Raw genomic sequence first — 70,269 nt, forward strand, 5'->3', positions numbered from 1 at the left:
ACTAAGTAGCTATTAAAACTAAGAAATCAATAACCCTAACACTAGTTGAAACTGTACTTCTACAATTTTTCAAGAGCCAGCAACAAACCAGTCACTAAGAAAAACTATAACAGAATGTTTAAAGTATCTCTTTTATGTGTCTTAATGTCAAGACTATCCATCTGACTTAAAATTTTCAACTCAAATTATTTAATAGGGTATGTTTCCAGTTAAACCAAGTTAATAGAATAGAAATGTTAGGAAAACGTGGTACTGGAAAACTGGAAAAAAAAAGTCTCATTTAGCTAGCTTATTTTGATAAAATATATAAAACAACAAATTCACATCTTTTAAAACACATTAAATAATCAGAGGTCAAGATAGGTATCCATAAACTGTATCACATCATTCAGTAGTTATCTCCTTTAAAAAAAAAACAACAGTGGAGTCAAAGCCACTAGTTGTGTTTTAGTTTCTTTTTTCTTTTCTGTTTTATTTCACCAAATTTGTTCACAAAGCTATACTCAACCAAAATCTATTTGGCACTTACTATTGTGAAGGTGTAGTGCAAAAAAAAAAAAAAAAAAAATCTGCCAAATTTCAATCAAGGTTAGATCAAATAAGATTTTTAGTACTGTATGGTCTGCTTAGAAATAAACCAATATTTTCCATAGTTTTGCTGAAATAGGCAACACTGCATTTTTCACAGAATATTAGAAATTTCAATGTGAACACTGCTAACCCAGAAGCACCGCTGACCTGGCTTTGGGTAAAGGTATACCTGTAAAACTGCTTAAATTAAATATCAAGACAAAAAAACAAAAACAAAAACAAACTTGATTTGTTTGTTTGAGAACAATAAGAGTCCAAAAGGATCTTCACTTTCTGGAGCTTCAAACTGAAGAAAAGGCTGAGATGCTGTTCTTCACATACTTCTTCACCCAGGTTTCTTCCGTTTGAAGAACTAAGAAAACACTACATTCCATATTGTATTCTTTTTGAGGATTCTATAAAACTTGGGTTCGACATCATAGCATAAGGGTATATGCTATAGAGTAGCTAAAACTCGTAAAAAGGAAACCACCACCACACAAAATGTCTGTCCAGTGCCCCAGGTGAGGGCTTCAAATGGTATCATTTTTTTTCCTGCTGCTCGGTATACTCCAGCAATTGCTGCACCTGTCCAAAAGTTCAAGTGTTAACAAGAAAAATCAAGATTAATATAGTCAGGAAATTATAGCACTTAAAATTGTACTATAAGTATAATGTTCCAGACTTTTTTATATTAAAATTTAAATATTATAGAAATGCTTTTGTTCTCCCTACTCTTTTTGCTGACTAGTCTAGGTTTTAAGCATTCCTTATACAGTTTGCAAATTACTGATATATGCTTTTAGATGTTTTAGTGACTCCTTAAAACTGAGTCACCTAGAGACATAGTGAACAAAACCATCTGGAAGTCATGACCCAAATCACAAAGACTGCAATTTCCACATAACCTGATTACATTTCAAAAACACCTCTTTCTTCCCCATGCATTTAACAAGTACCTAATAAATTCTTGGCAATAAATTACAAAGAATCTTCTGTGTGAAACCAAGCAAGAAATATTTCAGGAAAAGCCACAGGGAATCTCCACTCCACCTTCTACTATAATCAGCGTTCCCTTCAGGAAGCCAATGGCAGAGGGAGGAGCGGGATAGGAAAAGGAAGAGAGGAGGACTCTAAGCCTATGAAGTTGCTATTCATTCACAGGGTGTGAGGGGAGAGGTACTCAGGAATGCCTTTCTGTTCCCTATGTCATTAATTGTGTTTATTATGTTAGTCACTATAACTCCCTAGAAATTGAGTAAACAAAACAAGCACGTTTGTATCCACTCAGGTACTGAGTTGCTGAAGGGACTCAGCATCGTACCAAGAAATTCAAGATTTCATTAGTTTCAAAAGAACAGATCCAAAGTTCTCAGATGACCACCCTACCAAATGCTCCAAACAAAATTCTTGGTCACAGTGTGCTCATTCATTCAAACATTTATTTTTTTTGTTTCCTAAGGTGTGATTCCTATTCTCACAGTGCACAGAATCTGAGGACACAAGACAGAAAGCACAGCATGAAAGAGGTTTTGAATGATTGAAGACATAGAGTGTCCCAATCATATGTCTACACAGTTTATAAATGTGATGTGAAGTTATAGTAACCAATTTAAGAACAATATTAATTAATACCTGTGTTGGCTTCCTGGAACATTTGTTACTTTAAAATGCCCATCTTCAGGGGCAATGCATGCATACTATATGCTACTACCATCTGAGAAGCACATGTTTCATTTTATAATTTAGTTCCAAAACAGTGGGTTGGGTAGAAAGAAGCTAAAGCAACTTGAACTGGGCCTTAAAGTGGGATTTGGTTGATGAAGGGAAGAAAAAGCTTACAAAAAGATCAGCAATATGAGAAGGGAACAGACTCTGTGCAAAAAACCTTAAAGACAAACGCAGCATTTATTGCACAGTTACTATGTGTTAGTATTATGTTAAGCACGTGACATACACATTATTTCATTTAATCATCACATAGCAAATGAGGTGGGTAGTAGTATTCCTGCTTCACTGATGAGAAATCTGAAACAGGTCCTCACAGCCAGTAATCCAGTAAAAAGACTGGAGCAGGGGGTCTCTAAAGATAGCTGATATAGTTAAAAGTACTGGATAAAGCCAGTTATGGAAACGCCTTAATGCAGACAGAAGAAAACTGGCCTCCTTCCTGTGTTATCACAAAGGTTTTATCACTTACAGAACACAGAGAAAAGAGGCCACTTTGTCCCCTCAAAACCTCTCAAGTCAGAGACAAAGGGAGATTTCTGCTTGAAGTTCAAGGTTTAAACTCACAGGAAAAAAAATAAAAGTCACAAATTAGTAGGAATATTGTGTGTCTATTTTTTAAGAATATGTTTACATGTATACCTAGAAAAGAGTTGTAAAGAATATGCCAATATGCAAACTGTGGTTCTCATTTAGGTATGTGGCAATGGAGAATTTTTATTTTTGCTTTCTTGTACTTTTTAATTTATATAAAATATACATGTTATTATGAGCTTAAAAAGATTTAAACTTATTCTCATCCCTGTGACATGAGCAAAAGCCAAGGAGAAAAACAGGTAAAAATAATTTATAATATAAATGTTACTCCAATTCTTATTCAGAAACTCCTGAGAGGGAAAAAAAAAAAACCCAGGTACTTTTTAAAACAAGAATTCTTGTCATTGGAACCATTCTTTCATCTTAAAGTAACCACACCTGAATGAGTAGAAGAAATTCATCAACCGTCTTGTGGTGCTACAAGTCAAGTGACAGCTGATGAGAGCGGAGCAGTAGCTTCCAAAAAGACAAATATCTTTCTTTTGTTAGCGACCTGTCAGAGGATGTACCTCACAAAGCTTAGCACAGCTTCCCTGAAGCCAGCAAGAAGAAATCTGACTCAGGAAATCAAAGATGTTAGCAAATAATGGGGGGCTGAGGGTGAGGAAAAAAAAAAAACATAAACAAGGGACTTGTGCAATCAATCCATGTTTTCTCTTTCACATCAATGTTTCTCTCTCTCCTTTCCTCTCTCTCTAAAAGCAATCAAAAAAATGTCCTTGGTTGAGGAATAAAAAAATATTTTTTTAAAAGGGACCTGTGGTTAAAGACCACTTTTTTTCTTCATCCACTCAGGCATCTTTCTAAAATGTGTCCTGAAATTAACTGACAAGTCATATGAAATATTTTGACTGGTATTTTATTTTTATTTTTACTTTTAACTAAATTTATTAGGGTGACATCGGTTAATAAAATTATATAGGTTTCAGGGGTACGATTCTGTTACACATCGTCTGTACACTGTATTGTGTGTTCACCCCTCCCCCCAAGTCAAGTCTCCCACTGCACCATTTATGCCCCCCGGTACCCTCTTCCCTCCTCCCCCACCCCACTGCCCTCTAGTAATCACCATGCTGTTGTCTGTGTCTATGATTGACTGGTATTTTAATGTCTAACATACTTGTCAAGATTCCAGCAGTTATTGGTCCCACGATGCCCATCAACAGGATGCTTACAGACATGAACCTACCATATTTGTGATGTCTGAGGGTGAAGAGGGCCAGTAGTCCAGCGGGGACATGAAAGAAGAGAGAGGACACCAGTGCCCACAGGAACACACCATACCACATCTCTACAAGGGAAAGCAAAGAAGGGTCACAAATCACTGCCTTTCTCAGTGCAGTCATTCCAGACAGGTGGTCATGATACCCAGTTAGTCCATTTTCAAAACCATGTAGGTTCATTAGTCAAATAGCCAAGTAGTAATGGCTTTAGAGGGATCAGCAAACTACCGCCACCACCTGTTTTTATATATAATGTCTTACTGGAACACAGCCATGCCCATCCACTTAAGTCTTGTCTATGGCCGTTTGTAAGCCACAAGAGCAGAGCCGAAACACTGACAGGGACCACACAGCCCTTCGCAGAAAAAGCTGACCAATCCCTGATAAGCTACCTCTAGCCCCAAACCCTGAAAAAAAAGGTTCACTCAGATTTGAAAACTTCCCTGAATCATTTCCCTCCTATAAGAAGTACAAGCCTAAATTCACTGACAAGGTACTATGCAATCAGTACCTGTTGATCCTTCCTGGCTTTTTGATTATTCAGTCTCCTAAAATGGAAAGCTATACATTCAACAATCATTTTAAAGAAAATGCAGTAAATATCAAGCCACTGCCTCCTTTTAGCCTATCAAAGCTCTTTAAGATACGGCATAAATACCAGGAAATATAAATGTTTGGCTTGGCCCTGGATGGTGTGGATCAGTGGATTGAGCACTGCACTGCGAACTGAAGGGTCACTGGTTTGATTCCCCATCAGGGCACATGCCTGGGTTGCATGCCAGGTCCCCAGTTGGGGGTGTGCAGGAGGCAACTGACTGGTGCATCTCTCACACACTGATGTTTCTCTCCCTCTTTTCCTCCTTCCCTTCCCACCTCTATAGAAATAAATAAATAAAATCTTTAAAAAATAATAAATGTTTGGCTTGAAGACAAATGGTAAGTGAAGGGCAGGTTAGAAAAGGAGCTGGTTCCTACAGAGAACCTCTTACCACCCTTAAGATGATAGTAATTCAGTAACATCAAAATATTTGCTCACCAACCTTGTATACAAATCTATGCATGAGACACTTAGGGAAAGACAAAAAAGAGATACCGTCCTGCCCTCATGACTTTCATAATTTGGTAAATGGCCGGCATAGCGTTCCCCCAGTGAGCCCAGGCAGGGCTTTAGAATTCTCACTCTAGTTGAAATCTTGTCCATCTTTGCACTAGAGATGGGCAAGTAACAGGCAATTTAAGAGATCAGTCAACAGCTTAACTCAGGGTCTCTCGATCACAGCACTATTGCCACGTGGACCAGAGAACTGGTGTGGGTGGCTGTCCTGCACACTGCAGGATGTGGAGCGGCGCTCCTGGGCTCTGCCCCGATGCCAGCTGTGACAACCAAACATTGGCAAATGTGCCCTGGAGGCAAAACTGCCCGAATTTAAAACCACTGGCATGACTGAGGCAAAGAGTTTATAAGAGCAATAGCAGTTAAAGCTGCAAAGGTAGATGGGGTCACATTATGGTGACCTTTGAAGGCCAGACTAAGGAATTCGACCAACGTGAAAGCCCTGTTGTACCATTAAAGGTTCTGAGCAGTAAAGCGATGTCAGACATTATTTCCCAGGTCCCACCTTACACTCTCAGTGGGAGTACAAACTAGAAAGCCTTTCTGGAGGGTAATTTGGACATGTGTATCAAAAAAAGTCAAATGTGCACATCCCCTGCCATAGCAATTGTACTTTCAGGAATACAGCCTACAGGAATACATACGTAGGCAAGGACAGGCAACCAGAGGTTCTCAGCAGCACTGTCTGTAACGGCAAAAACCAGATCCCACTGCATGTCTGTCAATGTAGGATTACTTGTGAAACTTCGAAGGAAGACTACTTGTGAAACATGTTTTGGTGTACCCATAAAATGGAACATTACGCAATCACATAAAAATATAAGATCTTTATATGCTGATGGGGTAAGATGCCATCAGTATATAATGTAAAAAAAAAAAAAAAAGCCAGTTGCAGAATAGTATGTAGAATAAGACCCCATTTTTGTAGAAATAAAACACAAACATTCATGTGTCAATGCCTCTAGGTACTCTGAGAAAAGTCTGGACATGTTTATTTAATAAATGTTTACAACATGCACAGGTGCTGTCCTAAGTGCTTTACAAATACTAACATATGTAATCCTCTAAACAACTCTGTTAGGCAGATATTATCAACACCCCCAGCTCTGAGGATGGAGGCAGAGGGAGGCAGAGAAATTTGCCGGAGTCGAGCCGCCAGCACCAGGCAGGGCCTGGGGGCAGCCTTGCCTGGCCTTCTGTCGGTGTACACCAAGTAATAGAAAATTGTTTTTTCTGGAGAGTAGAATGGGTTGGGGGAGGGTGCATGACAATTCACTTCTCACTTTGGTGAGAAAAACAACAAAACGTGTATTTTAAAAAGAACTGTTCAGGAAGGCTGGTTCGATTGGGATAAACAATTACAGAGGGACCAATGACGAGCATCAGTCAGCTTTTTCTGAAGCTGGATTTGAGTTGTAAGCATCTGCTGTGTGTGTAGTTTCTTATTCTTGTTGGAGGTGGGACAGGGTGCTTAAGGGGCTTACAGAGATGAGAGGCGGGGGGCAAATCCCCCAGGCCACCCTTGGCATTGTCCCTGATGACTATGCAAATTCTTTGCTCACTTTTAGTCAAATTAAGCTTCAATTAACACCGTATTCTGCATACACCTAAATTAGGATGCCTGGCTCCTGTTTTGGATGAAAGGCTCTGGATGAAAGCATCAGGGGTACACCACCCAGGGCCCAAGGCTTATTAAAAATAAACAGCTGAAGGAGTCTGGCACTTCTGTTCTGGTGAAAAACTATCAGAAAGCTATAAAAAATTTCAATTTGTGAACTTTCGTTTTTCTTTCTGCTGAACAAGCTAATCTTCATAATTGTTTTATAATACTGTTGAAATTAGTCTATTTTGTTTGATGGATTTTTGCAGATTCTGTTAAAACAAGTTAAATCATGCAATATGGAATACAAAGTGATTAAACAGTTGTGTCCCAAGCTTAAAATTAAATACATAACATATAAATAACTAACATTTTGTAATATATATGAAAATATATTTATTAACTAACTATTGCCCTTCTTCTACAAAGAAAAAACCACCTGTCTAGTCAATAGTGTCGATCAGAAATCGCAGGCAGGATTGTGAATTCTCGGGGTCTGGGTCCCATCCACCTCAGAAACAAGCCTACATTACTGCAGCCTCCTTTCCAGCCGCGGGCTGGAAGCTGTTCTTGCTTCCCCTGCCCAGGAGACTTGCCCTCTCTTCTTGGCAGCAGCTTCAGAGGCTGCACTGTCTGGTGTCCAGATAGCGCTCCTCCCCAATAAAAGTGTTCCCTGCAGAGCTCTGAGACCCACAAATCCCTCCTGCCCAGGCAGCTTCTGCTGCACTGTGGCTCACTGACAGCAGACTGGCCCCGCAGCGTAAGGCCCCCTCGTATGGTACCCCATCACCAGCTCGTCCCCAAACCACTGCACAGCACCATGCAGTTCCCTTCTAGAGCAGGTAAGCCCATCTTAAATCCCACAGTCCTTACCAGCGACCCCCCAAATCACTGAGAGACTCTGACACCTTAATACCACCCGGCATGCAAATGAAGTTCTTGGATGGCACCAGGAATGTCACTGCCCTGGGGTGGACAAACGGGGATTACAAATCTGCCTCCAAGACAGAGAGCAGCTGCCATGGGCCCGGTTGGAGCTCCCCAAATTTAGAGAGAGGCACTGCTTTCTGCATCAACTCAGGGCACTGCCGGCACCTGGCCTCTTACTGACTGCCACACAGCCATCAGGGCAGTGAACTTGGAGGTGAGGCCTTGATCTGCCAAAGACTCACTAAATTAACTTCCATAAAAGTGGGTCTGGACACTCAGGTGTGTTACCCAACTGCTGCTATAAAACAAAACGTGTTCCACCAAAATTCTTATATCAAAGCTCTAATCCTTTAGAACTGTGGCCTTATGAGAGGAAGAAAGATATCTCTGTCTCTCTTGCCCTGCCATGTGAGGTCATGGCAAGAAGGTGGCCCAAGAGGGCCCTCACCACAACATAACCCTGCTGGCACCCTGATCTTAGACTTCTCACCTCCAGAACCATGTGAAAATAAGTATCTGTTATTTAAGCCACTCAGTATATGGTACTTTGTAATAGCAGCCCGAGCAGACAAAGACACCAACACTCGCCTGGTGCCACTTCTGGAGCACAGGACCTGCCCAAGGGGACCTGCTAGGCCACCAACCCACACCTCAATTTTCCTACAAGTTGAAAGGCCTATTGGCTAACAAAGTCTGGCATAGCAGGTCACCTCCAAGTTTCTGAGAAGAGGAAGCATGCTGCACCCTCCTGCAACCCTGAGCTGCATCCATTAGTTACCTCACTGCCTATATATTTTATATAGCGTCAGTTAAATCGCTTCATGTAGGAAAAAAGGCTTCATTATATTAGATGAGTAGTGCAGTTTAGAAAACACTTTTCAGATGGATGGGATTAATATAGGACTCTAATAGCAGAGGCAAACCCCAATCAATAAATCACTTTAGAAGAAAAGCTAAGTGATTTCCCTTTAATCTACTGCCCCTTAATTTGCTATTTATTTAATAGCTATTTATTGATTATCATATGGTACTTTTTATTTCCCTGGCTCAACACACTGTCAAAAATCTTTGTTTACATATCTCACAGTATTTCTTTGTTCACTGTTTCAAATCAAGTGCATTATCATCACCTTTGTTTATTCTGGCAGCTAAAGTCACATCACTTCCCAATGAAGAAGTATAAATCAGATGATCTGTAATAAAAGATTATAAGGGGAAATCATATTAAGCATTGGTGACAGAATGGGCCTTGAAGATGTCCACATACTTATCCCCAGAGCCTGTGAATGTGTGTGGCAATAGGGAGTTTGCAGGTATGATTAGATTAAGTATTTTGAGAGATTATCCTACATTTTCCACTTGGGCCTACTATAATCACACACGGGTCCTTGTAAGGGGGAGGCAAGAAGGTCAGAGTAAGAGACATCTGAAGATGCCATGGCTTTAAAGATGGAGGAAGAGGACAAGAGCCAAGGAATGCAGATGACTGCTAGAAGCTCAAAAAGGCAAAGAAATCAATTCCTTCTGGAGCCTTCAGAAGGAGCACATCACTGCTGACCTATTTTGGACTTCTGATCTCCAGACTATAAGATGATAAATCTGTTGTTTTAAGACACTAAATTTGTGATACATTGTTACAGTGGCAACAACACTAAGTTCGTTCATTCAACAAATATTTATTTAGCTTATTCCATATGCCAGGCCCTTCAGTGGAAAAAAAACAAAAATAAATAAAAAGACAAAGATTCCTACCCAGAGGGAACCTATTATTTTTAAGACTATTTTTTCAGACATTTCAGTTAAAGAGAAATGCCACACAGATCATGGAATCCTCTAGTTGAGTTCTGTATTAACAAAAGGGGTTTGTAATGGCTGGCTCCCAGGCCCTCTAACATCTATAACTGAGTCATCTGAATTCCAAGCAAGACCTCAAGGCCAACCTGGCCCCAATTAGCAGAGATGGAAGAAGCCTATATCAAGTGGGCCATGAGGTTCAGCACTCAGCTATCCTTTCAGCTGGACCCCCCACCCTACCTTATGTTCCAGGTCAAACAACTATGTGAACATAGCTAATTCCTCTGAAGCCGGGGTTCTAAGTACACCACGTCAGTCTTCCTGGGAGCTGTAGTCCTACTCTGTCCTGCAACTCCAGCTCGACTGCTTTGATGCTAATTGCCCCAAAGCCTGCATCTCTCCACACGGCCTGATGTGAGAGCCCTCTCTTACTGAATACCACCTACCTGCCAGGGGACCCATCTGTTCCCTTGTGAAATAAGAACTATATATGTATTGGTCTCTGTCCCTGGTTCCTGACACAGAGCTCCTAAATCCCTTGAAATTTCCAGAATCATCTTTTGTTCTCCTAAGGTGACCTTTCGTGAACTCCAGGATGGGGGCTGGTTAACCAGAAAGCCAAGATTATAAGCTTGGAACTTGTAGTCCAACCCCCCATTCTTTGGAGAGGAGAGAGGGGCTGGAAGTGGAGTTAATAATCAATTACACCTATGTGATAAAGCCTCTGTACAGGGTTCAGAGAGCTTCCGGGTTGGTGAACACATCTACATGCTGGGAGAGCCGCCCACCCCAACTCCACAGGGCAAAAGCTCCTGTGGTCTGGACACTTTCAGACCTCATCCTATGTATCTCTTCATCTGGTGTTCATTTGTACCTTTTAATATCCTTTGTAATAAACTTGTGATCTAGTAGTAAACTATATTCCTGAGTTCTGTGAGCTGCTCTAGAAAACTAAACGAAGGAAGTTAGTGGGAACCTCTGATTAACAGCCAGTGAGTCAGAAGCACAAGGGACAACTTGGACTTTTGATGGACATCTGAAGTGGCAGGTGAGGGCAGTCTTGTGGAACTGAGCTCTTAACCCATAAGGTCTGATGCTAATTCCAAGTAGACAGTATCAGAACTGAATTAAATTGTAAAACATCCAACTGATGTCACAGAATTACTTGATGTGTGGAAAACCTAAACACCTGCTGTCAGAAGAGTTGTGAGTGTGGTAGTAGTGGGAGAGGAAAGGTAAACATTTAGTTTTTCCTAGATACCCCTCCACTCCTCCTTAACAATAACTCACTCACTGGGACTACCAACTGTACACTGCCAGCTCTCTCCTGGCCCTACTCACAGACTGCCCTCTCACCCCTAATTTCCAGGTGTGCCCCTCTGGCCTGCCTCACCCCAGTAGTCTTGTTTCAAGCAGGGCTAGATCTTGTCTGTCCTGATCTGGCCTTACATGGAATCTCCACACAAAGGCAGCAAGTCAGTGATAATGGGTATGAGGTTTCTTGCTGGGGCAATGAAAATATTCTCAAGTTCCTTGTGGTGATAGCTGCAAACTCTGCAAATATAGTAAAAATCATTGAATTGTACACTTGAAAAAAATGGTAAGTCAGATTATCCCTCTTCTGTTCAAAACCCTCCAATATGGTCCCCCTGGGACCAGACCTCCCCTCCCCTTCCCACCTTGCCCACACTGTTCTATCCTTTCCATTGGCCTCCTTTATGTTTCTTAAGCAAGCTCCTGTTCCAGGGCCTCTGAACCTGCTGCCCCCACCCAGAATACTCTTCCCCAACAGCTATGGGGCTTACTCCTCACTTCGTTCAGATTTCAGTTCCAATGGCATCATAAAGGGCTCCCTACCTTATGTAAAATAACATTCCACTTGGACACACAAGACCTGCCACTTACAACCCCCCTACCCTGCCTCACAATCACCACCAGCTGTTCCTTTCCACACTTCTGTTAGTTTATTTTCTCTCTCTCTCTCTGCACTAGAACGCAAACGCCTCTGTTTTGTTCACTACCACATCTTCACTTGGTGCCTAGAAAACAACAGGCACGCAACCAACACTGAGTAAATACTGATGGAGTGAATGAATAAATAACCGGTCCAAGTGACTCATTCTTGATTCCAGCAACCGCACAACCAAACATTAGTGGGTTTTAGGTTAACTAGCACAAGATACACTTTGGCATTGATTTTATTGAAATTCATATCTTCCGAAAGTTATTGTCATTCCTGATACAAAGAAAAAATCTGCCTTTCTCAGCATTCAGATTTGTTAAAAACGACAACAAAAGAAATCTGAACAACTTGGAATAAGGAAGGTTAGTCAGAAATCTAAATGGCTCAATGGCAAATGCAGGTTAAAAAAAAATCAATCAAACCTTCCTCGTAGTGATAAACCACAGAATATTTCAGAACAACGATTTTGCCATATTAAGTTAGCATAAAGTACAAATAACCTTTTCAGTGGGGCCAAAATAGAAACTACCTATTCCAGATTCAGGTCAATGAATGAAATTCACTGTCAGCAGGACCAAACTTCATGTACCCACTGTATCCATCCTTCCAGCTACAGTTTCGAGACATAGGAAGGTTAAGGGTCTACTCATCACATTCTGATCCACTTGAGGTTTAGGACTACATCCCCTGAATGTTTATACCCCCAGCCCACAGCCTGCACTTTGCCAAATGAGTTCAGGTGTCCCCTGCTTTTCAAAAGTTCACTTTCTGCCACTTCGCTTTTACGAAAGACCTACATTAGTACTGTTTTTGCTAACCAAAAGAAATCTGAAGAGGATTTTCGCTTTTACAAAAACGGGCGAAAAGTAAAAATAGTGTTCAGCGTTTGTTATGCCGTGAGCTGTTATTACAGGCAGCGCACACATGGAACAGCAAGAGGCACGAGCTTCCTCCCCAGGAACTACACTCAGCATCAAGCCCTCAGAGCTTTGAATGGCCTGTGAACATCTGTGCTTTAATTTTGATTGACTCTGTGCATCTGTTAGCAAGACCTCTCCTAAGGTGATCATTTCTTCACTTTATACCATTTCGGCTTAGTAAATGTTTCATAGGAACTCTCTTTTGGATAACGGGGGAAACCTGTACTGCTGAATGAATGATCACTGGTGATCAACACCTCCAATTATATCTCCATAGAAGTACTCATAAATTCAAGTATATATTGTAGTTTAATATTTTCAGGACAATTTCTGAAAGCAAAACAATTCCTATAGCTACAGATTCTCTACTATGAGGTAATGTTAAAAGTATTATCTGAAATCTACTTATTTCAACGAAAAAAAATTTATTTATTTACCTTTTTTAGAGAGGGGAAGGGAAAGAGAAAGAGGGAGAGAAACATTAATGCATGGTTGCTCCTCGCGCACCCCCAGCTGGGGTCCCGGCTGCAACCCAGGCATGTGCCCTGACGGGGAATCTTCGAACTATCAACCCTTTGCAGGCCAGTGCTCAATCCACTGAGCTACACCAGCCAGAGCTCAATTTTTTTCTTAAAGAAAGAAAAGGCAAGCCTTGGCTGGTGTGGCTCTGCTGGTTGAAGCACCATGCTGTAAACTGAAAGGTCGTGGATTTGATTCCCAGTCAGGGAACATGGCTGGGTTGCGGGCAGCTGGTTGGGGCACGTAGAAGAGGCAACCAATAGGTGTTTCTCTCTCTCATTGATGTCTCTTTCTCTCTTCCTCTTTCCCTTCCCCTCTCTCTAAAAGCAATGAAAAATGAATGTCCTTAGGTGAGGGAAAAGAAAGGAAGGAAAGAAGGAAGGAAGGAAGGAAGGAAGAAAGGAAGGAAGGAAGGAAGGAAAGATAGGGAGAGAAAGGGGAACTAAAAGCCAGACAGACTGAACAGCATATTCACAGTTTCAAAGTATCACCTCACATGACTTATTAATTAAAAAAGAATTAAGGTACTCTTACAATATAAAGATGATAAATGCCATCTTCACCAGATGTTAAGTGCCTCCTGATATGATGCACTGGAAAGTAGAAAACGTCATCTATGTAGGGAGTACTCTGACCAAAAATAGTTAATTTGAATGTAATCAGGAAAACACAATTAGATGAATTTAGATTGTCAGACAAACTGAGAAACAATTAGCTTGGACTCTTCAAAAATGTCCATCTCAAGAAACTGAAACAAAGGAGGAACTGTTCAAGATTCAACCAGGCTAAAGAGACATGACAGCTAAATAAAATGTGTAATCCTTGATTAAACCCTAAAATTAAAAAAAAATGTTTTTAAAGGGAAAAAGCTACAAACACTATTCTTCAGACAATTGGGAAAATTTAAGTAAGGTCCACACATTAGATAATATATGTTAAATTTCTTGGGTGTGATATAGTTTTTTGGCTAGAACAAAAAAAGTCCTTGTTTTATAAGATCCATGCTAATATATTAGGCGTCAAGTACCATCACATCTGTAAATTCCTTTCAAATGACTCTTCAGAAAGTAAAAATGTTATGTGTGTGTGTGTGAAAGAATGAATGAATGAAGCAAAAGAATATAAACATGAATAAAGAATCTGAGTAAAGGGTATGTGAGTATTTGTTATACTATCATTTCAATTTTTCAGTAGGTTTGAAAAGTCTCAAAATAAAGAATTGGAGAAAAAATAAGGAAAGAAACAAAAACAAACTAATCTGGCCCAGTAGTGCTTCCAGCCTGCATGGACATGTCATTTTTTGGACAGTGACTCCAGAATGCCATATTATCACTATCAATGTGAACTTAAGACCTTTAGAAACAAGATGAACTGTCAAATCATCAGTTTGGGCCTGATTTCAAGCTAACATCTGTATCTGCCCCATTACCAGCTATTTCACGAACCTGACTGGGCTGAGGTGGGGTGGGGAGCAGGCAAGTCTCTCATGTCCACTGAATGGCGCCTGACAGTCGCTGCCGAGTGGATGAAAAAAAATCACAGATGCCTTGTTTATGACTGCAGTCAGTAATTCAATCCTCCTTTCTTTGCAGGTCTCAGGCCCCGATCTGGCTTTGTTTACTAAGTCAAGGTAACAGCTTAGCTGGAGGGCCCAACCTGAGCCTTCAGTCACCACTGTTCTCAGTCTTCTGGCCTCTAATGGTCCCACACAATTCAACTGTGTCCTCACCTCAGAGCCTTTTATTAGCTTTCCCAAGAAATTGCTCCTCTCGGTTTTTGGAGCACAGATAGCCTTCGATCTTGTATTATAAATTTGAAAAAACCTTCTATCGGGCCCAGCAGAATCTCCAGTGGGGGTGAGAAGAGTTAAAAACAAGCTGTGCCAAAGATCTCCAACGCGTGAGCGGAAGACTCGGCAACGTCTCAAGAAATGATTCCTAGAAAGAGAAGCTGGTAGAGTGGGTGGATCTGGACCGAGGTGCCAGCAATCAGCAGACAACCTCCTGGCGAAGAGGGGACTAGACTAGAAACAAAGGGAGTGTGAGTTTTGACTGCCCCTCAGCCTAGCCGGGACGATTCGGCGTCGAGCTGCGAAGGCCGAGATACCCGCGCGGGCGAAAGGGGCCAGGCGCACCCTGCACCCTAAACAAGGTGGGGACGATCGCCTCCAGGGCTCTGTAGAGTTCAAGGCGGAACCCAGGATGTTTGGAAACCCCAAAGACCAAGACCCGTTCGAGTGCTGGCCGAGCTCCCTTCACTGGTGGGTACACCCGCGGCCGCTCCCTCCGACCTTGTTCCCAACGCGGGTTTGGGGTGGCCGGGTATAAGCGGCCGGCGGGGAACCAACGGGAAAGGGGTATAGAGCTCCCTGCTCTCGGACCAGGGAACGGGACCCTGCAAGGAAAACAGCCCCCTGATTGCGGGGTGGTGGGACCCAGCTTACACTCGGGAGAAAAGGCACGCCCCACCGTCGGGCGGCCGCGGCGGGGAGCGCAGAGCGCAGGCGCGGGGCCAGTACCTGGGAAGGAGCAGAGAGAAGTGGAGTTGGGGCACAGGGTCCCGTTGCCCACTCGTGGAACGAGCTTCAGGCTGAGGATCTGCTGCAGGAGCCCGGCCGACCCCCCGCTGCCGCCGCTCCCCTCGTGCTCCATCTCGCCGCCATTCACCGCAGGGAGATGGGGGAGAGCGTCCGAAGTGTTGCTATAGCTGGCTCTCACTTACAGCCCCCTCTGCTCGCTGTACCGCGCCGCCTTATCCTCACCTTCGGCCAGGGCCCTCTTCCTCCTACTCCTACCGGGCTGTCAAGTGACGGTCCTTTCGTCCAATAAGAGCACACCGCAGATAACAGAGGCGGGGCTAGAGTTGTTCCCGCCCCTCACGTTGCGTAGACAGAGCACCCAGGGAATACTCCCCCTACTGGGGAAGCCTCTGCTGTTCCGGTAGGGCGCGCTCTACTCTGCGCTTCCCTGCAGTGTCACCTATAATAAAGTTGGGGGATGTAGATTTAAAACGTTTTAGTATCTGGCAATGAGATAAGTTCGTTCAACAGCAAAGTGAATGAAGCTTAAAGACAATGCAGCAATAACTTCAACATTTGGAGGGAAAATGATTTTTTGAAAACTTATTTAAATTTAAAAGCACTGTGTAGAAAATACTTAATATTTTTCTTTTAATTCAAGATCATTAACAAGATTGTTTATTAGAGTTCCCGCTTGAAAGCCTTTGTTTTGGAAGCTTTTTAATACTACTTTCCTAACATTACAACTAAGCTTTAGCATCAAATCAAGAAATTTTTCTAAAACAAAAACAGTAAGTATTTTAAAAGTCATGAAATATTTAACAATGCTGTCTTTTGGTACATTTCCCAGACTAGCAGAATGTACAAGAAGTGGAGAAACCAATTATTTTAAGGTATATAACAATCAATCATGTATCACATTAGGAAACATTATCTTGAATTTAGAATTCTATGCCCAAATTGTGAACTGAGAGATTAAAAAATGAGACATTTAGACTTTCAGGACTTAGAAAAATGTATGTTTAAAAAATAAATAAATATGTATATAGAGAGATCCCTGGCTGGTGAGACTCAGTGGACTGAGCACCGGCCTGCAAACTGAAAGGTTGCCGGATCAATTCCCAGTCAGGGCACATGCCTGGGTTGTGGACCAGGTCCCTTGGCATTGCTGTTTCTCTCCCTTTTTTTTCCCTCCCTTCCCCTCTCTCTAAAAGTAAATAAATAAAATCTTAAAAGAAACTTCTAAAAAAAAGAAAGTGTATGTTTCATGTGCCCTCTCTAAGGGAGCTGAGTATATATTACAGTGAAGTTAAAGAGTGATAATCAAGAAAGAGAAAGATGTGCAGAAATGGTAGATTTAACCTGGAGGTTTAGACTGACTTCTGTGCAGTAGTCCTAGTAGCCACCTAAGCAGATTAGAACAAGAAGAAGAGTGTCCTCGAGAAGGATAATGGAATTGATTTTAAGCTATAAAGTGGTTAAGAAGCTCAAATTTTTAATGGCAGGGTAAAGGAGGTAGTGTTTTTTCTCATACTGAGAACTTACCTTGATTATCCCATTAAAAAATGCAACTCATGCCCTGGCTGGTGTGGCTCAGTGGATTGCGCACCAGCCTCTGAACCAAATGGTTACCTGTTCAGTTCCTGGTCAGGGCACATGCCTGGGTTGCAGCAAGGTCCCTGGTTGGGGGTGTGTGAGAAACACCCACACATTGATGTTACTCTCCCTTTCTCCCTCCCTTTTCCTCTTCCTGAAAATAAATAAAGTCTTTTTTAGAAAATTGCAATTCGCTCCGGCTGGTGTGGCTCAGTGAACCAAAGGGTGGCTCATTTGATTCCCAGTCAGGGCATGTGCTTGTGTTGCAGGCCAGGTCCCCAGCTGGGGGTGCATGAGAGGCAACCACACATTGATGTTTCTCTTCCTCTCTTTCTCCATCCCTCCTCCTCTCTCTAAAAATAAATAAAATCTTTTTTAAAAATTGCAACTCACACCCCTACACATAAACATTCTTAATCTACATGGTCTTTCTTACTTTTGCCCTTAGCACTTGTTGGTGTTCAACCCATAATGTGTATTGAATGAATGAATGGAGGTATGGAGGACTTGAAGCCTGGGATCACAAATAGCACCAAAATTGCAGGGCCAACCAGGATCTCTAGTCTTACCTGAAAGGGAGAAAATAATCAGCTGAAGGACTTGCCACCCTGGGAAAATTCAAAGTCCGGCCTGTGGTAGTTGCTTCAGTCTCTGTGTGGTTGGCCATCACTTCCATTTTAGTAGCACTCCTACACCGCTCTGAGGGTACCAAGGCTGTTTTGCTCCAGTTTTTTTTTTTTTTTTTTTTTTTTTGTAGACTTATTTTTTTAAAGAGCAGTTTGGGGTTTACAACAAAATTGAAAGAGAGGCACAGAGATTTCCCATTTACTTCCTGCCCTCACACATTTCATAGGCTCCCCCATTACCAACATCACTCACCAGAGTAGCATGTTTGTTCCCAAGGATGACCCTGCATTGTTACATCACAACCACTCAAAGTCTATAGTTTACCTTAGAGTTCACTTTTGCCGTTGTACATTCTATGGGTTTGGACAAATGTATAATGACATATATCCATTATTATAATGAGTATTTTCACTGCTTAAAAATCCTCTGTGCTCCATCTATTCATCCCTCCCCTCCCCACTCCTAACCCCTAGCAACTGCTAGTTTTTTACTGTCTTTATAGTTTTGCCTTTTCCAGAATGTCATATAGTTGGACCCACACAACATGTAGCTTCTTCAGATTGGCTTCTTGCACTTAGAAATATGCACTCCATGTTTCTCCATTTCTTTTCGTGTCTTGGTAGTTCACTTTTAAAGCACTGAATAATATTCCTTCGGGTAGGTGAGAATGAAAATGGTTAATCTAACCCTGGATAGGTAAGGGTAGCAGCTGTCAGTAGGAGAAGGTGACAAAGTCAGTCTTGATTCCATTCCAGGGAAGGTAAATTGGTACTCCACTTTTAGAGAAATTGGACCGTTTCACATTTCAAACATGAAAGGTCTTTGATCCAGCAGTTCTTTCAGGAACTGCTATGGAAAGGCAAATTTGGTCATCTCCTGGGGGCTTCTCCCATCCCCAGAGCCTGGATTCCCAGGAGTATGTCTTATGTTTTGTCAAGGAACCTTGATTTCCAAGGGGACCAACAGGAAGTCAAGTTTCCTTGAACCACAACCCAAGCCCTGTCTTTCTCTGCTTCTGTTCCTTCCATCTTATACTCAATTAACTCCTATTCCCCTTCATTTATTCAAACCAAGTGTTCCAAAGAGGTCTTTCTGACTCCCCACACTAAAGAACAATAGGTCTACCCATTCTTTTTGTTTCTTCTTAGGGCGCAATCAATATTTAAGTTGCATGTTTATCTATGGGAATATTTATATAGGGTGTGCACTCCCCACAAGAGTGAGGGCTGTGACTGCTCTGTCCCCCTTTATGTCCCCAGAGCCTGATACTGGACCTGACTCATTGGAGCACTCAACTGGGTACTGCCTTTCTATCCTGAACCTGCCTGGTTTCACCCCAGAGCCAGAGAACTCACCCACAGGCTCGTGGAGTGCCCCATATGCACGGAGCCAAGCCGGGAGCCAGTCATCCTCAGCCTGGGACCTCAGGAGTCAGGTAAAAATGGATGAATTTTACAGTAAAGGCCAATAATCACGGCCATCGATACACCTCATGACCCAGCAGAGGCAAATGCAGCTTGTGGGATGTCACAATCAGGCTGGGGTCTAAGCCTGACCCTAAAGCCTTCCTCCTGGACCTCACAAGGGATCATGGTCTCCCCGTTCTTAGCTTCTGGAACCATGAACCTCTTGCTCACCCTCCCTTGCCTAAACATACTACATTGCCTGGAAATGTTCCTAGGCTGACTCCTCCACTCAACAGTGTAGTCTGTTCAGGCAGGGCCAGCAGGCTGCTTTTTCCCCAGTGGCAGCAGAGGGTGGAGCACAGGGAGGGGAACGCAGGGAGGAAAGGAGCTAGTGGCAGGGGTCCCCAATGCCTCAGCCAATTGCCCATCACACCCCTCAATGTTCTGATCCTTGAGATATTCACAGCTCCCCAATACCCAGGGATTTATGTCATTGCCAGGGAGAAATCATCTGGCTTTCCAAGCCTGTGGTGGGGTCCTTTGTTGTGTGCCCAGTTTGGCTTACCTGTTAGGGGAGTAAGCACTGAAGTCAAAGATGTTTGAGTCCTACCCCCAAAATTAAGCTATGACACTATCCTTTCTACGTCACAGAGCTCCTATTAATAAATTTGGGGTTTTAAATCCCTTCTCCATGATATTGTGAGCAGGGGCACAGCTAGGTTTTATGGAGCTTGAAGCCCTTACAGCTTGATGGATTCTCCAGTGAGGAGTCCTTCAGCTTTAGCTTCAAGGTACAATATATCACTGCTCCCTGCAAGAAAAGCAGAAAATGCCACACACCCCTTGCCCTGTCTGCTTTACAGCAAAGATGTGGGTTCACAATCCAGGTTCCACCAATCTAAAGCCACATCCAGGCTGAGAATCAGAAGCTAGCACCCTCCAGAACCCCTTCTGGTGGCTGATGCAACAGTAAGGACTGCCCCCTCATATCCAGTGGTAATTGGTACAGTAGTTCAGGTGGCAACTATCAGTCCCCAGACCTACCCTGTGGTCCAGGGAATTTGGGGCAATTCTCTTTGCGTGGTCTCAACTCTGCTGCCTTGACCTTCCTAGAGATTTTGGGAGCTTTTTTTCCCTTTTAGTCATTTCTTGAGCTCAGTACTAAGCCTTCTGCACAGTCAGCTTCCCTTTAGTAAGAATTTGCTTCCAGAGCTAGGTGTCATAGTTTGCAGTTAGGACTCTTACTCTGCTCTCCTCCAGGGCTTTGGCCTCGAATGACCAAAGGAAGACAGAGCCTTCCACCCGCCCAAGCTCACAGCAAGCCTGATACAGTTACATTCACCCTGTGACCTGCCCTCCAAGCACCGATCCTGCTGCCAACCTCTTGTTCCACTACACGTTCTGCCTGGCTTGCTGCCCAGACCTCCCCAGCCTTCTCTCTTTCCACCTTCTCTCCTCACTGCCTCCTTCCAGACTTATCCAGGAGGCTCTAGATTCCATGCTCTGGGCCCAGAGCTTACCACTTTCTGTATTAGCACTTGTGGCTCCAGCCATGGCTGATTGCTCTTCCCTAGGACAAATAAGATGGGAAAACCTGACCCATCTTTGTCCAGGAGACAGGTCTCTGCAAGCCTAATTCACCCTCTGCTCCTCACTGCAGCCCCACAGCAAAACCTTCCTCCTCCCTTCACTTCCCTTCTTATCGCGTGACCTTGGACAAGTCCCTTCATTTTCATGTTTTGGTTGTCAAACTTTACAGGCTGTAAACTCCAATCTGTAGCACACAGGTTAATTATGTTTATTTCTGTATATAGGATTTTTCCTGTCAGGACAAATAGAAGGTTCACCTTACCTGGGCAGGTGATGGGGGTGGGTGTGGGCTCCTGGGAGACGGGGCAGAGAGAGGCTAAGGGAGACCACAAGATAAAGAGGCATCTTGTCTGATTTCTTGCTGAAGACTCAGGTGAATATAAATGTCAACGGCTTTGTTGGAGTGTGGTGCCAGAGACATGGGGGAGAACGGGGTCTGTGGTGCGTGTGAGTGGATATATAGACTTCAGAGCTCAGCTCACCACAGTGCCCCTCCACTCCTAGACAGGGAGGAGACACCCTTCTCAGATGCTGGATGATGCATCACCCAAGGGAGGAGAGAGATAAGGGGTAAGAAAGAGCTTGAGTAGGAACCAGGTAGTCTGAACTATTCCCAGTGCCCAGAGGAAGTGGGGGCACCAGCTTTGCTTTCCATGAAGAATGTGACAGTTGGGAACCTGGCTCTGAAAGAGGACTGGAAGGGAAGTCAAGAAGTGGCGATAAAGAAACAAGGAGTTTGGGGATGCAGTCCTTTCCTAGTGCAAGGGAGGGCTCCCAAACTCCAGGCTACCCCAGTAACGGCCTGTGCCCTGTGTATTCTGGTTCTCTCCCCGCTCTAGTTTCCTCCTGGCCCTGGTGACCGCCACACGCACTGCTAAGGCCCGTGGTGCGTGTCGGTGGATGATGCCCAGCTGAAGCTGCTCGGGCCGCGCGGCAACACCAGGTCCAGGGAGAGGTCACGCTGCTCGTCCTCGGAAAACACGGGCCGGTAGCCCAGCAGTTGCAGTGCGCCAGCACACAGCTCCTGCACACGGCGGATTTTGGCAAAGGACAGCGCATGGCGCCAGGCCTGGGAGACGTTGAGTGCGTCCCTGGACGTGGTCTTGAAGGCCTCGCGGCGCGCACCGGATCCTGACCCGTGAGTGATGTTGTGGATCCAGGCCTCCAACTGCGGCGTGAGGCTCAGGCCAGCGAAGGCATAGAGGGCGCGGATCTCGGGCAGCGGTGCGCGCGCCAGGTCCTCGAAGCGCACTAGTCGGTAGCGGCCACGCAAGAAGGGAGGTGGCTTGCGGGTAGCGGCCTCAGCGATGCGCACATGGCTGCGGCACACCTCTCGCACCACGCGCAAGCCCGGGTCGGCCTCCACCCACGTGCCGTTGGTGCCTAGCACGATGCCGTTGTCACGTGCCAGCGCCTTAGCTGTCTGCTCGCGTGAACGCAGTACGGCCCGCGGGTCGCGCACCAGGTGCACAATGTGCAGGTTGAGCGCTGGGTCGGTGAGCAGCGGGTAGAGCACCTGCAGGTTGAAGAAGCGCACCTCCTTGAGTACCACGTGGCTGTAGGAGCGGCAGGTTTCCTGGGCCAGGCTGAAGGGCCTCCGTGCGCACAGCGGCTTGCACACAGCCTCGCTGCTGATGGCTCCACGCTGAAAGGCACTGCAAGCCGGCGGTGAGCACAGTGCACGGCTCACCGCCCACTGAAAGAGGTCCGAGAGGTTGCGACGCCATGGCAGGTACGCATCGAACACCTCCATGTCACATAGGAACACCGAGCGCACCAGGTCACGTACTGCCATGTGCAGCGCCGGCGCGCTGCCCTGCGACAAGGCAGACCACACGTGCCACGCAGGCTCCATTAGGTAGAAGACATCAGGGTGCTGGCTGAATAGCTGGCCCACAAAGGACGAGCCTGAGCGCCACGAGGACAGCACTAGCACATGCACTCGTTCCTCTCCACCCGCTGGGGATGACAGCCTGGGCCGGGAAACCAGGAAGAGCAGGAGCCCCGTTTGCGCCAGCAGGAGCGCAGTCACTGCAGTGCTGGAGATGCGTGGCAGCCACATGCTGCTGGCCGGAGCCTGTGGGACGGGAGTTTAGCTGTTACGGTCCATAGCCCACTTGTCCATTCCACACCTCAACTCCTGCCCAGTGATTGCAGGGGACAGTCCTGGGAATGTGACGTTAGACCTAAGCCATGATCTAGTCGATGCAGAGCAAAAGGCCAGTGGCAGAATGCTATGGGAAATCTCTCATTTCCTCTCTCCCTCCCTCCCTATCTGATGAAAGAAATATTTTAAAGACAAAACTGCCTTTGGTTAAAAATTTCTTTTGGGGAAACATTTTTAGGCTGCTTAGCTAAACAGTTGATGGGTGACTCGGTTCCCTCAGGTTGAATCCTGGCTGAGAGGCTTCCTAGCCTGTGATCTTGGACCAAACACTTAATCCCTCTGTGACTCAGTTTACCCATCTGTAAAAAAGGGATAATACTGGTCCTAGAGTATTAGAATAAGCATAGGGGCAGGGCAAATGTACTAAACTCCCATAACTGATAACTCGCCTTTTCAACATACTAAGCTTCTGCATTGTTTGCATTTGTTTAAACAAGCAGATACAACGTGTGTTATTAAAAATAAACAAATAAATAAAAGACAAAGAACACCAACTGTTGCCATCATCCATGGGGAGTGAAGTATTGCAGGAGGCATAGACTCCAGAGGGCGGGTATCCTTCTGGACCCTGCGTGTTTGCAGAAGAATCCAGCTCAGGGAGAGGTAGGATGGAGCCAGAGAAGCTGGGAGGGAAGAGCAGAGTCAGGCCCCTGGTGGCTGCTTGCCCATTCCCTGCTGAGGTTACTCACCACTGTCCGGAGGGGCTGGGATGGCTGCCCACCTCAATCACAAATCCATGGGGGATGCCTGGAGGGGCCTCAGGTCCTGAGAAAGCAGGAAGGAGGCTGGGTCAGAACCCCACAGGGGAGACAGCCCTGCACATTGGGAGGGCTTTGCCTTCCCAGGCTGTCAGAAAGTTCCATGCGGTAGGAGCAAAGCTGCCCTGCCCCAGGCTGCAGCTGGGCACAGGCCCGATGCTGGATACATTTTTCCAAATGACTGAACTGACTGTCTCTCCTGCTAAGTGCAGGAGAGAGGACTGTCTTTGAGTTCCAACCATGACACTTAGGAGCTATGAGGCCTGAGGCCAATGACTTGAATTCTCCAAGACTCAGTTTCCTCCTTTGTAAGTTGGGAATAACATTTAACCTCTCCCAGTTGTGGTGAGAACGCTGGTACAAACACAGATGAGGAAAGGGCTTGTTAAGGTGCCGTACTTACTCCCCATGTCACTGTTGTAGTGTTGGGCTGTGTCTGGAGAGGAGGAGCCATGGGAGATCACCTAGATGAGACACCCTGAGGTCACCTATGCTTTGAGCCCAGCCCCTCCCAGGCCCACTTCTTGCCCCCAACTGCCCCTGAGTCCTTTGGTGAATCTTTTATTTTTAAAATACTTTATTTATTTATTCTTAGAAAGAGAAGGAGAGAAACATCGATGTGAGAAAGAAACATCAATTAGTTGCCTCTCACACGCACTCTGGCTGGGGGCAGCACCCACAACTCAGGCAAGTGCCCTGACTGGGAATTGAACCAGCGGCCTTTTGCCTTGCAGAACACCCAACTAACTGAGCCACACCAGTCAGGTCATTTGGTGAATCTTTAAAATGTCATGCTTGCACGTGACACTGAACCTCCCACACCCCAAGGTCCCTGGGGTGCTTTGGAGGGAAGAGGCCTGGAAGTTTCCTCCTTGCTTTCACAGCATTTGCTCCCTAATAACACCCACCCTGTCCATGTCACCAATGAGAGAAGCCAGGGTCTAGACTGTGAGCAGATCCCATGTCTGCTCCTTCCCCTTATCGGGAGCTGCAGGAGTGGGTGGATGATGCCCACCATCGGCCATCTGCTGACTCCAGAACTACCTCCCGGATTCCATGCCCACTCCTGGAAAACTTGGAAGCACCCATCTGCTCCACACTTGTTATATTCCCTCCTGGAGGGTGTGCTTCCCCTGAGAACAGGGGCAGGAGAGGAAGGGAACCTGAAACTCATGTGTGCTGACATAAATCACCTCAAGTGCGAGATGCTATGCATCCACTCTATGATTTCATTCAGCAGCCCCTGAGGTGAGCATTATGATCTCAGTTTATTAGGTGAAGGACCCAGGGCTTGGAGTGACAGCAGGAAGCTGGGACTCCAACCCAGGACTGCCATTGCTAATTTCTGGCACTTTCTGATCATAGACTGCTGGCCTCTCCAATCCCTGGGAGATGCCTGCATAGTGCAGAACCCTGATGCTTTGGTTGGAACACGGCTGCCCTGGACAGCCCAGCCCTCCCCTGGAGAGAAGGATCTTGACCACAGGCCAAGGTGTTTGTTACCTGCACTGCAGGGAAGCCAGAGGTTTTCTTAAGTGACTCACCCAATACAGGAACTATCTGATCCTGTTGCTGGACCTTAAGAACTAGGAAGGGGAGTTGAAACATCCTATGCCACTCAGGGTGTCCAGGTAAGTCCAGGTCCCCATAAGGATTCTTACGTTCAGCACACCTACCAATTGCCCCAGCGTTCAAAGTTAGGAAGAACATATCAGCCAGGCATTGTAATGTGTACTTTATCTTTGTGATTGAATTTTATCCTCCCCAAGGCCCTAGGAGATAGAAATTATCCCTGTTTGTTTTAAGTGAGGCCAAGGGCTCAGAGGCATGAATATGCAGCTAGTAAGGCACAGGGCAGAGGTTTAAATCCAGTGCAGAGTTCTGGGTCCCATTCCTAAGCCTTTGCCCACTGATGCTCCCCATCCTGGAAGGCCTAGTTCCCTCCCCTATGAATTCTTTCCTTTTTAAAGTCTTTTTTTAGAGGTATATCTTTATTATATGTTCAATTTTTGGAAAAGGTAACACATAGAAGTGGCACAAAATAATACATGTACAGATAAGGGTATCATGGGCTCATGGTTTGTGAAAAATTAGGAAAGCGGCCCAATCCCCTGGCAGACACAGCCCCACCCTGCAGCACAAGAGACCCTCAGTCAAAAGGAAGTGATATTCTCTGTTCCCTACGTCTCTCCAGGCCCTCCCCAGAGGCAGCCCTGCCTCCAGCTTCCACCAGGTCTTTCACGGTATTGGTAATGATGATGAAAATGACCATATATTTCAGGGGAGGAAGGTGGATGGACAGTACAAGAGGCCCTAGAAAGAATAGAAAGTTTCCTCTTCTACCCTGATGCCTAGGACCCCCTTCTGCCGTAGTCTTTCTCAGCTACTGCAACAGTTCTATCAGAAAGTCTTTTGAAAATTTATTTTTGTCAAAATAATCCACATGCTTGAAAAAGCATAAGGTATCCCTGGAAGTTTATATAAGAGAGTATTATTTGTTCCCCTTGAAAGGGGAAAGAGCTGGGAAAGGACCATTTTATAATAAACCCTTTTTTGTACCTACTGAATTGACCCATATGAACATAGTACCTATTTTAAAGTAACTGTATTAAAATACTTTTAAATATACATAGTTTAAAAAGTCAAATTATAAGTTGTTCTCTTGCTTCAGAATCCCATCTAACAAGAGGCTTTCAAGTCTGTTAGCTGTTTCTTCTGCTAATTATTCCTTCCCAATTCTTTTAAAAAAGCATCAATTATGACTGTTACAATTTATGGCATTTTATAGCCACTTATTGTAATGAAAGATAAGGATTTATCTTCTCTATATACATACATACACAGATAGAAAGAGAGGTATATACACACTTTTCTTCCCCCCTCTGGCCTTCTAAGATAAGTTTTGTTTAAGTCAATATTTAACATTTATGTTATATGACTTTATGAAATGGTTCACAGCTAAAGTATGAAAGGACTGAGAAGACATTTCCTTTCTTGAATAACCTTGTGTTTTCATCAGAGTTGAATTGCCTTAGAAATTAAAACTGTATTAGAAAAATTGAAAGTTAAAATTGAGAAAGGGAGAAAAAGATAGAACAAAAAGGAGAAATGCTGGATAAAAGAGGGGAAATAGAGAAAAATATTAAAAAGCAAGGGGCAATCCAGGAGGTTCAATGCCCAGGGTCCCTATCATGGTAGAGCTGACAATCTCATTGGGAACATTAAAGACACAGCCATGAGATGGTCAAGGGACCAGATGGTGGTGTGAGTGAGTGGCCCAGACATGCAGCACCACGGGAGGGCCATGATGGCCCTGGCGTGCATACTTCCCTCCTGCATTCTGGCAACATCCCCCACCTGCGCCCTCCCCAGTCCCTACTGCACAGAGCTGCCGCAGCTGCCTACATGCCACGTCTGCTCATGCCATTCTCCTCCTCAGCCTCCCCTGCTTTCCAGCCTCACTTCCCATGACTCCCAAACAACATCCTTCAGACAATTTGGAATCATCCCTGCCCCCTGGGCAAGCTCCATGCTCCCCTACTCCGCCATTGTGAGGACCCAGCCCTCACTCCCCCCTGGAGTCACCTCAGCTTCCTCTGAAGACATCTCACACATGCCTCCCTCAAGGCACACACCACAGTGCCCTGCATGACACTGCCTCGCCTTCTTGTCTGTGAGTGACTTGAGGGCTGGGGTTTTGTTGTTTACCAAGTGAGCAGCCATTTTCAGGCACCCAGGGTGGGGCTTGACCCTGCACAGGTGTACAGGACAGGGCTGTGTGGGTCCAACTCGGTACCTGGGCCCCCTCCTTCTGATAAAAGTCTCCAGGTTTCTCTTTGAAGAACCACCCGTCACCCACGACAAAGGGCATGTGGTTTGGATGGGGCTGACCCACCCCCCCCTGGTTCTTAGGGGATTGTGTGTCTCAAGCCTGGCTCTTCTATGTATTCCACACACTATCCATCCTCTACAGGGACGGGCTAAAGGGATGGATATCAGCTCCGAGTCCGATCCAAGGACTTTTGCAGATCTGGCCTGCGTATGCAGCCAACACAGGAGGGAACCGAGCAGAGAAAGGAAGAATGAGAGTTCATGCAAGCCGACAGCATCTGGGTCTGTGGACTTCTCGGTTGGGACCAATACTCCGTTTTTGTTTAAGGCAGTGTGAGTTGAGTTCCTGTAACTTACTACCATGAGTTCTGATTAGATGGTGGATCCCATTGGTGGGGTGAGGTGGCCTGAGGGCAGCACTATAAAGGAGCAGGGGCAGAGGTTCTGGAAGGCTGGTAGCGCTCTGTGTCTTGGTGAGGGTGCTAATTACATGTGTGTGCTCAATTTGTGAAAAGTCATCAGGCTCTACTTATATGATCTGTACTCTTTTCTGTATGTATATTTCAAGAAAAAGTTTGAAATCCTGACTAAGATAATAAGTGTCATATCAGAGAAGGCTCCAAAGACTGAATGGATAAATAATGATAACTATTTGCTGATCGAAATCAGATGCTCTGTGATCCAAGTCCAAAGGGGGGTCATTCCCCACTTATGCCACATTTCTTTCTACTGAGCATCTTAGAGTTACAATACCTTCTACATATCCCTGACTATTTCTTGGCCTGAGAGCTAGAGGAAGGAGCTATTGTTCTACCTGATCTGCAGTCAGGAAAACAGAATAAGGGCAGGGAATGGTTTGCCATGGCATGGGCTGAGCTGGGGGCTAGGAATCTAGCTCTCTCGGCAGCACTGACTTGTAGCCCAGTTCTTGTGCCCTTAACTCAGCAGCAGCTCCTGTCACCAGCCTCTCCCAGCCCTGGCAAAGAATCTAAGGGAGTGAAATGTAATAGTAGGTATAAATTCCTGGCTCAGATTTCTCTCAGTTTGGCATCAGCTGGAGGCCATCCCTGTGCAGGAATCCCAAAGGCCAGAGAAAATGGATTCCGGATGCAGAATCAGTGGACTCTAGGTATTGGTTCACCCTGGGCAGCTGGGGGCAAAACAGCTCAATGGAGCCCAGGGCATCCATTAGGGAGAAGGCTGAAAAGGAGGGGAAGAAAGAAGGGAAAAGGGAGATGAGGAATAAAAGGGAAAATAAGAGAAAAAGAAAATAAAGCAGAGAGCGAGAAAAAAGGAGACAGAAGGAGGAAGATGAGTGTTTATGGTGGGGTGGGAAGAACCATCAGTAAATACCATCTTTTGAGGGCTTCCTAAATGCCAAGCCTTTTCCACATATCTTAAGATTTAATCTTCACAATAACCCTGTGAAGTAGACATGATGCTCATCCCTACTTTACAGATGAAGAAACTAGGGCTTAGAAAGAGTAAGGAACTTGCCTAGGGAGCCCACCCAGTGGCTGAGTCAGAATTTGAACCCTAGTAGTCTTAAGTTTAGAGCTTTTTACTATATAGTATCAAATGGCAGAACACAACAAAACATACACACAGATACACCTACCAAGTGTGTCAAATGTTTGTAATACCACTTGTGTTAAAAAACACATGACTATCAAAGGACACCCATAGATGGAAGAAATATTTGCAAAGCATATCTATAGCAAAGGACTTTCACCCATAACATATAAAATGCTGTTACAACTCCACAAGAAAAGACAACTTGATTCAGAAGTGGGCAAAAGACTTGAGTAGAAATTTCTCCCAAGAAGAGGTACACATAGCATATAAGCACATGAAAAGATGCTTGATGATTTTAGTCATTAGAGAAATGTCAATCAAAACTACAGTGAGAGCCCACTTCCCATTCACTAGGATGGCTATAATGAAAAAGATTGATAATAATAAGTGTTAGTGACAATGAGGAGAAATTAGAGCCCCCCTACACTACTGATGGAAATGGGAAATGGTGCAGCTGCTGTGGGAAACAGGCAGTTCCTCAAAAGTTTAAAAAGAGTTACCAAGTGATATAGCAACTCCACTCCAAAATATATCCATATAATTGAATATTATCTGGCAATAAAAAATGAAGGACTGATACGTGCTATAACATGTGATTAATGCACAACACTGAATATACTATAAACCAGTGAACTGTATACTTTAAAAGGGTGAACTTTAAGGTATGTGAATTATATCTCAATAAAGCTATTATAAAAATAACTATACAAATATGTATAGAATGAAATCTGGAAGGATGCATGCTGAATAGTAGTGATTATTTTGGTATGGCCCGATTAATGTTTTTTCTTGTGAATGTTTGGCTGTATTTTCCAGACAGTTTACAATAAACTTTTATTACTTTGGTAATCCTAAAATCAGTTCTTTTTAGTTAGTTCAAGGAGGCATGGGTGGAGTTTGCCCACTCCAGCTTCCAGTGCAAATCTACCTCCCAGCTGACATGGTACCCAGTCGACTAGAGGACAGGCGCGGGGGATGAATTCCCTCCTATGCAGAGATAGGTGTTCATTCTGTGGCAGAACATGTGTCTGGCCCGAAGCCCTAGCCACATCTGCCATCTCTCTAAGAGCACCTGCACAGCATCAGCTAGAGCCAGGGAGGCAGGACATGCACAGTCCAGATGCTGCTGGAGGAAACAGATTTGCCTGCAAGATTCTATTGGGAAATGAAATCAAATTAGTCTGGGAAAAGAGCCTCAAGTCCCCTGGCTCAGAGTCACCCTGAGGGTACTTCAGAGCAGATAACACATAAACCCCTTTCCCTGGCTCTGATTTTGGGGATCCTCAAAGTACACTTTGCATGGCACCTAATGGTCTAAATGACAGAACCTGACAGCTGGAGGGCCCGCCAGTCTGGGGCTTCCACCTCTCCTCTGCAGTAACACACACATGGTGTAGAGGCAGTGAGGGTACATTAGCATGTTCCCTTGTGTTCCCCCAGGTGTTGACTGAGCCCTTTTAATACGGAGAAAATCTGGAATGTTCTCTGGTTTGTTTTTGTAAACTTTTATTTTGATTGATCGATTTTTAAAAAATAAATCATTCTTACCCATCAGTGAGTTGAAAAAAGGGACTGTTTTAGAAGAAATCAACTCAAAACACATAATCAACTGCAAGAAGATATCTTTAAAGTAACCAGAGAAATAGTAATATGAACTGAGTATTAGGTGGTATTGTGAAATCATTGTTAATGCTATTATCTTTACCCAGAATTCTCTTGTTCATGCATTCCTCTCTCCCCTTACTAGACTAGAGGCAGAGCCTAGTCAGTCTCATTAGGGGGAGTACAGGGTAGCACAGTGGCTGAGAGTGTGAACTCCACTTGATAATTCATTGGGAGATCTTGTGTTGGTTACTTCATTTCTGTGTGTTTTTTTCCCCCCTAATCTATAAGATGGGGAAAATAATACAGGGGTAGGCAAAAGTAGGTTTACATAATACAAATAAATAATACAATAAATAATAAATCAACAATAATACAAGAGTAAACTGTGTTTTTTGTATTCACAACTGTAAACCTTTTGCCCTCTCCTGTATAACCCAATGCATAGGCTTGATTTGATGATTAAATGAGTTAATATATATACATAAAACACTTAGAACAATGTCTGGAACATAGTACACTTCTAAGTACTTGTTCAAGAATGTTCCAAACCGTGGATTATAACTATATTCTATGAATCCAAGGGAATCCTTGGATCTCATAAGGAAAACTCAAGGACAATAGCCTAACCAGGTCCAGCTGACTCTAGTGTCCTAGCAACAGAACGAGGCAAGCCAGGGAGCGGCAGACCATGTATGTTCAAAACATAAAACATAGAGTAAAGGCCAGAAGCCAGGCTGGTTCAAATCCTGCCTCTATAACCAGTGAGGTGTGTGGCTTTGAGCAAGTCACTCCTAAGCTCTCTGTGCTTCAGCAGACTCCTTTATAAAGAAGCTATCACAGCACCTACCATACTGGTTGGAGAGGAGTAAATGGAACAATCTAATCCTTAGCATAATCAGCGCTATGGGCAGCACACTATTCTTATTAGCTCTGGCACTTGGCTCACTCACTCACGGTTTCAGGGCACCCAAATCCTTTCTGCTCTTTTGGCCTCAGTTTTCCCATCCTCGTGCCTCCGGTACAAGAGGGAAAAGAAAGGAGAGTTAACATTGGCTGGACATCTATGCTGAAGCCAAAAGAGGTCTCTATTGTTTGCCAAGGCAGGGGCGGCCAGACTCAGATCAGCTGGATCTGGTTCCAAATTCACTCACCAGGGTGCTTCTCCTCAAGAGTTCTGTGGAAAAAAGCCCTTCGAGAGCTATCTAGATTAAAGCCATATCCTTTGAAACTCAAGTTTCCAGAGATAAAGGATCCCCAGCAGTGATCTCGCGTGCCGCTGAAGCCCCAGGAAGGCACTTTTAAACTAGTGCTTGGGGCAGCGATGCCCTTTGCACTTTCTTAAAAGAACCACGACCTTCAGCTCTTCCCTCACAACCCGACTCCCAGGGGCAAGATCAACACCCCCCCTCCAACTGTGCCACTGGCCCAGCCCCAAGCCCTTCCAGGTTGGGGGTATCCGCGCGGAGATGGGACGAAACCAACGTATCCCAAAGCTTGGGGTCTTTGGCTGACCTGGCACGGCTCCCGAGGCTCGGCAAAGGCTTCTTGTCGTCTCTTCCAAGTTCCACTTCACAGTGTGCTGTCTCTTCACTGAGAGTCCGCAGGGGCTGATTTGCTCCGTAGGGGCCCAAGGATACTAAAGGGCACCCGGTGATACCAGGGATGGGTCTTCACGAATACCAATTTATTGGAGGCACCTGGAGACCCAAGGCGGAGGGAACCTGGAAACAAGGCAGGAGTCCCCGTAAAGAAAGAGGCGCCGTAAAAATGGGATGTTGGGGTGGGGGCAGTCCTGGGGCTGCAAGGACCAGATCCCCCCTGACCCGGGGTCCGCACCCGTACCAGCCCCGCGGCCCTGCGATACCTGTGCGGCCGCCGGCGGCCCGCGCGCTATTCAGCGCTGCCCGCCTGGAGCGGAGCGCACACAATGAGGAGCTTTCAGACGTGGCTGCGGTCCCGGAGCCGGCGGGCGGGAGCCAGGGCGGGAGGGAAGGAAGAAAGAAGCCGGTTGGCCCCCGGGTCCCGCTACCCTGCCCGCCACTGACCGGGGGGCCACGCCTCGGGGGAGGGGCGGCTGCTCAGGGGCGGGCGTAGGAGGGTCCCGGATAAGAGCGGGCACAGGTGGGCAATGGGGGCTGCAGGAGGCGCACTGTTTGGACGAGGATGTCAAAGGGCGCGAGCAGTCACCTCTCATCTCACTGAGTGAGCAAAGCAGTTGTCTCCTTCCCCAGTCCCGAGAAGGGAGGCTCCCGGGAACACAGAAAGCTCTTGTGAAGGAAAATGAATCTTAATCTTGCCCCTCCTCGCTCTCGGTGGCATCCTCTCGGCGAAGTGACTTGGAATCCAAACCGGCTTCCCAAGCCCCCAGCCTCAGCCCAAAGCCAAGTCCACGGCTCCTAAACGCCAGGCAGGGCTGGCTGTCTCTCTCCTCTCGTCCCCTCCCTGCTCTAGCCAAGAGGACAGCGAGTCCGGATAAATACAGGGTACGAGTCAATAAATAAAGCAGATTTTACCTCCTACAGATAGCAGAGTCCAGGCATCTGAAAATGACAGACAATTCTGACCTCTGGTAATCTGTGGTGGGTTCTAAAATAAATCTCTGCTGCTGGAGTATAGATTAGTGCATTCTTTCTGGAATGTGGCTTGGCATGATGAGTTAAAATCCTTAAGAATGGTCATAAGCTTTTGGAATTAGTAGTTCCTTTCTAGGATTTATCTGAAGGAAATAAACCAGCAACAAGGATTTATATACAGGGTGCACAGAAGTGTTATGATAGCAAAAAAAAAAAAAAAAAAAAAAAAAAAAAGAAAGAAAGAAAAAGAAAAAAAAGAAATAATGCAAAAGATGAGAAAGATATGTACCCTAATGCCAAAAGTGGTAACTTCTGGGCAGCAAAGTTACAGACAACTTATTTTCTTTAGTTTTCTGTAATTACACACTTCCCCCAATAGGCATTTAGAACTTCTCTGGTCAGAAAGAAACTTTTTAAGAGCATGAGCAGGAAGGGGAAGATATAGAATTGCTTTGTTAACCTTACATGATGGGACCTGAGTGGAGCTTTAAGAGCCTCATCTGATTCAAACAGAAACTGGATAATCATTTGGCAAAACTAAGGATTGCCCCCTCCAGATGTTGAGTAATTGTCTCAAACCCTAACTTAGCTATTGGGTACAGCTCAGTGGATAAAATCCTGTATTTCTCACCTTTTCTTTCAGCTACACTGTGTGATTCAGGTTCAGAAACTACCAACATCTGATCTGTAAATAAAATGATATTCACCAGACACAGTTGTAATTTTCCAGTCTGTGGTTTCCACATGCCCTGTGGATTCCACCAAAAACTCACATGTACTTGGGGCTGGACCAGGGGACTTTTGCCAGAGAGCTAACAAAAGCTCCAAGGTCTTTGGGCAGAGCCCTGGCAAAGCAAGGCTGCTGGTGAGTAACTCGGAGAAACGTGTGCCACCTCTGCCCTCCCCATCTCTCCCCTTTCCAAACCCTTCTCCCTCCAAAAAGACACATGCAGCCTCCATTTTTAATGTTTTAATTAGAAAGTTACAAAACACCATGGTTCTTTATACAAACTTTGCATTAAAATAATAACATGCAAAGCAATGTTTATACACTTTCTGCTGTCTTTCCGTATCTCATTACCTTTTGGTAATTCAGAAAATTCAGCAACTTATTTTCATTCAAATCTCAAAAAATTTTAGGCGTATAAATAAGCAGCCCTAAATTTTAAAAGAAAATCATAGGGGCCAGTGTTAGGATATTTGTGTGCTTGAATACTTCGAAATAACTTCGTTTCCAAAACACTTATTTTGGCCAGCCTGAATGTAAAGGAAAAGGTGCTTTGGAAATAAGAACTGAATCTCCAAGGTAAACTGAGGCACACACCGAGGTGTGTTTGTGAATGGACATGAAGCATGGGTCACAGTGGACATGTCCTTGCAGTACCAATGACATCTTCGGATCATAAAGCAGACCCATTAGTCCTTGGAGGAAACTGCATGTTTTCTCGGGACGAGAACAGAGAATCAGTCTTCTGTGTGCAACAAAGACCTGTTCTAGCACTCTTCTCCTGCAGACACTCACTTAGTCATGAGGATTATCTGGCTGGACTGCTTGTCATTCTGCTAAGGGCCAGGCTGGATTGGGCTGCCGAGCTAGCATCCTCTTATTCCGCTCACTGCCCCTTGTGTGTCCTCCCCAAAGCTGCCTGCTCTGATGGGCACCCTGTTCCTCAGTCAGGGAAATATAAGTAGCTGGGCTTCCCGCTAGCCCTCCAAATAAACTCTGTGGTTGTCAGGCAGGGAGCCAATACCAACAACAGGTCCTCTGTCACCCATGTCCTTTTCAGGAAGGGGGAGGGCTTGTTGAGAAGGAGGAGTGGCAAGTGTCCAGGCTGTTGGGTGAGGGCCAGAGAGAAAAAAAAACTGTTGTTACAAGCCTTAGTCCCCCAGTGTTGCTGAGGGGATTGTGAATGAAACAGCACTTCTGACTTCAGCCTGCTGTTCCAGGGGCACAGACAGAGGGCAAAAGGCAGGGCAAAGAGCCAGCCACATACGGGCAGGATAAAGGGCTTTTCAGCTGAGCTGATGACAGACGATGTCTGTGTGACTGAGGGCAGGTGGATGGTTCTAGTGTCCTCAAGTTGCCCACTCTCACGTGTGTGCACACATGTGTTCGTGAGCACTCACACACTCTCTCTTCCCCTCTCTCCAGTTCTCCAGTTATAGGCCTCTCAGTTCTGGAAATAAAACTTCTGAATGGGAAATTTAGGTGCCCAAGAGTAGAAGGTGCTAGTGGTTTGCATATCTGTGGTGGGAGCCCTGAAAAAGAGTAAAACGTGGCATACAACAGGGGAGAGAAATGCAGAGCATGTTTCTCAGTTCAAGAAAGCAAAAGTCTTTGCTTGATCAGAGATGGGGCTTCTCTCCAACATGTCTAAACTGATTGTAGTTTTCTCCTGAAATTCAACTCTAAGAAAAAAAACAAAGCAGAAGCAAATTATAGCCTTTGGGAACCCTCAGACCTTTCCACGAACTAGTCTCTGACGATTTTGGTAGGCACTTAGAAGATATGGAATTTGTGTAGAGAAAAATTAGAAAGAACTCTTCTTTGTCTCTGGTAACAAAAGCTCCCTTGCTGATACGTGTCCATGGGCTCTTCTCAGAAGTGTCCTAAGATGGCAGTTCTCAGAAGACAAAATGAGGTAGCCAGGGCCCTGCTTAGAGTTTTCAGTAATGGTCTTCTTATGATAAGTGCTCCTTATACAGTTCTCCCTGGGGCATTGCTGTTACAGGGATTGTAGTGACCACCTGATTTTGAAACACAAATCTTTTGATTCTTTCAAACACCCAGAGGAAGATAAGCAGGATACTGACATACTGGACCCAGGCAAACTTGATAATTTCCCAGAATCCTGGTAGATAAGTATACATAGTTAAGGAATCTCAGATGACATTTTCTAATTAAATGTTAAAGTTTAGAGAGGATATGGCAAGAATGTTTCAAATGCCTTTAAGAGAAAAGGGATAACTAAAATATTATTAGGACATAAATATGGATGATTCTGACCTAGAAGAATTGCTCATGAAGAAATAGAAACAGGAAATAAATTTTTTTTCCCCTGTAGGAACAGCAAACAGAATTGTTTGTGTGGGGCTACAATGCTGTAGCAATTTCCAGTCTAAGGCTTCCCACAGGTGTTTCTTCTTGGGACAAGTGAGGAATCTGTTTTTCTTTTTTGAAACTGGGCTACTGTTGGCTCCTTAACAGAAAGGATATGAAATGACTTCCACGGGGTATCGGATGACAGCATTAATCACAAACGGAGCTTCGGCAGCCCTTCCAACCAGCCAGATGGGGTTGGGGTCAGTCAGGATGGTGGTTACTGCAATACAATCAGGAATTAGACAAAATATTGAGAGCTACGAAAATACTATTTTGACCTCTCAGGAAAATTCTGTACTTTAGAACTCACCTCAAAGAAATGATTCAAAGGAAAGTGACATTGAATGTGAAAAGCTGTTCACACATTATTTGTTAAAATACTTGTCAAAACGCTTAGTTAAAAAAATGTGAATGTTCAACATCACTAATCATCAGAGAAATGCAAATTAAAACCACAGTGAGATATCACCTAACACGGGTCAGAATGGCCATCATCAATAAGTCAAAAACAACAAGTGCTGGCGAGGATGTGGAGAAAGGGGAACCCTAGTGCACTGTGGTGGGAATGCAGACTGGTGCAGCCACTGTGGAAAGCAGTATGGAGATATTGCAAAAAATTTAAATTGTATTTGCTTTTCAACCCTGCTATCCCACTTCTGGGAATATATCCGAAGGAACTCAAAACATTAATCTGAAAGAATGTAAGCACCCTAGGTTCATTGCAGCATTATTTATAATCGCCAAGATATGGAAGCAGCCCAAGATTCCATCAGTAGATGAGTGGATAAAACAACTATGGGACTTTTACACAATGGAATACTACTTGGAAAAAGAAAATTTTACCCTTTGTGACAGTATGGATGGACCTGGAGAACACTATGGTAAGTGAAATAAGCCAGCCAGAGAAAGACAAACACCATATGATTTCACTCACATTTGGAATCTAATGAACAAACAACTAACAAGGAAAATGGGGACAGACTCAGAGATGGATAGCAGGATGACAACTATTTGGGGGGGTAGTCACGGGGTGGAGGGATTGAGTAAAAAGGAAAAATGACTCATAGACGTGGACAACAGGTTGGTGACTGGTGGAGGGAGGGCATATAAGGGGACTAAATGGTAGTGGAAAAAAACAATAAAAATTAAATTTAAAATAAAACATGGAAACAGTCTATGTGTTCTTCTATAATTCTTGAGTGGCTAAGCAAAGGAATACTATGTTACCACCAAAAGTAATATCAATTAAAACTTCATAGCAGCATGGGAAAATATTTATATTACAAAGTAAATTAAAATAAACGGGATCCAAAAGTGTCCCTAAACTATGATAGAAGCTGAATATATAAAATTTGCATGTAGACAAAGACTAGAAGGAATGAAGAAAAAAAAAAAACTTGACTTGTAGTTTTTTAAGTTTAATCAATGTTTCTAGTTTTAAAATTTGTTTTTAAAATAATGCTGTCAGTGTATTACATAAAATCAGGAAGAGATACTGGAATTGCGGTCCCCACACTTGTTAAATGTCTGTGTGGTATCCATGATGTCTGGCTGCCAAGCAATAGTTTAGTTAATGCCTTTAGAGAAAACCTCAGACCACCAACCAGCCAAAGGTGCCAGGTCGAGCATATGGGATGGCCTAACAGCCTCACCTCTGTAAGGGACAGACACAGTTGTCCTTATAGCCAGACCCCTAGGTGCGTCACATCTATTCTCCTAATTAAATTGCTGGTTGGGGTGAGTCACTCACTTTCCCTATTTCCATTTGAAAACTATGGACATTAATTTGTCTTCGGCTTTTTTTGAGCTCACATTTAAAAAAAGGTAACCCACCAAACCAGTGGTGGGATAAATATGGCAATTAAGTGGCACTAACCTGCTGGATCACAGAAGTGGGGGGTGGATAGGGTTTGGGTCTTTAGATCAGGAGAAAAAGGACAAATCCTGGGTAGCCTCTTTGACTCCCATCACTGATATTCACTGGTTTAGACATTTTCATCATGACAAGGGTTTCAATTCTGTTTCTCTTCAAAGCCCCGCCAACCTGGAAAGTCCTTGACAGATATCTGAATGAAATTTACTTACCATTCCTTTCTTGATAGGCAGCAACAATATGGGTGAGGTCGTAGTCATAGGCAAAAGGGCTGGTCCCGTTGATTACAGACACCTGGGATACAGCAGGAGGCCCTGGTGTGAGCACCTGAGCAAGCAGCTTCTTCTCTGGACTTTCCTCCTTCCTGCCCACCCAGGCAGACCTCAGAGACTACCTTCTTGTTTTTGGTGGCCTATTCCAGTATCAATAATCTTTTCTTCAAGGATGAATGAACTTTCTTACAATAATTTATTTACTCTCAGTCTTTCCCCTTTGGGATGGAAACAAGGGGTCTCAGTATCTACCTTTTATAGGTTTTATAGCTATTTATAAAATACCTCTCTCTATTCCAATGGGAGAAATAATTCCTTTAATTTTAAAAAATAGACCGTATTTTCTGTCCTGGCTGGTGTGGCTCAGTTGGTTGGGGAGTCCTCCCATAACTGAAAGGTTGCAGGTTTGATTGCCCATCAGGGCACATACTTAGATTGCCCAGCGGGGTGCATATGGAAGGCAACCAATCAATGTCTCTCTCTCTCTCTCTCCCTCTCTCCCTCCCCCCGCATACCCCCCTTCCCTACTCTCTAAAAGCAATGAAAAAAATGTCTTCAGGTGTGGATTAAAAAAATGATAATAAAGCATATTTTCAACTCCTTTGTCTTTTCTTTACTCTTATCTGGATGATCTCTAATCCATCCCTTCTAAATGTAGATTGGGAAATGGGATAAAGCGCAAATAGTGAGTATATAATCCTTTGAAGAAAATGACTTCCTGCCCTGAAATATCAATTCCTGTTGATATAAACCTTCAGATAAAAGGGGCTATGGGTTTGTAGGTGAAGACAGGACTCAGAATGCTGAAGACTTAGGGGAGACATTTAAAAAAATTAAAAAAAAAAAAAAGAAAAGGTTCCAGTCCAAGAGAGCAACGAAGGAACTTCTTGAACCCACCTTCTCCCACTGACACACTGAATCCACAACTATACATGGAGCAATTCCCTCTGAGAGAAATCTGGAAACTAGTTGAGTGACTCCCTCACATTGGGCAAATGAGGAAATACCCACATCAGCCACACTGAAATGATCTTAGCACATCCTCAACTATTGGGAGCCACTAAGAGCAAAGAAGGCAGGTTGGACAATGACAAAGGTTTGAGAGCAACCAAGAGTTCTGGCTGGGGTGATTGAAAAGATTCATTTCCTACATGAGACCCCTCCATCAAGACTGGGACGGGGGATGTTTTATCTAATGCACAGAAACCAACACAGAGAGTCAAGGAAAATGAAGAAATAGAGAAATATGTTCCAAACAAAAGAACAAGAAAGAACTCCAGAAATAGACCTTAATAAAATGGAGATAAGTGATTTATCTCATAGAGTTCAAAATATCAGTCACAAAGATGTTGAGGCCAGGAGAACAATGCATGAAAAAAGTTAAAAAAGGACACTATAAGAAAATCACAGGCAAATATTCCTGATGAACATAGATGCAAAACCCTCAACAAAGTGTTAGCAAACCAAATTCACACCACAATTAAGTTGGATTTATTTCAAGAATGCAAGTATAGTTCAACATCCACAAATCAGTAGGTGTGATATACCACACTAACAAAATGAAGGCTAAAAATCATCTCAATAGATGCAGAAAAAGCATCTGATAAAATTCAACATCCATTCATGAAAAATACTCTCAACAAAGTAGGTACAGAGGGAACGGGAACATATCGCAATATAATAAAGGACATCTATGAAAAGCCCACAACTAACATCATAATGATGAAAAGCTGAAAGCTTTTCCTTTAAGATCAGGAAGAAGACAAGGATGCCTACTTTCACTATTTTTATTCAACACAGTATAGGAAATCCTAGCCACAGCAATTAGGCAAGAAAAAGAAATAAAAGTCATCCAGGGTGGAAAGGAAAGAGTAAAATAGTCTATACATATGACACAATACTACATATAGAAAACCCTAAAGACTCCACAGAAAAACTTTCAGAACTTATCAATGAATTAGTAAAGTTGCAGGATACAAAATCAATATAGGAAATCATTTGCATTTCTGTACACTAACACTGAAGTATTAGAAAGAGGAATTATGAAAACAATCCCATTACACTGTATCAAAAAGAATATAAAATATGTAGGAATGAATTTAACCAAGGAGATGAAAGATCTGTACACTCAAAACTATGACACTGATAAAAGAAACTGAAGATGCAAATAGAGAGATATTCTGTGTGCATATGTTAAAAGAATTGATGCTGTTAAACTGTCCATACTACCCAAAGCTATCCACAGACTCAGTGGAATTCTTATCAAAATTCCAGTGGCATTTTTCACAGATATAGAAAAAAAAACAATCCTGAAATTTGTATGGAACCACAAAAGACCCCAAATAGCCAAAGCAATCTTGAGAAAGCAAGCTGAAGGCATCAAACTTTCTGACTTAAAACTATATTACAGGCTGCTGGGGTCGCGGGCTGGGAACACAGTGAGGGTCGCCAAGGGCGCGTGTAGAGCTGCCAGCCACTCGCACGGACCAGAGGTCAAAGCAGCGGGTGTTGTTCTGCCGTGAAAGAGACACTGGAAGCTCTCTCCGCGACAGCCACTAAAGCTCCAAGTGGACTCGGCGGCTGCCTGGAGAGTCTCAGCTTGCGCCCAGCCCTTGCTGGACCCAACGCCAAGTAGCGACACTGAGCTGACGGTTGACCACTGGAGCTGCGGGCAATAGTGGCCTCGCACCTGCCCATAAAGGGGATCCTGAAGAACAAGAGCTCCACGACTTCCTCTCTGGTGGCCTCCAACGAACAGCCGCCCCGTAGGAGTACTGACGAGCCGAGGAAAAAGTCCCAGAAGTGGGATGAAATGAACATCCTGGCGACGTATCATCCAGCAGACAAAGACTACGGTTTAATGAAAATATATGAACCAAGCACTCCGTACCATCGTACGGTAGGTGATGATGAAGACGCATTGAGTGATTCCGAAACCACTCAGGCCCTGACCCCAGACATATTAGCTAAGAAATTAGCTGCTGCTGAGGGCTCAGAGCCTACATATCGCGTTTATGAACAAGAAAGCAGTGATGAAGACAGCGACTTCTCACCTGAGGAACAAGGTAAAAAGTCTTTACTGAGTTTGTGCTGTTTCCTCTTTTGTAACTGCTCCGTAGGAAAAGCGCAGAGGGGGAAAAGGACCCAGCTTCAGAGAACTTCCACACCAGCTACAGAAAAAAAGCGACAGTTTGAAATGAAAAGGAAGCTTCACTACGATGAAGGTCTGAGTATTAAATTAAGTAGGCAATTAATTTCAAAAGACCTAGATAATGACGAGGAAGATAAAGAAATGGCAGAGACCGCAGCTGGAGAAAGTATGAATATGAAAGAATCAAATCAAGAATCTACTACATGTGACAAACTGCAGCCCAAATCACAGAGTTCATAGAAGAGATTTGTTCAACACTAATTGTCTGGTATAAACCCTGTTCCATATCATACTGTTTCTTGTTCTCTACAATTCATGACTTAAGTATCCAAAATGCATACCAGTTATTATATGTTGCCAAGAATTAAATAACTTTACATACTAATTAGCCTCAAAATGCCTAACTGATACATATATTCTTGTGCTTAATACTTCAACACAAATATGGTATAATATCATCACTCCAAAACTGCACTACTTTTGTAAGAACAGTGGTTAGCTTGTATAAGATATTATATAGATTTTTATGCTTAGAGGTTAGTATCTTGGGGAGGAGGAAAGGATCTATTTTTCTTCACTTCTAGATATGATAGCTCTTTTTCTTTCAATTTTAATAATATATTTTACTTAACTCAATATATCAAAATATCACTTTAATATATAATCAATATAGATAATTGGCAAGATATTTTACATTTCATTTTTATGCTAAGTCTTTCAAATCCAATGAATATTTTCTACTTACAGCCCAGCTCAATTCAGATTGGCCACTTTCAAATGCCTAACAGCCAGCTGTAGCCAGTGGCTGTGGTATTGGACGGCACCGGTCTGACTTCCGTCCTTGAATCCCATACAGTAGATGTGATAGCTCTTATAAATTTTATAAAATAGAAATCCAACTGGAACAATAGATTATAGAGGCTGATAAATATTCAGTCTGTAAATTATTTTAACACATGTCTCAACCTGACTTATCTGTTTCATTGAAAAGGATTATTATAAGAGTTACTGTTGCATTTTCTGGCCTACTACCTTTAAAATTCCTTTTGGGTTTCTTCGTGTTTATAAGGAAAGGATTGAACTGTTTTTCACCAAAACTAGCTTAATTCACAAATAAATTATCAGGTTGAACTTGCACTAAAGGCTGCTGTTTTTTTGTAAACTCGATTGGCAGACTTCAGATCAGTTTTTTAAAGAAATGTAATTATAATATAGTCTCAGCATTCCCTTTATGTGCCTGTCCTAACCACCTGCCTTTGTTTCTTACTCCTTTCCACATATACGCACACAATAGTCCTTTACCCTAGAAAGGGTCATAAAGATTGTCATGACATTAGGAACTTTTCCCTCACATATTCTATCATTTATTGCAACAATGAAAATCTTATTTTGACTATCAGTGCCTATTTTTCTTCTCCTGATACACGGAGAAAATATATTTAATAGCAGCAGTACTGTACACAGGAAGTATAATTCAACTGCAGAGTTTCTACACTGCTCTGATTTACAGCTTGCTAATTAAATTGCTATTACTAGTTTATTGTTTGACTTAAATAGACCTCAGGAAACAACTGAGGTTCTTTTGCATGATGAGAAAATTGTGTGTAAGCAGTGATATAATGAGAGTTCCTGAGTGTACAGACAGAAGTAATCCTGAACACATTTTAATTTAAGAACTTTAATTCCTGCTTTAGGGGAATATGATAATGTATGTTATGACAATTGTACTGTTAGGCTGAGATTTTTTTTCCCTTGAAATGAAGTGCAGTCCTTGTGTATATTTGTTTAGTAATAGATTCATTTTTAGTCAATTATTTGTATTTTAATTTTTTGTTCGTACCCAAAGAATTGTTATGTGAATAGACTTTTAAAATAACTTCTGTATATTGTATATGTGAAATGGCTTTTATTGAATAGCTTGTCTTCCACTTATAAGTTTATGAAAACATCAATACATCAAAATAAATAAAAAGTAGGAGGGGAAAAACTATACTACAAAACTATGGCAATCAAAACTATGGTATTGGCATAAAAAGACACATATCAATGGAACAAAATAGAGAATCTAGAAATAAACCCACTAATATATGCTCAGTTAATTTATGACAAAGGAGCCGAGACTACAATGGGGAAAGGACACTTTCTTCAATAAATGGTGCTATGAAAACTGGACAGTCACATGCAAAAGAATGAAACTAGATTCCTATCTTATACACACAATTAATTCAAAATGGGTGAAATTTAATTTAAGATCTGAAACTGTAGAACACCTAGAAGAAAACAGAGGGTATGCTTCCTGACATCAGTCTTGGCTATAATTTTTTTGTATTTCACACCAAAAGTACAAGCAACAAAAGCAAAAATAATAAGTGGGACTATGTCAAACTAAAAAGCTTCTGCACAGCAAAGGAAACCATCAACAAAATCAAAAGGCAACTTATAGAATGGGAGAAAATATTAGCAAATAATGTATCTGATAAGGGGTTAATACCCAAAATATATAAACTCATACAACTTAATAGCAAAAAAAAAAAACAAGAGCAAAAATCTGATTATAAAAATGGGCAGAGGAACCGAATAGGCATTTTTCCAAAGAGGACATACAGAAAGCCAACAGGTACACAACAAGGTGCTCAACATCACTAATCATCAAGGAAATGCCAATCAAAACCACAATGAGATATCGCTTAATAGGCTGTTACCAAAGAGACAAGAGATAACAAGTGTTGGCAAGGATATGAGAAAAAGGGAACCCTTGTTCACTGTTGGTGGCAATGTGAACTGGTGCAGCCACTATAGAAAACAGTGTGGAGGTTTCACAAAAAATTAAAAATAGAGCTACCATATGATTCTGAAATCCCACTTCTGGGTATATATCCAAAGGAAATGAAAACAAGATACTGAAGAGATATCTGTACTCCCATGTTCACTGAGGCATTGTTTACAGTAGTAAAGATATGGAAAAACCTAAATGTCTGTCAATGGATGAATGAAGAAGATGTGAAAACCTAAATGTCTGTCAATGGATGAATGAAGAAGATGTGACACATACACACACTCACACACACATACACACATTCAGACATGAAAAAAGAAGGAAATCCTGCCATTTGCAACAGCATGGATGGACCTTGAAGGCATTATGCTAAGTGAAATAACCCAGATAGAGAAAGATAAATACTGTATTGATATGTGGTATCTAAATAAAAAGTCAAAATCATAGAAACAGAGCAGAAAATTGGTTAAAAGGGGCTTGGAGCTGGGGGCAATGGGGAGAGAGTAAAAGTTCAAAGTTTCAGCTATAAGATGAATAAAGTCTGAGGATCTAATGTATACATGATAATTATAGTTAATAATACTGTACTGTATAACTGAAATTTGCTAAGAGAGCAGAACAAAATGTTCTCACACACATACAAAAAAAGGTAAATATGTGTGGTGATAGATGTGTTCATTAACTAATTGAGAGGAATCCTTTCACTGTGTACACATCTATCAAGCCATCATGATGTATATACTTTAATAGCTTACAGTTTTGTCAATTATTCCTTAATGAAGTTGAAAAAAAAAAACAGCAAAGACCTTTTCCAAGGCAAAAATAAAAATAAAAAAGTGCCATATTAAGTTGATATCTGATCACTCTCCATTTTTTTTTTTTTTTTTTTTTTTTTAACTTACATTGATTGTAGCTAGGGTGATCATAAATCCTACTTGGTCTGGAACAGAACTGCAATAACTGATAATGTCCTTCTTTCCTTTTCAAAAGTAGCCCAGCCCAAATTGGACAGCCCCCGATTGGGATACAATAAAGGTTAGCAGAAAGGAGTGTTTAGATGCGTGAGTTCTGGCCTCAGACAGACAATTCATGGCTCTGTTACCTTCATGCTTTGGGACTCAGGAAAAATTAATTAATCCCTGTAAGTCCCAGTTTCCTCAAGTGTAAAATGAGACCTCATCCTTTCAGCAACTATGTCTGAGTGCTTATGATGTGCCAGGCCCTGTTTTAGGCGCTGGGGTAGAGATGTCAGTGATTTACTGCTGAGGGAGACAGCAAACAAACAAACAGAAAACATATCTTTAATATTTTAGGTGGATGTAAGAACGTAAGTCTAGGTGACAGAAAGAGAGGGGAAAAGAAGTGTCAGGGAAGGACTGTGTTCAGAGGCATTTGAACAGGGAACTGAATGGAGTGGCAGATTAAGCTATCTGCATCCCTGGCAAAGGAAAAGGCAAGTGCAAAAGCCCTGAGGCAGGAGCCGCTTTGGCCTGAAAGGAGCATGGGGGACAATGAAAAAACAAGCAGCTGCAGAGCTGGGAAATAGCAGAGTAGACTTCTCCTGAGGCCGCTTTGATGAATAAATGAGATGATATATTTAAACCTCTTAACTCAGGACTGACATGTGCTCAATAATTGGTCGTATTATTTTTTGAAATGTTTTATATGAACTGGAAAAGACAACTTGCAATATGGTATGTGTGTGCATGCCCATCCAAAAACAATGAAATATTTGGTTCTTAGATAAAAATAAAGATTTTTTTCTCTCTTTCTAGATGTAAATACAGGCCCATCTGTCTCCGTATTTTGAAAGCATTCATGGCAGGAATTCCTCAGAAATCCTCTTCTGTGCTCCTATTGAGAAACACTATTTCCAACTTCCATTTTGCCCTCTTCAAAGGACTGGTAAACACTAACATACAGAAACAAAGGAGAGGGACAAGAAGAAGCATCCTTACGTTGTAACGAACATCGAGGCCACTGTAGCTTAGGGGCTGCCTCTGCTGCAGCCTCAGGTCTCCATTCACATATAACTGGGACCCCGGAAGAGCGAAGGAGGACTGGAGAAATGCCATGCTCTGCATCACGAATGTAGACATCCTCTGAAATCATTAGACGGACAGGGAGACAGCATCAATTTCGGTCAGAACTTAAGGGCTCTGGGTTCTAAGCGCCACCTGTCTGTGGTTGAAGCCTAGTGGTTCCTCACATACCTGGCTTAGCTATGCAGCAAGCCCTCTGAGCTGTTAATAGCTTGTATAAATTAGTGTGACCCTAATGAAATACATTTAATCTGCCTAAGTTAAATCCCAAACTACACCTCAGAAAAGAGCCTTTTTCTATAGTGTGGGTTTTCCTAGAAATCAGAAAGAGGGCTCTGATCTGTTAAAAGACAAAAGAGAGAAGGCTTCCCTCAGGAATTGACTCACGTGCAATTGGTAGGAGAAAGTCAAGATGAGTTGCACACCAAGAACATGCTCCGTGGACTGCAGGGGAAGCTCCAGTTTAAAATGTAACATGTCCATTTTCCCATCCTGGTTCCTGTCTTCTTCTCTAGTCTAGGAAACCCAAAGAGGGCCAGTGACCCTGGTCCTTATTAAGTCGGGAAGAATTCACATCACAGTTGTATATCTGCAACAAACCATTGCTCTGCTATACACAGGTATTATTATCTCCCTCATCAAAATAAATAAGTAAAAGTAGATCAATATCTTCATACTTGTGCTTCTCAAATATTCAAGGGCCATACTGAATGGGAATTTGAAGTGGCAATAACAATAAACATCTGGATGGCATTTTGCTTTTTCAGTTGTCTCATTTGACCTTTTTTTGTTTTGTTGCTGGCATCTTCTGAGTTTGTATGGAAAATTTAAGTAGCACATCAGAATTGTCTTCTACTTGTCTAGAAAAGAAACTAATACTAATCATTACGCATTCCCCAGACTCAGCAAAAAAACAAACCCCACCGAGCTCTATTTATACACCCTTAAACCACAAGTGTCTTTGCTTCAGAGTCTCGATGTTGGACCTCATCTCATTACTGTCAGCACTTTAAAGCCTAGTGCACCTTTTAGTACCAATCAATAAAACGAAAAAGGAAGCTCTGGAAAATCAGTAAGCCATTAACACTACACGGCTACTTCATAGTGATCCTAAAACAATCAGCAGGAAAAGATGGTTACCGAAATGTGATTACTGCTGACATGATTCCTTGGCATAGCTCTTGATCCTGTTGCTACAACTGATCCTTTTTCAGTGTAGGTTCCCAGAAGGATTTTACTATGGTGTATCAGCATTCCCATGTGAATCCTCCATCTAATGATCCATTTTTATTTCCACCAATACCATTATGCAAAGAAGAGATTCTTTGTTCTTACGGAGATATCTCGGTTTTCAGAAACTTTCAATTGTTTCTTTCCTTCTAGACAATAATGTCCTTATCCTAGAACTTGTTATAGAGAAACCTGCCCTCTCTCTTCTGTTGGATACTATTTTCTCTGTCCTGTTCCATCAGCTTCACAGGTGCAGATGAGGGATATCTGTTACCAGGGATGATGATCAAGTTACTAAGTCAATTATATATTAGCAATTTTGATAAGAATAGAAAAGGGGCTGCCTTGTATTTCTGTGAATCTACTTCATTTGGTGTCTGGGAAGACTTAGAAAACAAAGTCAGGTTAACTTTCTGGAGTGGATCTATGCCTTCTGGATCCTTAGTGTTAAACAGAAAGACAAAGGTCAAATGTTTCAACTTGCAAGGGAGGATAGCAGCCAGGAGGGAATTCCCAGAATACAAACTTCAACACAGTGTGGGAGGAAAGAAAAGCAATTTATATGCTCTTGAAAATAAGTCTAAGCTAAGCAGAGCAATTACCCCCATTGTATAGATAAGAAAATCAAGGCTCAGGGATTTATTGGGTATGGCTAGTAATGGTAAAGACATGACTTGAAACCATATCGTTGACTTCAAATCTGGTTCTTTCCAGACAAAACAAAACAAAAACAAAAACCCAAAACAACTTAAGATGTTGGGTAGGACAAATATTTTTGCAAAAGTCAGCATCAAAAGTGTAAGTCTGCATATTTGTTTGTGCACACACTTTTACTCTAAGTTCAGAGAAGACAGAGAGATCTGACATAGCAGCATAATTAGCATCTACTTGTTAAATTCACTCATTAATCTGTCAAGTATTTTTGAGGGCCTACTATGTGTTAGGCACTAGGACTATTTCAGGTGCTAGGAATATAACGGCAAACAAACAGACCAAGTTCCCTCCCCCATGACCCACCAATGGAGCTTACATTCCCAGCAAGGGAGGCAGACAATAAATCAATAAAGAAGTAAATACATACCTATATTAGGTAATGATAAGTGCCACAAAGAAAAATGAAGCAGTCAAAAATTAGAGAATCACTAGGGTAAATGTTTTTTACAGAAAATATTCAGGAAGACCTGACTGTTGGAAGCCTGAATGAAGTGATGTGAGGAGGCATGGAAATATCTGTGGGAAGAGTGATCCGGGCTAACAACGAACATGCACTGAGTAAAAGTGGGTCAGTGTTTAAGAGTGTTGCCAGGCCAGTGCAGCTGGGCAGAGTGAGCCCAAGAGCAGTGGACGAAGAGGGCTGAGAGACAGCCACGGGGATAAGAGAGGATGCAAACGGTGCATCTCCCACAATGACCTATCACCAAGTTAGAATCTCACTCCTCTAAGGCTGGCAAGTTGGGTTACATTTCTACACTATCACTTGGACCATTAATGAAGTCAATTATTTAATTCCATTTAGTTCAAATCAATCTTAAACTTAACACATGTGCATCAGCTATAAAGGCAGACATTCCAAGAGCTAATACTTCTTTAACACAAGTTCAAGGTTTTTATCTAAAATCAAATCGGTGTGCCTAGCTAATTCATAAATCACACCATCACCTTATTTCTGTAAGGTATACGTGCAATTTGGAACAGTGTTTATATCCACTGATTGCTCCATCTGGACCCCGCTGCATATCCCAGGTGAGAGATATTCTTATTAGTAATAGTAATAGTAATAGTAATAATTAAGAGGTAGGTACTATATCATGTTCTTTATACAGACAGTTACACTGAGGCCAAGAGAGGGTATGGAACCCAATGACAGAATTGGGTCTAAGACTTAGGTTTGCTGACTTCTGATTCAGTGCTCCTCACTAATAGTCCACAGTAACCATAATTTCAAAGATTCCTGATCATTTAAGGATAATCCTTTACAAATATATGTGAAATCAATACTAATATAATAGATAGGATAAATATAGCTATTGTTGGGTTTAGTCAGTGCACATCAGTCTACCTACATGAATCAGAAAAAGCGAAACTAGCCCTGGCTGCTGTGGCTCAGTGGATTGAGTGCCGGCCTGCAAACGAAAAGGTCACCAGTTCAATTCTAGTTACATTCCCACCCACACGCCTGGGTTGTGGGCCAGGTCCCTAGCTGGGGGCATGCAAGAGGCAACGATAGATATATCTCTCATACGTAGATGTTTCTGTCCTTCACTTTCTCCCTCCCTTCCCTTCTCTAAAACTAAATAAAATCTTTAAAAAGAAAAACAGAAGCTAAACAGTTATTTTAAGAGAGGACTAAAAAGGCAAAAGGGAATGCCATGATAACACTGAGAGGGTAACTTTAGGAAGCAGCTCTAGTGCCTGAAGCTGGAAAAGGAAGGGAAGGGGCTGGCATTACCTGAAGGAGCTGGGACTCTGACCTCAACAAGGGAATGCTGCTCAGCTGGCTCTAGTACCTCCAGAGCTTGGAGGAGGAACTCACTAGAGGGAATCAATCAGGCTGGAGGAAAGACTTACTCCTTCCTGTTTGTATCACCCCAGCAGTGGTTCTTCACCCTGGCAGTGGTAACTGATTGCAGTTGCTACTTTTTTCCTATTCCCAGAACAAGGCTCAGTATGCCTCCTTCGGGAAGAACCTAACAGGGAGTTAGTGGGCAGAGGAGAAGGTGGTTTCCAGCATCTCAATGTGAGCGTCACAAAGCAGAGGGATAGGAGGGTGGATTTGGAGCCGAGACAAAAAACTAAAAACAACACACCATTTGACCGTAAGAGTTGCTATAAATTTAAGGTGTGTAATTGTTTCCAAATGCCCTGACTTGTAATATTTTTCCCATCAAGGATTCTACAATATCTCATGGTTTGTTTTCAAACCTTTCATCCTTTTGAGTCATATTCTTTTATTAAAGGTTAATTTTCTAGTTTATACCACTGTTCATTTTTACCATATATTTGTCATCATTGAGTGTTCCATTTTTTTTCCTTTTTGTGCTGAAAATACTCTTTGGCATTAGTGTTTGCGTTTCCTGCAAAGTAGGAACCACTATTTCAGGGCTCCTAGACCCATCAAATCCTTGCTATCTGTATTTCAGTGAATCTAAGATACCATCAATTATGAAATACACCATTATTATTTATTTATTTATTTATTTATTGCTTTTCTATTACAGTTGTCCCACTTTTCCCCCCATTGCTCCCCCCCCCACCCAGCCCACCCCTTCTCCCACAGTCAATCCCCACCTCGTTGTTATTTATAGTAGTTCCTTGACTAAACCCTTCCCCTACTTACCCCCCTTCTCTCCCTCCCCCATCCCTAAAATGCACCATTATTTTATGTACCAGTAAGAAAGGAAAAATATTTCCAATTAAACTATGGCACAATATTTCTAATCATTTATTTATTTAATACTTATTCAAAGAGTTTTTAATGCCCTCTATGGACGCCCATGCCTTTCTCTTCCCTCTCTTCTTCCCTCTCGGGTGTGTATCTCCTAAATTCTAAGGGACCCTGTGAGACTTGCAATCAGGGGAGCAGCAGCAGCTTGGTCCCCAGCTTAACCCCCTGAGCCTGTCCCCAAGATCCCCTTTCTCTGACTTTTCCAGTGAGCTGACAGCAGCCCAGCCTTGGATCACTTCTTTCCTATAACATTTCTAGAGAGCGAAAGCAGCTCCACCTCGGCTCTCTCCTGTTGCTTCTTCTATCCTAGGCCCCTCCTTCTTTCACTGTCCCCAACTTTAATAAACATACTCTCAAACTGAAAGAAAAAAGAGCTTTTAGATTTAAGCATATTTATATCAGATACCATACTTATGCATATAGAAAATTATAAGTGAAATAAATTGATCCAGGGTTTCCTAAAACTTCTTTACGTCATGATTATTCTGAATCACTTTTTGACTCAAACGATATCCATACTTTTCTATGCAATTTTGTCCTTTGTGCCATCAAGAACATTGGTGATAAAGTATTTTTTTAATTTCATAAAATCCATTGGTTTAGGCTCTTGAGCAGGCTTTAAAATTACGTGGAGCTAGCCTGTTTTGAAATGCCTCTTGAATCTTTTGTTACCCACTCTCCATTTGGCTCTTAGGGCTTAAAATAATATTTTACTATCTTACTATTTTGTCAATTATACCTCAATAAAGCTGAAAACAACAACTGTGTTTTACTAAAGTCTCTGGGCTTTTCTTTCATGTTGCTGATGTCCCTTCTGCAACTTTTAGTGCTGGCGCTTTTGATGTTTGCACACGTGTCGGCAATGAGGACTTTGCCAAGCCTGGCTCCTGGCCAACAGCCATCATAAGATACCATAGATAGAAAGACACACTCTGATTTTGGAGATGTGAAAACAACAAAAAAAAAGGTGCCTCCGACACACCCACTCATCTTCCTATAGCCTTCAGCCCCCATATTCTCTGGGTCCACAGATGCCTTAAAGAGCCAAGTTCAGCCTCATTGAGGGAAAAGATCTAGCTGTGTTTTTTTCCTCTCTCATTTGAAACAAGAAGAAACTCTACTTCTAAAGCATTAAAAATGCAAGGACTTTAGAGCCGCTGTCCAAGGTGAGCTGACCAAAACAGAAGCAAGGTCATTACTGACTTCTGAGGCATTTTCCCAAATCAGCAATGGAAAAGCCACTGTTTAGTCAAATTTGATCTAAACCCGCTGCTTCCTTGGCTTCCTGGCTGTTTCTCGGTTGGGCTGTAGTCAGTCTAGGTTTATGTTCAGAGTTAAAAAAACAAAGTATTTTGTTGTAATAAGGGTTAAGAGTATATGAACAAGAAATCCTTGACCTCAGCCAGGAAGGAAGCAAATCAGTAACTGAGAAAGACCATGGATGACAAGGTCATGAATTACTTATAGGCACCAGTCAAGAATGGAGGAGGAGAAAAAGACTAAGAAAAGTGAGCTTTGGTTTTGTGTTTTAGGATGTAAAATTGACCAGTGCTAAATAGGATTAATAGTTCTGGGCATCGTAAAAATAAGAGGTAGTCTTGTCCTGGCTGGGTAGCTTAGTTGGTTAGAGCATGGTCCTGATAAATCAAGGTTCCAGGTTAGACCTCTGGTCAGGGCACATACAGGAATCAACCAGTGAATGCATAAATAAGTGAAACAACAAACCGATTTTCTCTCTCTCTCAAATCAATAAATAAAAATTTTAGAAAATAATACAAAAAAGATTAAAATTTAAAAATATTTTTAAAATAATAAAAGGTAGTCTTGGCTTTGCAGACCTAAAATTAGAACACACACACGGGGAGCAGGGGGAGCATGGGCGGTACTCTTAAGGGGGTAGTTTCTGGTTACTGAGATAAGAGGCTAACTAGCAGTCCAACTGGGGAGTCAACCAGTTGTGGTAGATGAACAAGTGAAAAGAACAAATAGGAAAAACCTAATGCTATGCCCTTGTTTTTAGGATTATTTTAACTTTTCATGATTATTTCTTAGACTCAAGTAACCAGAAGAGTATGATTGAGAGGAATATACAAATGTCAAAAAAACAAAACACTGCTACTCAAAATGTAAAAGACAGGGAATGCTAACTTAAAGTACAATTGAAATGTTAAATGTCTGTTTGTTTGGAACTAAAAACAAAACAAAACAGCTTTTGTTTCCATTTTGGAAAGAAAATGTGCACATGGAAGGTAAGCATACCCTGATACTGGCCTTTCATCCAGTCACCCTTCCTCAGAAGCATTACAATCTCAAATAAGAATTAAAAGGGGCAACATTCATGATTAGTGAGAAGTTATTGAAAGAAATTTGTCTCCTACTCCAGTTCTATTTTTAAAACCAAGTTAAAAGTCCTGATGATTTAAAGAATCACAGAGTTCAGCAATGTTTGTTACAAAATCCAGCAGACTTCCACCCCCATAGCAAATGTTTCATCTCATTTCAGGCATTCTCTGCTGACTTCCCATAAGAGGAGATAAAGATTCCTTTCCCCCACCATCCACTAGCCCCTGACATACACGCATGCGCATGCGTGCACACACACACACACACACACACACACACACACACCCTTTCCCACTCTCATTTGACTATGTAAATCCTATTCACAACTAATTACCTTCCTCACTTTTTCCCTACTTTTTACTTCTCTGGAGTTAATAATTATTTTATTTGCTTGCTTAGTTTTCCATGTAGTTACAAATTTCAGCAGCTTCTTACAGAAATTCCTCACAATTTGATCTTTATTCAAAATCTTGTTTACTGCAATATCCTAATATTAAAAACGTGAAAATAAATAAATATCCACTAACAGGGAACTGGTTAAATCCATTACAGTTGTTCCATATCATGAAATACTTTGTAGATCTTGGTTAACAAGTATTGATACATGTACCAAACTGAGCCTTTAACTTTATGTCATTAGATATAATCAGAAAAATATAAGCTATTTAAAGTAATCAATAAGAAGTAATCTGAATAATATTTTGTTTGTCGTTATTTATATAATCAAATTTAACTTTTTCCTTTTAGTTGCTAGGAAAAGTCTGAAAGAAGTTTTTTTTCAGCTACACAAGTTTGTCTTGCAGGCCAATCAGAATTTTCATACTTCTAAAGGAGAATGTTTTCAAAAAATAAGTGGAAAGGGAGTGCTTGTAAAGAAAGCACTCACTTATCTGAAATAAACAAATACTAAATTACAGACAGTAAAATGCTTCATTTTCATCCTGGACAGCGAGCCTAGGATGGAGCAGCATCTAATGAGACAAGCTCAGGGAGGAGGGAGGGTCCGTCCCACGAGGTCGCTTAACCAATCAGAGCCTGGGCTTCCCGGTGTCAAGTCTGCATAAAAATGCCTGTTCTCTCCGTCCTTTGCAGCAACACTACGGGGTTCTAACAAGAACACTGCTCGTCCTTCACGACTCATAAAGGAACTTTCACGACCACCTTTCTATCAGCCCAGGCCCATGTAAACGACAGGAGCTAGAAATAGGCTGCCCCAGGCTTCAGGACAGCTTGGGTAAGTCGAATGAAACAAGAAATTTATTCCCCAGTAAGTTAAACATAAATTCAGGCCACTGAGCCTGTGGACACAACTTACCGTGGGTTCGCGAACCCCCCACCCCCACCCCTTTGCCCAGTCTCAGTGAGCAGTTAGGGCCCGGCAGAAACCACGCACCGAAACAAGTGGGACTCGGAGGTGATCCCCCTGAAGCCGGTTGAAGGCGGGGAACGTGCTCCAGGCGAGGAACCCGCCACGCTCAGGTCCCAGCAGGGCCAGGAACAGCACCTGGTGCTGGAAGCGAACGGTAGGCTGCTCCTCGTAGCTGCTCCGTTTCAGCCAAAACCCTGGGGAAAAGAGGGAGGACAGGAGGTGGGGAGAATATGAGGAAGGCCGGCGCGTGTGCAGGGGGCCCGGGGTAGCTGGGGCGCGCACCGACCGCGGGGCAGGCTCACCGTGGCTCCGGAAGGCCACCAGCAGTGGCGGGATGTACGTGAGCGCAGTGGCCAGCAGCAGGAACACCGCAGCCTTGGAGCAGAGCCCCGCGCGGTAGCCCCGCTCGACTGGTTGAGAGAAGAGTTCGTAGAGCGCCATGAGTGCAGCGCAGGCGGACTCCGCCCGCTTTCAGACCCCCTCGCGGTTGGGGACGGACAAGCAAGTTTGGCTTCTCCTGGTTGCCATAGCCTTGGTCGCCACGGCAACTGACCGCACAAGGAACGGAACCAATAGCAAGGACTCGGGGCGGAGCTAACGAGGGGCGGTGTCCTTTGCGATGGTCCGCCTTACTGTAAGTGTTACGTGCGTTTTCCCAAAGGCTGTGGAAAGCTAATGCTTCTGCGCACCAAAATCGTAACTGTCGTGTTAATATTTGCGTAAGGTAAGTTTTTCATAAAAGTTTACCCAAAGTAAATACCTATTTATGTGTTTTTCATTAAGTATAAGTCAATGGTTCTTAGGTCCAGAGTCCCAGCACACCGTACATTGGAGGGAGACGTACAACATAAATGTGTCGGTGGTCTTGGACTGGTCCTGTGCTAAGACCAAACCCAAGTCCCTTTGTACAAATTTTCTGTTGTTTTCACTATACTCCACAGCAGCACAAGCAGGGAAACAGGATACAAATCTCCCGGTTCCTCGTAGGATAAAGAATAACATAGCTCTCTCTGTTATACTTTGTTACCCTTTGGGGTACAAGCTTGGCTACTGGCTTTAGGGGAAGCTGTGATCCTCCCCAAAATTAACATTGACTTATCAGTGAATTGAATGCTCCAGCCCCCTGCCCCAAAACAGTATTTTGAACATGGTAAAAGGATTTTTTTCTTCTTTAAACCATGGTTCATATCCAAGTTCATAAAAAGGCCCTGAAGGATTACATTACAGTGCCGAGACAGTGTGAGGTTTGCGCTCAAGAGTGGAGTCCAGTAGTTGATGTTCTTATTTTGAAGGCAACCTTGAAGTGGCTTTTCTTATTTTTTAAAGATTTCATGTCCTTATTTTTAGAAAGGGGAAGGGAGAAAGAGAGGGAGAGAAACATCAATGTATGGTTGCCTCTTGTGCGCCCCCAAATGGGGACCTGGCCCGAAATCTAGGCATGTAACCTGACTGGGAATCGAACTGGCGACCATTTGGTTGGTGCTCAATCCACTAAGCCACACTAGCCGGGGCAGAAGTGGCTTTTAGATGAAGAAGACATCTGAGACCCTAACAAAGAGAGCGGTCAAGACCTGCCCATCTAGAAAAACTATCCAGGATCCATAGCACAGTCCATGATGACAATGTCATCAGCCAAAACATGCCTTTCACATCGGGCCCAGTACTACTCATTCTTGCTTCAAAGCTTTTCTGGGTGATAACACAACTCTTAAATACAGTGATTGTATTTCTTATATCTTTATGTTACTTTCGAGACTATATTGTATATGTGTTTTAAGTGGATGACTTTCATTTATTTAAATCGCCATTAAAATAAGATTCTAAAATAGATGGTCCTACTGTCACCTTCTGAGACTGGCTGTGCTCTGAGGAAGGAAGTTTGCCTTCAAAGCTCCTTTCAGCATAAGGGAACACATATTGTAGTTAGTGTTAGCTTAGTCACTGCTGAAACAGGGAGGTGACTGCTAAGAATTTACGTTTATGAAGTGCTTCAGCCTCCATAAAATGCCATGAGCTTTGCAAAACTATTTAACAAAAATGGATACTAATATTTACTCTTTGTTGCCATGATTTGAGGAAGCTAGTAGTCGTGGTTTTATTTCAATCCTTTAAGCTAGAACATTAGATTTTTTTTTAATGCTAAAGATCTGTATATTATGTCATTTTCACGCATTCATGACTTTTCAGTTTCCATATCTATAATTGTCTCATGTTTCATACAATTTACCTCCAAGGACAAAAAGAGTTGTTCTCTTAAAACTACACATTTTAATCACATTCTGTTCCTTTCTAGATGTTCCCATTCAGTCTCTTTTGAATCGGTTTAGAACTCCTGAATGTTTGCTTCAAGGCTTTCCAACACTTCTTTTGCTTTGGCATTTACCTATATCACTGAACCTCTGGATTCCCATTTTCCTTCTCTAACTGAAGCTTTTGTTTCTATCTGTTAAGGAAAGTTTATCCTTTGAAAAATGTACCCTTTCCAAAACATAAAGTTCACATTTCCTCTGAAGTCTTTCTTGATAAGCCTCACTTGGCTTTGTTTCAGTCCCATTCCCTAAGTCATTCCTCAGTATGCATGTTCACACTCCTCTGCAACATTTGAAATTTATTCTGTGTGTTTTATAGGTCTGTTAATGTGTAATTGCATATATATATATTATTCTATTTCTTCTGACTCATGTCTTCAACTAACCACCCCCTTAAGGAAGGCATCCAATGTCCTTAGAACATTCAATAAGACATATAGTTACCCAATAGGTAAAGAAGGTTATATATACATATCATCAAGGCAGATCAGAGAAGCTAGTTAGAATGGTGAACTGGAAAGAAACATCATGAAAGCATGTAAAGGTAGAAAAGAGAAAGACAACACACATTATTGAAATAATCAGTTGTCATGCCTATGGATTGGTGGGTGGGTGGATTGTTCCCCTGCTAAGCTCTTCCATGTGCAAGGTGGCATACACATGCCTTGGACTAGGACACAATGATCAGCTTTGTAAAGGGAAGTAGGGGTTTCAGTCCAATTTCTAACTCCTCCACTGATTCACTATCAGATGGTAAAACAGCCATTTTCATTCCTCAGTGTTTAATTCTATTTACAAAAAAGATGTATTTACATTTTTCACTCACTCTAGCTAATGCCATCTAGTTCAATAACTTCAAATACTTCTGAATCCATTCACCTATTCTACATCTTCACTTGGATGTGTCTCTTGGACATTTTATAGTTAATATATCAAAAACAAAACTCTTAAAAAATTTTAAATTAATTTTCTATTACAGTTGTCCCATTTTTCCCCCTTTGCTCTCCCCTACCCCACCCACCTCCCCCCTCTCCTACAGTCAGTCCCCATTTAGTTGTCCATGTCCATGGGTCATTTATACTAGTTCTTTGGCTAGACACTTCCTCTTCTTTCTTCCCTTTTCCCGCTCCCCTCTGGTCACTGTCAGTCTGATCCTTGTTTACAAGCCTTAAATTTTTTATTTATTTTTATTTTTTTTATTTTGATGTGGCTCAGTGGATTGAGCATAGGCCTGTGAACCAAAAGGCTGCCAGTTTGATCTTTGGTCAGGGCACATGCCCAGGTTGTGAGCCAGGTCACTTTACCTCTCTCTAAAAATAAATACTCTGGCTGGTGTGGCTCAGTGGATTGAGCACTGGCCTGTGAACCAAAGAGTCGCTGGTTCAATTCCCAGTCAGAGCACATGCCTGGGTTGCAGGCCAAGTCCCCAGTAGGGGGCATGCAAGAGGCAACTGCATATTGATGTTTCTCTCCCTCTTTTCCCCTCCCTTCCCCTCTCTCTATAAATAAATAATAAAAGTAAAATTAAGCCCAGGCTGGTGTAGATCACTGGATTGAGTGCTGGCCTGCAAACCAAAGGGTTACCTGTTCGATTCCCAGTCAGGGCACATGCCTGGGTTGTGGGCCAGGTCCCCAGTGGGGGGCGTGTGAGAGGCAACCACACATTGATGCTTCTCTCCCTCTCTTTCTCTCTCCCTTCCCCTCTCTCTAAAAAAATAAATAAATGAAAAATATTTTTATTGCCCTGGCTGGTGTAGCTCAGTGGATGAGCGCCGGCCTGTGAACCAGGGGGTCACTGGTTTGATTCCCAGTCAGGCCACACGCCTGGGTTGTGGGCCAGGTCCCCAGTGGGGGGCGTGTGAGAGGCAACCACATATTGATGTTTCTCTCCCTCTCTTTCTCCTTTCCCCCTGCTCTCAAAATAAATAAATAAAATATATTTTTTAAAGTAAAATTAAAAAATAAAAATTTATTTAAAATTTTAAAAATAAAATAAATAAAATCTTTAAAAAGGGGGGAAAGAGAGGGCGAGAAACATTGATGTGAAAGAGAAACATCAATTGGTTGCCTCTTGCACATGCCCTGACCAGGTACCAGGCACCGAACCTGCAACCCAGGCATGTGCCCTGACTAGGAGTCAAATTGGCAACCTTTTGGTTTGCAGGACAACACCCAACCAACTAAGCCACACTGGCCAGAGTCAAAACAAAATTCTTAATTCTAGTTGGATCCTCAAGTTGTATCCACCCTATTTCAGTAAATGGCAATTCCATTCTTTAAAACATCTTGGCTTTGACTTGACCCTCACACCTCACATCCAATCTATCAGCAAGTCTTGTCAGTTCTAAGTTCAAAATATATTTAGAGTAAAACTGCTTCCCATCACCTACACAGACATTATGTTGGTTTAAGTCATCATTTTTCACCTAGATTATCACAATAGCCTTTTAAAAATTGATTTGAGAGAGAAAGGGGGAGACAGAAACAGAGAGAGGGAGAGAGAAACATTGATTTTGTTGTTCCACTTATTTATGCATTTACTGGTTGATGCTTATATGTGCCCTGACCAGAGATAGAACCTACAACCTTGGTGTATTAGGACAACACTGTAACCAACTGAGCTGTCCAGCCAGGGCCTCAGGATGACCTCTTAGTTCCCCTTGCTACCATCCTCAATCCACTGTAGTCTACTGTCTACACAGAAGCTAGTCTGATCACTTAAAAAGGAAAGTTTTATCACATCACACCTCTGCTTAACATGGAATTAATTCAAAGGTCAACACTGCTTTGTTCTAGATCTTTTAATCTCATCTCCTAACACACTCCCCCTTGTTTATTCAGCTCCAGCCACAAGGGGTTCCTTCCTACTCCTAGAATATGCCAACCTCTTCTTCTAATTAGCATTCTATCAAACCATCACTCTAGTCACCAACACTGTTTTATTTTTCTAAGCAGCACCTATCATTACCTGACATTTTTTGTTGTTGTCTTGTTTCACTAGAATGCAAACTCCATCAGAGCTGTTTTTCCCAACACCTAGAACAGTGTTCCTATATACAACAAAATAATATTTGGTATGAAATTCAAAGGACTTTTCACTTCTTTAAAAACAAGCAGGCAAGCAAACAAACAAAATATTTGGTTGCTCAGAAACACAATTTAAAAATAACAAAAATAATTTTAGAATAAAATTAGATTCCACAGCATTTACCAGGAATTTCAACTGTAGGAAATGATGAATGACCATGTTCAAATATACAGGCCTTTCAGGTACATCAGAATCACAGGCATGTGGCAAGGATCATGTGCCCAATTAAGCGAATATTCTTGTTACATATTCACCAGATCGTAAACATATGATGACTTATAGCAGACTGCCCTGATGACTTTGCTAAGAAGAAAGCAATGACGTCACTGGAGATCCTGAAACCTCAGGCATGTGACACCTACAGACAGAGCTTAGGCTGTGATTGCTCAATCTCCCACTGACTGCCAAAGAAGCCCATTTTATTCTCCTCTGTCTATTACGATTAGGGGTCTCTTTGTGATCAGTGTGATATTATAGTTCTCAAATGCATTTTTCCTATAACTTTTCTTACATGTTTATTCAAACACATATTCATGAATAAAGGGAGGAAACTGGATTTGTTTAAATTCAATTTCTAGGTCCAAGGCAACGTATCAGGGCTGTCCCTAATACTGAACCCCTGATTGTCATCAGTACTTCTCCCCACATAGTCCCAATCTGTTACTCCACACAGTACTCTCCAAACTGTCAGTGCCCTAAACAGAGCCCGTCTCTCCCGCCATCACTAACCACCAGACTCCTCTTCTGTCATTCATACCTCCAAAATCCTTTCTTGTCACTAACGCCCCAGTCCGACTTCCCTCATGAATAGTTCTCTATAAGAACTATCCTATCAGCCAGAGCCTCAAATTCCCACGTCCACCGAGACCCTACTCCTGTTACAAGTCCCGAATGCCTCACATACGCCGGGGGCGCCAACTTCATCAACCCTGCATCCGGGTTTACACCCCGTGGCGCCCTCTCCTGCCCAGCCCCTTTGCGTGAGGCCTCTCCCCTTGGCATGACGTAGCAGCGTGAGGCGCCGGAAGCCACGCCTCCTGTCGGTTGCTAGGCGCCGGTAGCCGGAAGTCCCGCCTGCTGTGTAGTCGCTGCTGCTGCCGCTGTCGTTGTTGTTGTGGTTGGTGCTCTGAGCTCCGCGGCTCCGAGAGCCGGCTGAGTCCCTTCCCCGCCGTCGCCATGAAGTGGATGTTTAAGGAGGACCACTCTCTGGGTGAGCGTCTGGCCACTGGCCGGGCTGTGGGAGCCGGCGCGGTGGATGGCCCCCTCCCCCACTTGGGCCGCTCTGGGCTGGGCCGGGCAGGGCGGAGGCCGCTCTTTGGGCCAGCGTCTCCCAGGCCTCGGTCCCCCGACCTGCTGCTCACGGACCCCGTGCCGCCTTCGGGAGAGCTTCCCGGGAGTCAGGGAACCAAGGACCGAGGCAGCCGGGGTCCGGGGCGTGCGCAGGTCGCGGGGGGAGGAGGGATGTGGACCGGGGAACAGGTCGGTGGGCAGGAGCGACTGTCATCCCGGTGTGTTTCTCCCACAGAACACAGATGCGTGGAATCCGCGAAGATCCGAGCGAAATACCCCGACCGGGTTCCGGTGAGTGGACTCCCCGCCCCTTCACCTCACTGTCACCTCTGTCTTCTAGTACTCGTGATAGGGCCCAGACCATTCAACAGTTGACAAGTTGAGGTTCCAGTCCCGGTCCCAGTAGCAGACGGGCCAGACTGGATTAGGAGTTGTCCGGGGCCCGAGTGTGAGGGGCTCGAGCTGTGCTGTTTCGGATGCTTGAGTGCTGAATCTCCCTTATCTAGGCCAGCGGGCTGCCGGAGCCTCTGGGCTCCCTCTGCAATTATGGAAATTATGTAAGGAATGATATTCTAGGACAGGGCAACAGGTCACTGCCACTGCGGGGAACAGTGGTGGAGGGAGACTTTATCACTGTGGTCTTAGAAGAGGTACTTTAATCTCAGGACAGTCTCATCTTTAGCTTTGAGCCTCCATCTTTACCCGACTCCTCGCTCACTTTTCTCACCCTGACCCTGTCATCCCTTCCTGACCAAAAAACAACAAAACAAAAACCTGAGAAGCCACTGAAAACTTCTCCAATGGTTTTCTCTTAATCGGTAATAAGTATTATCCTGTACATCTCCCATGGTGGGGGAGGTGGTTTCTGTAGTCCTTACTGACTTTTAAAGGATATCAGGCCTGTTATTGTAGCTCATGGCTTGTGAACACTTCTTTGGAGAGGGGACAGGAGGGACAAATATGAAACCTGGTTCAGAGAGAAGCAACAGGCCAAATGAAGAGCTGGATTCTTGACTGGCTGGGATTGCCAGTCTTTCCCATTAGTCCATCCGTTCTCATGTCCTGTGTTCCTAGGGATCTTAATTCCCCTGTAGTATCAGGATGCAGAGGAAACTCCCACCAGATATTCTCCCAGACGAAATGTTGAGAAGCTTTGTATTAAAGGCCGCGTTTCTCTCATGCATGCAGAGATCAGGGATGAGAAGTATTAATAATTGACCACAGGAAAGCACTTACTGTTTCCCTATATAACACATTTATTATATCGGTTCTTAACTCCAGAGTGTGTGGTTTATTAAGTCAAGGGCATATTTCTTCATGTTATGCAACTCCCCACCCACCTCCTCGCCCACACACTATTTTCCTCAGTGCCCTGACAATGCAGAGCCAGAGCCTCCCATGACAAATCCAGGCTTGACCTCTCTTTGCTTTCCCAGGTGATTGTGGAAAAAGTCTCAGGCTCTCAGATTGTTGACATTGACAAACGGAAGTATCTGGTTCCATCTGACATAACTGTGGCTCAGTTCATGTGGATCATCAGGAAAAGGATCCAGCTTCCTTCTGAAAAGGCAATCTTCCTGTTTGTGGATAAGACAGTCCCACAGTCCAGGTGAGGGATATATACTGGTGTTGGCCATCTGCTTGGCTGCTTATAGAACTCAGAATTTTGGAGGTCTGAAAATTCTTCCAGGTCCTGACTGGAAATCTGGATTTTGTGCTTCCTAACACCAGGAGCTGAAGGAGAATAAGGTCTGTAATATATGGGAGTGTACTTTTGAGTTAAGAAAATAGAACAGAACCTGGACTTTAAAAAGAAAAAGAGATGAAATCCAGCCTTAGACCCCCAAGAATCCTTTAAAGCAAGTGAGGGCTTAACTTAGGTTCGAGCCACCAGTAGAACTATAGCCTGAAATGGTTTTCTCTACGTGACTCATGGACTAAGTCTTGTCATTCTCCCCCAGGAGCTTGCTTGTGTGCCGTGCTGAGGCTCAGCTTTAGTTAATTACCGAGCTTGCTTACCCTCCAAACTCAGGCAACTCTGCAACTGTGGGTCTCCAGCTTCACCTGATCTTCACTACGCTAAAATGGCTGCTGTCCAGCAAAGGTCTCTGAGGGCTCCACAGACTTAAACCTCCCTTACCACCATCTGTTCTTCCTGTCAGAGTCTGACTGTGGAAGGAGGAAAATGGACTGGCTCAGTCTAATTCCTGGTCCTTTCCCTTACTGATTGAATACTTATAGGCCCTGTGCCAGATGCCGGCCACCTCTTTCCTGAGTGTGAGTTCCTGGCTGCATCTCATCTTTGTGACCCCAGCTAAGTTTTATTGTCTACCCCCCACCCCAAGTCGTACTTCTAAAAGCTAAGGCTTTCAGAAGCCCTGAGAAAGTCTAATGTGGCCAAAACATACGTTCCTTTTGAAAATCCTTGAAAGCTCCAGAAGAGGCCTAGGCCATATTCTAGTCCCTTTCCTATGAAAGGTAGAAAGCTCTTTTTTGATCTTAAAGAGGTTAAATCTTTATTCATATCGCCTGCAATTTCTGCCAGCCTTGGCGACTGTTTCCTCCTTCCTGGAGGTGGTTTTTTAGTGGGAGGAAGTAGGTGACTGCGACCTATGGCACTCAGTTTATTTCCTTGGATTCTGATCCTCTGATACTTAAAGGAAATGAAGCGGGTTTCTGGGGCCATTAAGATTACTCTAATGGCTCAGTGTTAATCTCACCATTAAAATGACTGCAAATTTTAGCAATTACCCCCTCTTCCCATTATCCCTGAGATATAAATAGATTGGAAATGAAAAGTGATTCTCAGGGCAGCAGAGGCTGCTTCAGGGCCTTTTTCTCTGCAACCTGGTAAGAATCTACCCTAAAGCAGATTTACATCTGTGATCCAAGTCAGGATTTTAGAGTCACTAATTAGGGCCCCTTTGTCCATGCTCTCAGCACCTTAGGCCCCAGTTAATGACCCCCTGCCCTACACTTAAAGCAGCAGTGTTTAGTTTGGGGGTTTTATTCTTAAAAAGATATCTGCTTACAAACAAGAGGCCTGTGACATCATAGAGCTTTATGCAAATACCATCACCTGATAGCACAAACAAAATTGCCACTGGGTCTCCTTCCTACAGCTGGTGTGTGACTCAGCTTCTCCATCTCCTTCCCCAAGGCAGTTTAGCAGCCCTTTTCTCAGCTCTTTCCAGACTCTGGGGAAGCCCAGAGCCTCTCTTCCCCCTAATCTTCAGCAGGTGCTTGCTGCCGTCAGAGAGACTGGGAAAATGCGTTGAGAAAGGATGAATCCAACCCTACAGGAGCCCTCCCCCATCCAGTAACAGACAGGTCTGCACTAGGATCACTTATGCCTGAGCCTTCTGTTATACCTGCCTTGGAGCAGAACTTTGGGACAGTGTTCTGAACATAGGCGATCACCCTGTAGATCGTCGTGATTATTGTTTCGTTAGTATTAATATGTTGATTTTAGAAATAGAGGCAAGTCCCTAAGGTCCCTAAGAGTTTTACTTCCTAAATTCTTTCCGAGTTCTGTTTTTTAAAAGGGGGGAATCTCAACTACCTTCATGCATTTAGCATTGGGAAGTTAAATTCTCTGTCTAGGTTCCTGCATCCAGAATCAGGCCAAAAATGAAAAGAGAACTATGGGTTGGTGCAGACAGAACTTGAGAAAGCACATCAGTGTACAAGTTTCCCAGTTATGGCATTGGAGGAGAACCCAGGCCTGGCAATGGCCCCTACTTTATGGTCTTTAGAACACTGATAATCCTGTTTTAATAGAAACAGAAGTATATAATTAAATAAAATGTCTTTAGGATGTGATAATTTGAGAATGTTACATTGGTAAACTTGTGTTATTTAAAATTATGGTGTTTAGTTACTTCTGGATCTTAAAGAGGTACTCAGTAGCCCTGCCTGGCATGGCTCAGTGGATTGAGCTCTGGCCTTAGAACCAGAGGGTTGCTGGTTCGATTCCCAGTCAGGGCACATGCCTAGGTTGCAGGCCAGGTCCCTACCTGGGGGCTGATTGATGGGAACTGATTGATGTATCTCTTGCAAATTGATGTTTTTCTCCATCTCTTTCTCCCTCCCTTCCCCTCCCTATAAAAATATAAATATCTTTAAAAAAAAGAAAAAAGAGGTACTAACTAAAGAAAGTTGTGATGTGTTACTAGTCCATTCAAACTTTAGAAATGTACTTAAAACAAGCACTTGATTATTTCTGGATAAATACCTCTTCAGTAATGGGGCTTCTTTCAGCCAATGAACAAGGTTTATTTATATCAGAGAAAAATATGATTAAAGGAACAAGCATTGATTAATTTTTATTTTTTAGGCTCTTGGGAGCCTTCAGGGTCATATTAACTTTCAATTGAGGCCAGTATCTTTCAGGATCCACAGCAGTGGCCATTGTCCTCCTACCTTACCCCATCTATCCTTCCCCTGCTGGAAAAGAGATAAATCCAGGTCCAGTGGAAACACATGTGCTTCAGAGCAGATGGGTAGCCAGGTGTGCCTATCAGTCCAGCTAACGCATGAGTCAGGTTGGATCCCATAGTCTCCATGACCTGACCTTGGTTGGGGGACGAGAGGAGGTTCTGCAGGGAATAGGCATCCACCCAGTTTTAGGTCAGCCTCCCAATTCATAGGCTGTTGAGTAGCTTAAAACTAATGTTTTTCTCAGCAGCATGGCCATTCCTGGATATGGACCCTCTAAAAGGCTGTTGGTTAGTTTGTTTGGATCTGTGACCCTGAATGGAGTAGTGGGAGACAAGGTTTTAAGGGCATTTAGGTTCATTCCATTTAGTACGTCAGGGTCCCACCACACCTTAGATTGGCTCCATGGCTTGAGTCTGCCATTGGCTTTTCCCATTTCTTTCCTCGTGTAACTCAGAGCTTGGAAGGTGGGAACGCGCCTCGTCCTCAACAGCATCCTTCGAGGATGAGTGCATGTAATACTCTGCCACCGTGGCGTGCATTAGTATTAGACCGGAGCCCGCCTTTGGGTGTCTTCTGCAACCAGTAACTTAGGCAGGAAGCCTTGGAGTTGTAGTGCTGTTCGCGAGTTGTCGGGTCATCCAGCGAGCCTGTGCCGCTCAGCCAGACGTGCCTCAGCGCTGCCTCTGTGCTTTAGGGCCCTCAGGCGTTCCCCCGGCGGCTGCCCAGTGCTGTGTGGCTCAGCCTCTGTGACTTTTGAGAGAAGGTCATCTTGGTGGCTGTGGAACTTCTTAACAGACACAGCAGCCTTCTGCAATAGACTGCCTGCTGACTGTTCTTTTAATGGGACTTAAAAACATTTAAAAAAAGCCTGTATTTGCGGCCCAGCTCTTTTTGGCTCCAGGCCAAGTTACTCTTGACTCTGTAATGTGTGTGGCCTGGTACTACACTGCTGTTTTCCAGTCGTACTGTACAGACGTGCCAGTCTTCTTCCATGGTATCCAGGGAAGCTTTGAAATCAGGCATTCGGTCCGGGCTGCTGAATGGAGTGTTTAGCTCCTAGCAGTGAGCATTGTCAGTTTTCAAGTTCCGCCCAAGGGGTACCCTGAGTATAAGGACACAGTGCTACTACTGCCAACTAAATAGTTTCCACACAAAGCTGCGTGACAGAAAAGGAGAACAGTGAGAGGACTCTTAAAGTCATTAGGCACAGCCATCTCCTTGTCAAGTTACAGGATCTGAAGGAGAGCGTGCTAAGAGCTGGCTACTCAGTGTGTGATGCCGAGGCTGGCAGGAGTGGCCTTCCAGGGACTTGTGAGAAATGTGGAGCCACGGGCCCCTCCCTGACTTTCTGGCGATTGTGTACACACATTTGTTTGTGTGAGGAGCACTGTGCTAAGGAAGATCTCTGTAGAAGGTACAGGGATGCTGACATTGGGGCATTAGACCTAGCCGTGTGTGCACTTGGAGGCAGCACAGCTTTGTGGTAAGAATGTCTCCTGGCTTTGTGACCTGGGGTAAATTATTTAACCTCTCTGCCTCACTTCTATCTGTGAACTGTGGACCATGACAGTACTTGCTTCATAAGATTGTTGTGAGGTCAAGAGGTAATGTATGTAACACACTTAGAACAGTGCTTGGCATGGGTTTGTTTGCTATTATAGTTAGGATATAAACGATCAGTCTCTGTAGCTGCTATGGCACTGGTTAAGCAAATTGAAAAACTCAAGTTTTATTTTAAAGACAATGGAATTGAATGACAGACAGCCCGTGATTGTCTTCACCTTCCGCCTCAGAGCCTGCCTTAGACGGCAGTGGTTTCAGTGGTCGTCGTTCACTGCAGACAGGATAGAGGCCGGGGCGGACACTGGTGTTCATAAAGCGACTCAAGGATTTCTAATCAGCAGGCCTTCCAACTTGCTAGGAAAAGAGCAGAACTTAGTCTGTCAAATGGAACCAAACTTGACGTAGGCACCAAGGCGTGGCTGCCTTTGAATTGCACATGATATTTGTTACTGCTGTAATAGCCCTGTGGTAATAGTAGTGGGGAGACGGTAGGGACAGGTCTCATCAAGGTCACCCTGGACACTTGGACAAAATGGGGCAGAGGGAGTTGTGGCCGTTGCTGTGGCCGTTTTCCCCTTAGCCTCATTCTGAGAAGTCTCAGGAGAGCAGAATTCCTTAGGGCATTCCCAACCACCGGGGTAAAAGTCTTTAGAGACTCAGCTACTTGTTCAAGCCCTTTGCTAGCTGCTGGCTCCTTGCCCCGTTTCCTGTCTTGTCACTCTGCTTCCTGATCACATGGCTCTTAAAGATAAGCATCTCAAATACATAAATAAGTAAATAAATAAAAAGGACAAGCATCTAGCCCTGGCAGGCTAGCTTGGTTGTTCAGAGCATCGTCACACACCGAGGTTGCTGGTCAGTCCCCAGTCAGGGCACATACAAGAATCAACCAATGAGTGCACAAGTAAGTGGAGCAACAAATCGATGTTTCTTTCCCTTTCTCTCCCCTCCTCTTCTCTAAAAAAATCAGTTAAAAAATATATAATTGTAAAAAGACAAGTATCTGTTGTCCTTCAGCAGAGACTGGTTCTCAACCTGGATGTACGTGAAATTATCTTTGGCATTTTAAAGCATGCTGATGCCTGGAGCCTACACCTCCGGTGGTTCTGATTTAATTGGTCTGGGGTGGGGCTTATGCATGGAGATATTTTAAAAGTTCTCTGTTGTTCCTGATGTGCAGCCAAGGTTGAGACCCACCATTCCAGGTGTTCTCATGAGCAACGGTTCCTCCTTTATCCACTGCTCCCCAAGTCCTCTCATGTGCCAGTGCTGTCAGGAGGAATGGCATGCTAGCTACATTTGTAATTTTAAATTTTCTAATAGTAACATTAAGAAAGAAAAAGAATCTTGAAGTTAATTTTAATAATGTTTTATTTATCCAGTATATCCAAAATGTCATCCATTACAACATATAATCAAATTGAGATATTTTACATTCTTGTTTTCATACTAATTCTTTGAAATTTTGTGTATGCTTTATATTTACAGCAAATCCCAATTCAGAGGAGCCACATTTCAAGTGCTGAATGCACTTAGTGGGTACTGTATTGAACAGTAAAAATATGGGACATTTATATCATAGCACAAATTTCTAGCTGTTCCACGGAGTCTGTATTTTACAGATTCCAGGTTAAGAGATCTTCACAAACAGCACTGTTTCATTGCACAAGATGCTGAGGATAGGCCATTTCATATTCATACTCATCCACCCCCACTTTGTTACTTAATAATTCTTATCTACCCACACAGCCGAATGGGCTGAGCTTGAAAATGGGTAGGAAGAATAAGAAGGGAAAATACTCCCCTTAACAAATGTAGCCAGGTCCCACACAGCCTGCCAGGAGCACAGCAGCAGAGTGGGGCAGTCACCCCTTCACCAGCTGGAGGCCCTGGACCCCTCGTTATGTGCCCCAATGGCCCTTGTTTTACTAAGACCTGCCTTTAGCACCTCCTGTGATCTGTCCAGGCAGTGGCCTGTGATGGCACTGGCTGGCTCTCGGACTGCTGCTACCTTGCTGCTGCTGGTCCTGGCCCCCCACACCACTCCAGGCTGCGCTGCTGCTTTCGCACGTCTCGGGCTCCTTCTCACCTCCCACAGTACAGTCACGTGGCTAGAGCGCATCTGGGGCTCCAGGTGCTACTAGGCTTAACTCAGCTTCATGGCGAGGAACTAGAGTAGGTCTCCTCTGCTACAGTCTGGTTTCTGGCTTAGGGAAAGCCAGCTTTCTGACCCACATTTCAGTTTGAGCAGCATCTATTTCTGGAGGGTTCTTAAGAAGGTTGGGCAGGGCTTCTTTGGATCCCAGATATAATCTGAGAGGTTTGCATTACATGTGAGGAAAATAACTTCTCTTTGGTGCTGCCGACACAGGGTTTTTGGTGGGAGAGCTTCCATAAGAATGAACCCACTTGCACTTACATGTTAGGTGCAAATTAGAAATATTCAATGAACCACCCTGAGGCAGAAGAAAGCTCCATATACTCTTCCTTTCCTTAGTCCTCAACTCATACAGGGATGGGCCTCATAGGCTCTTAATTTTGCTGGGTTTTTTTTCCCTTGCCCTTGGCATTCAGAAAGCATTCTAAATGTACTAACCAGTACTAACCAGACAAGCCCACTCAAGTGACCAGATAGAGTGGCCTCTGAAGGAGTTATGGTGTGAGGGTAAGTGCAAATGGCCTATTTACCTTCTTTACAACAGGAATGTAGTGCTACTGAGATGTGAATTTCTTTTTACCACCTACCACGAAAGGTGTGGGAGAGAGTAGCT

At 43.4% G+C, this 70,269-nt stretch overlaps 5 protein-coding genes across 7 annotated transcripts in view; 2 read left to right on the forward strand and 3 right to left on the reverse strand.

Annotated features, from left to right (window-relative positions):
* Positions 1-577: 577 nt before the first annotated feature.
* Positions 578-15,746, reverse strand: TMEM170A (transmembrane protein 170A). Of its 2 annotated transcripts, none has more exons than XM_090260164.1 (3): positions 15,477-15,746; positions 4,085-4,186; positions 578-1,158 (listed from the first exon to the last, which is right to left on the reverse strand). In XM_090260164.1, the coding sequence occupies exons 1-3, from the start codon at positions 15,607-15,609 to the stop codon at positions 1,028-1,030; spliced, it is 366 nt and encodes a 121-aa protein (XP_090116290.1). In that variant the 5' UTR covers positions 15,610-15,746; the 3' UTR covers positions 578-1,027. The 2 variants fall into 2 exon arrangements, with proteins under 2 accessions (XP_090116290.1, XP_090116289.1); XM_090260163.1 differs by having other exon boundaries at positions 4,016-4,186.
* Positions 15,747-20,977: 5,231 nt separating this feature from the next.
* Positions 20,978-32,597, reverse strand: CHST6 (carbohydrate sulfotransferase 6). Of its 2 annotated transcripts, XM_090259774.1 has the most exons (4): positions 32,496-32,597; positions 32,144-32,352; positions 23,552-23,627; positions 20,978-22,772 (listed from the first exon to the last, which is right to left on the reverse strand). In XM_090259774.1, exon 4 carries the CDS (start codon positions 22,755-22,757, stop codon positions 21,570-21,572), a length of 1,188 nt encoding a protein of 395 aa, XP_090115900.1. In that variant the 5' UTR covers positions 22,758-22,772; positions 23,552-23,627; positions 32,144-32,352; positions 32,496-32,597; the 3' UTR covers positions 20,978-21,569. The 2 variants fall into 2 exon arrangements, with proteins under 2 accessions (XP_090115900.1, XP_090115899.1); XM_090259773.1 differs by lacking the exons at positions 23,552-23,627; positions 32,144-32,352; positions 32,496-32,597 and adding an exon at positions 23,358-23,465.
* Positions 32,598-34,177: 1,580 nt separating this feature from the next.
* On the reverse strand, positions 34,178-55,341 carry TMEM231 (transmembrane protein 231). Its single transcript, XM_090259779.1, has 7 exons — positions 55,111-55,341; positions 54,833-55,002; positions 46,809-46,937; positions 46,338-46,481; positions 38,393-38,474; positions 36,422-36,527; positions 34,178-36,067 (listed from the first exon to the last, which is right to left on the reverse strand). The coding sequence occupies exons 1-7, from the start codon at positions 55,247-55,249 to the stop codon at positions 35,887-35,889; spliced, it is 951 nt and encodes a 316-aa protein (XP_090115905.1). The 5' UTR covers positions 55,250-55,341; the 3' UTR covers positions 34,178-35,886.
* LOC149994238 (protein phosphatase inhibitor 2-like) lies at positions 39,540-41,843 on the forward strand. The gene is made up of 3 exons (XM_090260866.1): positions 39,540-39,548; positions 41,118-41,517; positions 41,629-41,843. Exons 1-3 carry the CDS (start codon positions 39,540-39,542, stop codon positions 41,841-41,843), a joined length of 624 nt encoding a protein of 207 aa, XP_090116992.1.
* Positions 55,342-61,255: 5,914 nt separating the features above from the next.
* The window catches only part of GABARAPL2 (GABA type A receptor associated protein like 2), a 9,605-nt gene continuing 591 nt past the window's right edge, over positions 61,256-70,269 (forward strand). The window contains exons 1-3 of the mRNA XM_090260103.1: positions 61,256-61,415; positions 61,731-61,786; positions 62,932-63,104. Of these exons, the coding sequence (XP_090116229.1) occupies positions 61,382-61,415; positions 61,731-61,786; positions 62,932-63,104 (263 nt within the window). The 5' untranslated portion in view covers positions 61,256-61,381. The remainder of the gene's footprint in view (positions 61,416-61,730; positions 61,787-62,931; positions 63,105-70,269) is intronic.

Source organism: Furipterus horrens, unplaced genomic scaffold, assembly GCF_987537825.1.
Source record: "Furipterus horrens unplaced genomic scaffold, mFurHor1.1.pri manual_scaffold_13, whole genome shotgun sequence".
In the NCBI taxonomy this organism is placed as follows: domain Eukaryota; kingdom Metazoa; phylum Chordata; class Mammalia; order Chiroptera; family Furipteridae; genus Furipterus; species Furipterus horrens.

Excerpts from the sequence above, each read along its gene's own strand:
- TMEM170A (XM_090260163.1), bottom strand. The coding sequence starts at position 15,609 with ATGGAGCACGAGGGGAGCGGCGGCAGCGGGGGGTCGGCCGGGCTCCTG. Across the intron at positions 4,187-15,476 it reads TTCTCTCTGCTCCTTCCCAG|AGATGTGGTATGGTGTGTTC; the intron begins GTACTGGCCCCG and ends TTTCCCTTGTAG. Across the intron at positions 1,159-4,015 it reads AACTGCTGGAATCTTGACAA|GTGCAGCAATTGCTGGAGTA; the intron begins GTATGTTAGACA and ends ACTTTTGGACAG.
- CHST6 (XM_090259773.1), bottom strand. The coding sequence starts at position 23,399 with ATGCCTCCTGCAATACTTCACTCCCCATGGATGATGGCAACA. Across the intron at positions 22,773-23,357 it reads CCCCATGGATGATGGCAACA|GCTCCGGCCAGCAGCATGTG; the intron begins GTTGGTGTTCTT and ends CCCGTCCCACAG.
- LOC149994238 (XM_090260866.1), top strand. Across the intron at positions 41,518-41,628 it reads CTTCTCACCTGAGGAACAAG|AAAAAAAGCGACAGTTTGAA; the intron begins GTAAAAAGTCTT and ends CACCAGCTACAG.
- TMEM231 (XM_090259779.1), bottom strand. The coding sequence starts at position 55,249 with ATGGCGCTCTACGAACTCTTCTCTCAACCAGTCGAGCGGGGCTACCGC. Across the intron at positions 55,003-55,110 it reads GGTGGCCTTCCGGAGCCACG|GGTTTTGGCTGAAACGGAGC; the intron begins GTGAGCCTGCCC and ends TCTTTTCCCCAG. Across the intron at positions 38,475-46,337 it reads GCCTCGATGTTCGTTACAAC|GTGTCTGTAATCAACGGGAC; the intron begins GTAAGGATGCTT and ends GCTGTATCCCAG.